The 71,665-nt window shown below is 45.3% G+C and overlaps 3 protein-coding genes and 2 long non-coding RNA genes across 6 annotated transcripts; 3 read left to right on the top strand and 2 right to left on the bottom strand.

Moving 5' to 3' along the window:
• Nucleotides 1–3,038: 3,038 nt before the first annotated feature.
• LOC136474820 (uncharacterized) lies at nt 3,039–4,724 on the top strand. The gene is made up of 4 exons (XR_010763024.1): nt 3,039–3,402; nt 3,804–3,859; nt 3,989–4,097; nt 4,211–4,724. It is a non-coding gene; the product is annotated as an uncharacterized lncRNA (long non-coding RNA).
• A 19,339-nt stretch (nt 4,725–24,063) lies between these two features.
• LOC136474819 (uncharacterized) lies at nt 24,064–25,368 on the bottom strand. Its single transcript, XR_010763023.1, has 2 exons — nt 24,765–25,368; nt 24,064–24,368 (listed from the first exon to the last, which is right to left on the bottom strand). It is a non-coding gene; the product is annotated as an uncharacterized lncRNA (long non-coding RNA).
• A 1,376-nt stretch (nt 25,369–26,744) lies between these two features.
• Nucleotides 26,745–30,138, top strand: LOC136474818 (HVA22-like protein a). Its single transcript, XM_066472387.1, has 6 exons — nt 26,745–27,013; nt 27,919–27,945; nt 28,047–28,169; nt 28,443–28,683; nt 29,657–29,808; nt 29,963–30,138. Exons 1-5 carry the CDS (start codon nt 26,952–26,954, stop codon nt 29,780–29,782), a joined length of 579 nt encoding a protein of 192 aa, XP_066328484.1. The 5' UTR covers nt 26,745–26,951; the 3' UTR covers nt 29,783–29,808; nt 29,963–30,138.
• A 3,092-nt stretch (nt 30,139–33,230) lies between these two features.
• Nucleotides 33,231–37,354, bottom strand: LOC136474817 (AP2-like ethylene-responsive transcription factor AIL1). 2 transcript variants are annotated; one of them, XM_066472386.1, is made up of 9 exons: nt 36,819–37,354; nt 36,123–36,739; nt 35,882–35,964; nt 34,414–34,422; nt 34,241–34,329; nt 34,093–34,166; nt 33,969–34,019; nt 33,785–33,861; nt 33,231–33,700 (listed from the first exon to the last, which is right to left on the bottom strand). In XM_066472386.1, exons 2-9 carry the CDS (start codon nt 36,668–36,670, stop codon nt 33,540–33,542), a joined length of 1,092 nt encoding a protein of 363 aa, XP_066328483.1. In that variant the 5' UTR covers nt 36,671–36,739; nt 36,819–37,354; the 3' UTR covers nt 33,231–33,539. The 2 variants fall into 2 exon arrangements, with proteins under 2 accessions (XP_066328483.1, XP_066328482.1); XM_066472385.1 differs by having other exon boundaries at nt 36,882–37,353.
• Nucleotides 37,355–43,534: 6,180 nt separating this feature from the next.
• On the top strand, nt 43,535–44,532 carry LOC136470584 (uncharacterized). The gene is made up of 3 exons (XM_066468380.1): nt 43,535–43,879; nt 43,987–44,257; nt 44,507–44,532. The coding sequence occupies exons 1-3, from the start codon at nt 43,535–43,537 to the stop codon at nt 44,530–44,532; spliced, it is 642 nt and encodes a 213-aa protein (XP_066324477.1).
• The last annotated feature ends 27,133 nt before the right edge of the window (nt 44,533–71,665 follow it).

The following is a 71,665-nucleotide window of genomic DNA, read 5'->3' as shown; positions in this document are numbered from 1 at the left end:
CTACTAGAAATGTGTTCATCAATGACGATTCAGTCGTGACGCTTACAAATTTCGTCACAGAACAAGCACTTTCTATGACGAAATTTCTAGCTTCGTCATAAGTAACAAGTGACGGAGCTTTGGCACGAAGAATAATGACGAAAACAAAAGAATCGTCATAAAACAACAAAACTAAATCGTCATAGATCATTTGGCTCGTGTACCACCTCGAGGACGTGGCGCCGTGGTCCCACCAGCAGGTCCCACCTCGAGGACGTGGCGATGTGGTCCCACCATTGGGTCCCAACCTCGAAGACGTGGCGATGCGGTCCCACCAGCGGGTCTCAGCCTGAGGACGTGGCGGCGAACAAGTGGGGCAGCGTGGCCCACACGGTCCAGGTGGACCTGCATCCTTCCGCCTCCCTTTTTTTTTGCCAAAAAATAGGGCACGCAAGGAGATTCGAACCCGCGACCTGCTGCTAGACATGTTGGTGCGTTACCACTAGAGCACTCGCCGTTTTGTGATAAAGGCATGCATGTTTTTCTATTTGTAAACGTATAACATGATAATTGATGATATTTTTTCCTAAAATTTTATAAAATCATTCTCTATCTATTTATTTTGTTGGTTTTGTCAATATATACATATGAAAAGTTTGAGCAATTTAAATTTTGAATTTCAAAAAAATGCAACTTTAGACAAGATTTTGGTTCCCCAAATGATTTCAGCTGAAAAAGTGATAAATACCAAAGTTGAATAACTCATCAAGATCTACAACTTTTGTATTGGTCATTTCTTCATATGACAAAGTGGTAACGACATTATTCACAAATGTGACACATCTCTCATAAGGTTTTATAAACTATATGAGACATGTGTAAGATTAGTGAACAATGTGTGCTAAGAATTTGTCAAATGAAGAAATGAACAAAATAAAAGTTGTAGATATTCATGAGTTGAACAACTTTGGTATTCATCGCTTTTTATGTTGAAATCAATTTGGGTCTCAAATTTTGGTTCGAACTTGTCATTTTTCAAAATTTCAAATTTGAAAGGTTCAAATTTTGTCAAATGACAAGATGACTAAAATAAAAGTTTTATATATTAATGATTTGAACAACTTTGGTATTCATCACTTTTTATGTTGAAATCATTTTGGGTCTCAAATTTTGGTTCGAACTTGTTGTTTTTCAAAAATTCCAATTTGAAAGGTTTAAATTTTGTCAAATGACAAGATGACTAAAATAAAAGTTGTAGATATTAATGAGTTGAACAACTTTAGTATTCATCACTGTTTATGTTGAAATCATTTTGGGTCTTAAATTTTGGTTCGAACTTGTCATTTTTTTAAATTTCAAATTTGAAAGGTTCAAATTTTGTCAAATGACAAGATGACCAAAATAAAAGTTGTAGATCTTGATGAGTTGAACAACTTTTGTATTCATCACTTTTGTATATGAAATAATTTAGGCTTTGAAAATTTGGTTTTAACTTGTCAAATTTCAAATTTCAAATTTTAAAATGTGTAAAACATTGTCACATCCAAGTTTGATCAAACTTAAATGTTGAAGCATGATTTTAGAAATTTTTAGGAAAAAAACCATCACATTTGGAGTTAGTATGAGGGAGAACAACTAGTTACAAAGTTTACCCACAGATTAAAAAGAGAAATCACACTGTTCTATATGATACTTACACGATCTTAGTGAACAGTGTGATTTGTTTTTTTAATCTGTGGGTCAACTTTGTAACTAGTTTTTCTTCCTCATACTAACTCCAAATCTGATGATTGTTTTTCCTAAAATTTTCTAAAATCATTCTCTATCAATTTATTTTGTTGGTTTTGTCAATATATACATATGAAAAGTTTAAGCAATTTAAATTTTGAATTTAAAAAAAATGCAACTTCAGACAAGATTTTGGTTCCCCAAATGATTTCAGCTAAAAAAGTGATAAATACCAAAGTTGAATAACTCATCAAGATCTACAACTTTTGTATTGGTAATTTCTTCATATGACAAAGTGATAACGACATTGTTCACAAATGTGACACATCTCTCATAAGGTTTTATAAACTATATGAGACATGTGTAAGATTAGTGAATAATATGTGATAAGAATTTGTCAAATGAAGAAATGACCAAAATAAAAGTTGTATATATTAATGAGTTGAACAACTTTGGTATTCATCGCTTTTTATGTTGAAATCAATTTGGGTCTCAAATTTTGGTTCGAACTTGTTGTTTTTCAAAATTTCAAATTTGAAAGGTTCAAATTTTGTCGAATGACAAGTTGACTAAATAAAAGTTGTAGATATTAATGAGTTGAACAACTTTGGTATTCATCACTTTTTATGTTGAAATCATTTTGGGTCTCAAATTTTGGTTCGAACTTGTCATTTTTTAAAATTTCAAATTTGAAAGGTTCAAATTTTGTCAAATGACAAGATGACCAAAATAAAAGTTGTAGATCTTCGTGACCTCTACAACTTTGATGTTTATCAAATTTTCATTTGAGATCATTTGATGTCTCAAAATTATTTTAGTAGTTTTGATTTTAAGAGGGATGCCACATGAAGAAACAAAAGAACTCCATTTAGCTTCATTGTTAGAGATTTTTCGGACCCTTTGAGTTGAACTATTGTATTGGTCATTTACGACTTACTAGTCACAGTATGCAAATGTGGTCAATGCAGGGGCTTATCATGGCAACGAAACGTATCCTTAAAGAATTAAAGGACCCTTCAATATCATGTAGTGCCGGTATGAGCTCGATTTACCAATTGACTTATGAATGATGCCACATGGTCTGTATCTGTGCATTGATGCATCTATAAAAGACTATAAATCTATAAAAGACTATAATTGTGTGCCGTTTTACTGTTCGTTTCGCTGCTCATCCGAGCTTCTCCGGACTCATTTCGCTGCTCATCCACAGTACACCGCCCCTGTCCGTTCGATCACGCTTGCACGCGCCGGATGCCCGCCACACCCATGTCCAGAGGGCCACCCCGCCAACCCTCCGCATCCTTATCCCCATGGGCCCGTCGAGGAAAAAAAACTGCCTCGCCCCATCCGTCTCCTCGGCGGCCGCTCCACGCGCGATGCCGCACGCCGCAGCCTCGCAGACTCCGCCGGCTCTTCCTCTCCTCCGTCTGCGAGCTCCAAGGCCTGCGACGACACCGCGCCGGAGCGCAGCTCCTCCTACGCCATCCACCGCCTGACGGCGCCCGCAGGCGCACAGTTGGCGATGCTAGTGGAAGCGCCGCCTCGGTGGTTGTACGCCCAAGGGCCCCACTATAGCGGAGGCGCCGCCCTGGCCGAGGGCGTCCCGTGCGCGACGGCGGCAGGGCCTCCGGGCTCCCCTTCGCTGTTGACACTGATTCTGTGCTCCAAGAAACCCTAGCCGCCATTTTCGCCCAGGTTAGTGAGATTTGTCAGCCTACAAATTTATCCTCCGCTCTCCCTTCTCTCCGGCCTCCCTCCCTCCACGTCCTCGCATGCCAGCCTCGCAGTTGTCACCAGATGAGATCAGCCTGTACTATTAGATGTACCCACCCTCGACGGTTTCACTAGCTGATCAGGAATCCCATATCATTTTTGCATTCATTTGTTCATTGTCCTCCTGTGGGTACAGTTTCTATTACTTAATGTTGTTCTCTGTGCTTTTCTGATGAATATGGTTTTCAGTCGCCGTTGCGTTTGGGCCGGATACATCTCTCTTTAGGCAATGGATTCGAATTGTTGCCGTCTTCTCTTTTCTTTCCTTCAATTCACTGCAAATCCTAACCTTATCTGTTTATTTGCTCATGAAATTTTTACAGATCCATTATCCAGGTCTGCTCAAACGACGATCCTCAACGACGATGCTAAGATGAAGGTACAAATAGATTCTTTTTTTTCTACACAATCTCTTTTGTAGTGTCCTATTTTTTTCTTCAAAGGAGACAGCCATGTGCTTATTAGACATCTATATGCTATTGCATTATTACGAGGTTTACCAATTCAGGGGACGTCCTTCCTATATATTCATGCTGCATGGATTCAGCTAGGCTAATTGACTCTGAAATCTGGACCCTAAGAGTTATTGCTACAAGTTTTGTTTGCCTGATCACCATGTAACTGCTAAACTCATTTATCTACTACTCGCAGCTGACTTTGTTTAACATGTATCCATCTGTGACCTGGGTATAACAGTAAATCTTGACACATTCTACCTGTTCTGTCTCAGCTTTGGACCATGGCATTGGGGCCAAATAATGCAGATGTAGACCCATACGATGTCTCCACTATGAAACTATCATGTCATATTACAGGTTACAACAAAGGTCTGTTCCTTCTCGCTTCTCAGGGTTGCTTTTGTACTTTCCGGTTTGAGCATCTTATTTTTTAGCGCCCAAAACGATTGTGATTTATCAATGAATTGCGTAGCCACAAAATGTTTCTGTCAAATTGTAAAATGACATTAGAGCCAGAGACTAATTTGTTAGGGTTATAAAAACAAACGGCATTTCAATTACCATGTGGTTTTCCCATTAGCAAACATGATGACTCGGCCACTAATTTGTTTCTGACATGGCAAGACATAAATAGTACCTGCTTTCCTGGATGAATGCACTGATGAAAGTTTCAAATCCTCAATCTGAACATAAAATACTCCATATGAACATGGCAAGATATATTTTCTTTCCACCACTGAATTTTGTTCCATCTCTAGTTGCAAAGTGGTCTGATCCAAAAAAACATGGCATTCAGTTTCCAAAGGATCTTCTCATTTTAAACATATCATCTCATCAATCCTTCTTGTTATACCCAGGCCTTCAATGAAAAGCAGTGTAACACATAAACAACAAGGCAATGGAGGAGAACAATGCGCTGCTCAAGCGTATCTTGGCCATCAACAATGCTTCTTTGACATGAGCGATGCTTGTAGCTGCTGGTTCATTAAGCAAGGGGTCTGCTGGTGATTTTGTTTATGTAGTAACTTATGTTGTTGGTGGTTGGCAACTTTTTATTATTTCCTGTGATGTTAATGTGAACTGAGATGAAACTAGTAGTTCAAATGTGATGTCTAGTGAGTTATGTGAACCGAGTTTAGAATTGTTGATTAAGTTGTTGGTCATTGGAATACTGGATCTGTTAATTTATGGAAGCTTTTGGTCATTCTAGTATTATTTGCATTCTGTAATGAAATCAGCATGTGCACTTGTGATGAATTATCTGACCTTTCTGTGATGATTTGGTAATTGATTCTGTGACGAATTTCTATTTACTTCAGTGACGAAAATGAGAACCTATCACAGCAAGCCTTGTGGCCTAATAAAAAGTGAACACGTGGACCATCCACATCACTGGCCACGTCAGCTGCCACGTGGTCGGACACGTCACCTGCAATGTGGATGCGCCACGTGGACAAGACACGTCAGCTGCCACCATGGCAGACGTCGTCTGGCCGCCTAACAGATGGCAAGTCATGACGAAAAAGGGGCTATATCAATGACGAAATAGATCGTCATAGAAAGAATACACTTCTATGACGACGGCCATTTTGTCATAGAACAAATGCACATCTATGACAAAAATAGACGTTTCGTCACGGTAGGTAAAATATGACGCGCATTCAATGACGAATATCATATCGTCACAAATTCGTCATAAAATAATATATGTGACGATTTTGGAGTCTTCAGTGACGAAAGAAGAGCATCATTGATGTACACATCCCTAGTAGTGATATGTCAGAACATAAACAGTGTTGCAGGCGCCTACATTTGCCACACCAGAAGAACACGATGGAGCCTACCACATACATCTGGGCGTCAACAGTATTGTGGGCGCTGACAAACCGTCTTGTACCCGACGGCGTAGGCAACAAGACTAGGTAGCACACACACTCTCTTTCTCTCACTTGTAAGGCCATCCACTTCACCTATAAAAAGGGATGCGCTCTCTCCTAAAACGGACAACAGACGGTCATTCCGACTCTCTCTCTCTCTGCTAGCTTTAGACATTCGGAGCACTAGAATAGCTTCACTGCTCTAGAACTCTAAAGTTACACAAAGCATATGTTCCAATAATTAGCGCACGTAGGAGCTCCCGTCACTCTCAGCCCTTCAGTCTAGAGTCCGACCGGACCTCTAACATCCCCATTTTATTCCCACTCGTTTGTAATCCCACAGCAAACTTTGAGCACCTGGGCTCTGGAATAAAATCACCGACTGACTCCAACTGGACATAGGGTACATTGCCTGAACCAGTATAAACCCTGTGTCATTGAGTGCTAGGCCACATCCGATCACAATGTACGGTAAAACAACAAATATTTACTTGTTGGTCACTTTTTGCACCGACAGTTGGCGCCGTTCGTGGGGAGGACGCCGTACGTTCACGCTTTTGGTCATCGGATGGCCCACCTTCCCGCCATCTTCGTCATGATGGGCTCAAGTGATACGACTCGCTTCAGCTCGCTGGAGTTTCCCATGCTCCCACCTATTGGGATGTGCGTTCCTCCCGTCTTCGAGCCATCCCAGACCTTCCTCTTCGGAAGCCTGAACTTCGTCGCCGACCAGCTCAATGTGCTTCGCCTTCATGAGGAGGCACTTGTCCCAGTGCCCGTCAGAGGAGGAGCGCCCTCCGTCGACTCTAGGCCACCCGGCGACCTCAACGATGAGACGCCTATGCTTCGCTCTGAGCCCACGCTGGGCTCAAACCCCACTGTGAGTAACGTATATATTGTTCTTTACTCGCTATGTAATATCTTCCACCGACTCTCCGAAGGGACCCTGTTGTCCCCACCATGACTGACATGCAACCGGTTCCCCTACGGCCTCATGTCCCCCATGGACGCGTACGCGTGGGGGCTCTAAAGGATGCTGACGCCGCCCCCTCTCACATCCGAATTTGTGGGGATGGCGGGCTATGCTCCTGCCACTTTCCACGACCTCGTGGATGACGAGGTTGAAAGCGACGGCTCTAGCATCGGTGATGTCGTGGCACCTAGCCACCCTCTGTCTTGGGAGTGCGCTATGGCGGACGCTCCGGGACAGCCGTCGGTGGTAGCAAAGTCCCTACAGATTCACACCCCTCCAGACCCTCGTGTGGAGGCCCTCACGCATGTGTAGGAGCATGTCGAGGAGCCATGACAATGGCGGCAGAGCTAGCCGCCACCTGCGCCGGCGTGCTTGGCGCAGCACGCTGCATCACGCGCTCGTAACCCAGCGAGCGGCAACATCATGGATGGGGGGAACGATCCCCCATAGTTTGCTCGAGCTAACTAGAACATCACCGCTGAGGCGATGCTCCTGCGTGGCCTTTCAGAGCCTGTCGACCCCCAGGAGCAGGCGGTTCACCGAAACCTCCGGGCGCTGGTGGAAACCACCGCCGTTCAATAGGTGGAGAGCTCCGCGTCGCGACACCGACTCACGGCCTGTTTCCCCGCCGGAGGAATGGGGGCGCACCAGTCAAACCGCTCCATCCGCTCACCACTACAGTCGCCGCGCGTGGAACAGGAGGACACAGCAGCTCCACGGCCTGACCCAGCGCCCGCTCCACACTGACCACCTGTGCGTGAACGGCTCGGGCCAAACCGAGATGCTCGCAACGTCATCAACAATCGACGTCAAGCCCGGCATGATGATGACGTCCATGATGGGGCGGTGAGAGCAGGTGGCATGGGCCCCGGTCGGACCATCGAGGAGAGCGAGGAAACACACCCCAGGCATGGTCACCGACCAAACGACATGAGTCCTAGCCTAGATGGCCTGGGATCACAGGCCTTTGTCCGTCGCATTCAGAAGGCGTCGTTCCCACAGCGCTTTTGATCGCCTACCAACATCGCCTAATATACTAGGGAAACGAATCCCGGTATATGGCTCGAAGACTTCTGGCTCGCCTGCCGAGCCAGAGGAGTGGATGATGACCACTTCATCATTCAATACCTCCCCATCTACGTGGGGGGACATGTTCGAGCATGGCTCGAATTCCTCCCACCTAACAGCATCCGTGACTGGGTGGATCTCAAGAGGATCTTCATCGGGAATTTCTAGGGGACCTATGTCCATCCTAGGAATTCCTGGGACCTCAAGAGCTGCTAATAGGAGCCCAATGAGTCTCTACGGGATTACATCCATAGGTTCTCAAAATGATACAACTCCCTTCCTGATGTCGTTGACGCAGACGTCATCAGCGCGTTCCTCTCCGGGACAACCTGTGAGTCTTTGATCCACAAGCTCGGCTGTCTAAAGCCCTATACCACCCATGACCTACTCGACATCACCACAAACCATGCCTCCGACAAGGAGGCGGTCAAAGAGGTCTTTAGTAGAGACCGGGACAAAGGCAAGGCCAAGTGCGAGGACCAAGACAAGGGCCCCTCCACACAAAGGGGCAAAAAGAACAAGAAGGATTAGCGTCAATCGCCCAACTCTGCTTTGGTCGCCGTGGCCGATCGCGCAGGGCAGGCAGTCCTAGCAGGGCCAGCCCGACCACTTCAACAAGCTCATGGAGAGTCCATGCACCAACTATGCCTACCCCATCAAGCACCTCTACAAGGACTACGAACTCCTCAAAGCGCTTTCTGTGACTTGCCGGTGGACCGAAAGAAGGAAAGGGCAAGGAGGCAGCGGCCAAGAAAGCAGGCATGGCAGGCAAGGATGGGGACGGCTTTCCCGATCCCGAGGAATGCCTCATGATCTTCAAGGGATCCGATGCCATCTACTCCAAGCGCCAGCACAAAGTGCGCTACAGAGAGGCTTGTGTCGCCAAAACGGTTGTTCCCTCCTTCCTTAGCTGGTCAGAATCTCCTATCACTTTTGATCAGAGGGAGCATCCTTCCCACATCACCAGACTGGGTCGCTACCTGCTCATCGTTGACCCCATTATCCGCAAGAAGCACCTCACCAAGGTGCTGATGGATGGAGGCAGTGGCCTCAACATCCTCTATGTTGACACCCTCGATGCCATGCGCATCCCCTGGTCAGAGCTCCACCCAATGAGCTCTCCCTTCCATGGCGTGATCCCGGGAATGCGGGCATACCCGCTCGGGCAGATCGACTTGCCCATCACGTTTGGCGACCGAGCCAACTTCCGCTCGGAGGTCCTCACCTTTGAGGTGGTCGACTTCCTAGGGTCCTACCACGCTATCTTGGGGCGGCAATGCTATGCCAAGTTCATGGTGATCCCCAACTACACCTACCTCAAGTTGAAGATGTCAGGACCGAACGACATCATCACTATGGGTAGCACCTTTTTGCACGCCTACACGTGCGACCGTGAGCATTACGAGCTTGCCACTACCGTCATCTACTCCGTCGAGCTCCCTCGGCTCGGAGAATCGTTAACCCTAGTAGTCCTGGACTACAACAAGCCAACCTCCTCGACTGCCTTCCACCCACTCGAGGAAACTAAGGCGGTGGGGATCGACCCCCACCGACCCAACCAAGACGGTGCAGATCGGGACTGTAACACCCCTGGTGTTACGATCTCATTTAGCACTGAGATTTAGACCTAATAGGATTTACCGAAACGAGTTTCTCGGATTAAAAAAAATAACGTATGTTTAAAAGTGTCAATTTTGGTGAATTATACTGCACAAAGAATTAATTAGTTCCTAGATGTTTTGTTTCTATGAGTTAGTATGACGTATGGACTAGTGTATGAAATACGTAGTTGTTGAAATTGATTCGGTTTAGGCATGTTAAAAATTACGGCAACACACACGCACACCGTGCACGTACACAACACACTTGTGGACACTTGTGTGCATGCCTAGCCTCATCGCTGCCTCTGTGCCATGCCGTAGCGCATGGAGCATGTGCCGTCCTTGCGGCTACTGCGCTGCTCCTGCATTAATGAGAGTTGGCCGAATCACGCTGCTCTCTTTCTTTCTTTTCTATTTCTGCTTGCCTCTGTCTCTGATTGTCCTTGTCTGCCTTTACTTGTCTTGAATGCCTCCGCTGCCCCTGCTTTTCTGCTTTCCCCTTTTTGCTTCTACCAGACAAGTAGCTCAGAGCCATTACCACCAGAGCAAAGCACGTACGCAATCCTTGTCGCGTACGCCGTGGCCCGCTGCCGCTGTGACGTTCCAAGCCAGCCAAGCCTTGCACTCCCCTCCCTCTATTTTTTCTACTACCTCGGTCTTGTCCTTGCCTACCTTGTTGTCTCTGCGGACATGGTCTTGTCCGTGCCAATCGGCACGTCCTGCTGGCCACGCTGTGCCATGTGCGTTTGTTTCCTCGTGGCCTTGCTTGAAGACTACCGAGCCCACATGCGTCTCTTGCTTTTCCTCTTGAGCTTGTCTACCTCTGCTGTCCATTCGCATTGATGCCATGCTACAGGTCCTCCCTTCCCCGCTCTTCGCGCCGCAGCGTCGTTGTGGCCGCGCTCCCGTCGCCGGCCACCGCTTACGCAAGCCACAGCGTTTCCGTCTGGCTGCGCCCGCAGTCCACTGCTCCACGACGCTTCCCCTCTAATCGTACCATGGCTACGCCTACCGTCATGCGCGCTGCGCGCCTGTGTTCCCGCGTCCTCACTGCCTCTGCACTTGCAGCGTGCCTGAGCAGCGTGTGAGCCCTGTGGTCCCATGCAGGACCCCTGCCCTGCCTCTCCCAAACACCAATGCCTCCTCGCGCTCGGTTCCTACTCTTCCTTGCCATCCACTCTACGACCGCACGACGCTGCTCTGCCTCCCTTGCCCTTCCTCTGCTTGTCCGCGCTCATGTCATCCGGTGGCGCACTCTGTCTATGCGCGTCTCCACTCGTTCCCAGCGCTGCTCCATCCAATTCCCCGCCACTGTATGCACAGTGCACCCGTGCCCATGCTGCCATGCGCCATGTCCAAGCCACAGCACCTGCCAAGGCTGCCCCCATTGTTGTCCACCTGGCCCGCCTTGTTGCTGCTGCCACCGTGAGACTATGCATCCATGGCACCGCCCCAGCCGAGTGCGCGCCTGGTCCACCGGTGCTGAGGGGTCTGTCCAGCCAGCGCCACTGCGCACCGAGGCCGTCGTCGCTGCGCCCCTCGCCCACCGTCACCGGTCCTCTCCGCGTGAGCGCGCGCGAGCCCCATGGCCGCTTGGGACCGTAGCCCCATAGCATGCCAAGCCCTGCATGCTTCGCACCACCACCTCACCGTGGCCCATATGCCGCTCGGAAATGCCGTCGCACCAGGCTACGACCCGCAGCGTCTCCACCGTTGTCCCCTACCTCCGTGCGTCCTAGCCGGGCACCAGCACTCGTGGCTGGACCACCTTGGGCTATCCCTGGCTGTGACGCCAATGCCCTCGGGTGTGGCAGGTACCCTAGCTGCACCATGCGCCGACCCGCATAGCGCCGCTGCCGGCGAGCCGCTTCCTTGGCCGACGGATGGCCTCCACTGCCGATGCTCTGTTTTGAGGAAGAGGAGAAGGTGAGAATGGTGAATCGAAATTACTACCGGGTTCTTATTGCAAACTATGTGACTCAGGTGAATAGTGTGTATGACATGTGGATTAAATTAAGGAAAGCATAAGGGCCTTCTCGCAAATATACCACCATCGCCCGTGTTGGCCCGTGCTCACCGCGCGTGAGCCGGCCTGTTAGGCCACTGGCCGCGCGCTCGCCTGGGCCATCCACCGCGCGTTGGGCCTGCTGTGCCACCGTGCTTGTTGCCACCTCGCGCATGGGCCAAGCTGGGCGAGTGTTATCCCAAGCGGTCCTTTTTCCTTTTCTTAGTCTTTTTCTTTTATAAAAAAACAGGGAACTTGTAAAATTCGTAATAAATCATAGAAAAGTCATAAAAATGTCAAACTAGTTTTGTTGAGTTTCTAAAATCATGATCTACCTGTTAGTATATTTTGTTCACATAGTTTGATGATATTCTTGGAAGCTATATAATTAAATTAAGGTGCTTAATATTGTTAAAAGGAGAACTTGTAGGAATTTCCGTGGTAAATTGGTAATAGTGTTGGATCTAAAATTTTTATAGTAGGCTCCTAGCAATATTAGGTATTCACTGTAATTTTTGTAGCTCCAGAATGATTGGCTTACTAGATTAATAATGATGTCTTATTTCGAATAAAGATTAAATCGATAGAATAAAATAAAGAAACAGCTTGGGTTTGTATAACTAAAACATTGGTTGGGAACTAACGCCTTATTCGACAACAGAGATACGTAGACCAGCGTTATAGCTATCTCTTTAGCTTGTGAGGCATGATTAGATTTCTAAGCATTTCGGCTGTCGTTGGTTATTTACATCTATGCATTTGCATCATTGCATATCATATAGGTACGATGATGGATCAACGGATCAATTGAAGGATGATTGGGAATCCGAAGATGGTGTGATGGTATTCTCTCCAAGAGATCATGCAATGGGCTTTCTATTCAGATGATGGTGGATGATCTGAAGATGCAGATGCTGACTTTTTAATATATATTTTACCTAGGCAAGCCCGGTGCATAACCCCTCCTTTTCTGTAGTTTAAATTATATTTGTGCATTAAGTTTTAAGGAGTTGAATGAAACCCACTTGCATATATATATATATATATATATATATATATATATATATATATATATATATATATATATATATATATATATATATATATATATATATATATATATATATATACTAAGCATTTTGGCTGTTGTTGGTTATTTACATCTATGCATTTGCATCATTGCATATCATATAGGTACGATGATGGATCAACGGATCAATTGAAGGATGATTGGGAATCAAAGATGGTGTAATGGTATTCTCTCCAAGAGATGATGCAATGGGCTTTCTATTTAGATGATGGTGGATGATTTGAAGATGCAGATGCTGACTTTTTAATATATATTTTACCTAGACAAGCCCCGGTGCATAACCCCTCCTTTTCTACAGTTTAAATTATATTTTTGCATTAAGTTTTAAGTTGTTGAATGAAACCCACTTGTATATATATGTATATATCTTTATCCTATGAGTCTTACTAGTATGACAGGATCGTGTAGATTGCTATGCTACAGGACTCCGATAGAAGTTGAGTGATTGTTGTCACTCGCGAGATATAGGAAATATATTACTGTATTATTATTACTTGGAAAATATAAATGGTGGAAAGAAAAAATAGTGACCAGGCAGGGATATGGTTTGGGTATTGGTAGGTGTAAGAGGTTGTGTCGCCGTGGACGCATGGCATGGCTTGGTTACACTGATTTCCCTGTCTATGTCGGTTAAGGATCGGCCATTGCATAAGGCTCTAGGGAAGTCATAGACTTATTATCCCGAGCACATACTTGGGCATGGGCGCTTGAAAGACTTGTTGCTCTCTTGTCGTGGATCCGGCATTTCCAGACCGACTATCTTGGTGGTTTTTGGGTTAGGAGGTCCTTGCACCGCACTGAGTCCAGGACTTAGGGGCGAGGGCATGGAGTCCTAGTTTGGATAGTGACTTGGACACCCAGAACAAGAGGGTGATGGGTTGGTCCTGCTTGTGCCTTGGGTACAAGTAGGGCATATGTTTTCGGGGTACCCAGCTGGGGGCATTAATTCACGAATCGTCGGGCGATCCAGTACGGCTTGTATACAGTTTAGCATCGTAGTAAGAACTAAAAGATGAAAGATGGAAGATGGAAAAAGGAAATCTGATTGCTTACCACCTGCTTGAAAGTAGCACAGGTTCTTACATAGAATGGTTAGTTAATGAACCAATGCGGCTATTAATAAAAATTGAATATAAGGGCACACTTTTAGTAATGCTCCTACAGATGCAATAAACCCACAAGTTAGATAGCCTTGCATATCCTTGGAGTCTTTTCTTTCCTCTTGTCGAGTAAGTCTTGCTGAGTACAATTGAGTACTCAGGGTTTTATTCCCCCTGTTGCAGGTGACAGGAGGATGTTAGAGCTGACTCTTGTGTGTGGATTCCTCCTGGTGGGCTCAGAGAGGATTTCCTTACGCTGCGATCATAGTTTTTATTATAACTCTCACCAAATGTTTTATAAAGGAAAGTTTTATAATCTATTGTCATAGTTTACATATCAATGTTTCATCATGCCATGAATAGATAATTATTTCCGCTGTAATTCTAATCACATGTTTATATTCCGTTGTTACATTAAATTGTTCATAACTCTGATAATATGATTACATTCCACTGTTGTAATAATAAATATTATACTCTGATGTTGTATTAAAAGTGATGTAAGAAATGGTTAAGAATGATGTAAGCTTTATTCTCTCATTTGTGATCCTGATGGCAAAAATGTGGATTTTTGGGTTCTCCCCTAGGGTGTGCCCGATGGAACTGCGTAATTTAGTGTTCTCCCTTGAGTGTTTAGTGTCTGATGGAAGATGAGCGCTCCTGAGAGGCATTAGACTAGGCGGTTCTACCATAGGGACTTAGCTCCTAGCCAAATAGGAATGCGAGCTCACCGACTTTCTTTGCGCCAATCACGATGTCTTCTCATGGAAACCTTTTGACATGCTAGGCATACCATGGGAGGTCGCCCAGCACACATTACGCCTTGTCCTAGGCTCAAAACCCACCAAGCAATGCCTATGTCATTTTGACGATGAGAGGCGCAGGGCCATAGGCGAGGAGGTCGCCAAACTCCTAGCAGCCAGATTCATCAAGGAGGTATACCACTCCGACTGGCTTGCCAATCCTATTCTTGTTAAAAAGAAGACCAGGAAATGGAGAATATGCATTGATTATACTGGCCTACTCACGCATTGACTAGATAGTTGACTCCACCTCAAGATACGAAATCCTCTCCTTTCTAGATGCCTACTCAGGCTATCACCAGATCACGATGAAAGAGTCCGACTAGCTCGCAACTTCATTCATCGCCCCATATGGTTCGTATTGCTAAGTAACCATGTTTTTCAGTCTAAAGAACGCTGGCACCACCTATCAATGGTGCATGCAGGAATGCTTTGCCGACCAAATCGACTCGCTCGACCAGCCTGACCAAGTCGAGCGGCCAAAACCAATAATCGCCATCTATGTTGATGACATAGTGGTCAAAATGGCTCAAGCTTGCGACCTGATCGTAAACTTGGCCGCAACGTTCGTGAACCTCCAAAGGTTCAACATCAAATTGAATCCCAAAAAATGTGTTTTTGGGGTTTCAAAGGGGAAGCTGCTTGGATACATCATGTCTGAATGTGGCATCGAGGCCAACCCCAAAAAAATCATGGCCATCTCCAACATGGGCCCTATACGCAATGTCAAGGGCGTACAAAGGCTCACCGACTATTTGGCTACCCTGAGCCGGTTCATCTCCCAGCTAGGCGGGTGAGGGATCCCTCTCTACAAGCTTCTCAAAAAGATGGATGGGTTTGTCTAGACTAAGGAAGCATAGCAGGCTTTGGGGAGCCTAAAAGCATCACTGACATTGGCCCCAATCCTCGTCGCTCCCAAACAGGGAGAACCCCTCCTCCTCTATGTCATGGCAAGCAACCACGTGGTGAGCACTGCTCTAGTCATCGAAAGGGAGGAGCTAGGACACCACCTTAAGGTCTAACGACCCGTATACTTCATCGGGGAGGTACTCACCGATGCCAAGGTTTAGTACCCCTAGGTGTAGAAACTTCTATACGCCATGCTGATGACGACCCGGAAGCCCCTACACTACTTCACTAACCACGAAGTCTTGGTCATCACTTCATACCCGCTGGGAGATATCATCCACAACCGCGATGTTGTGGGGCGAATCTCCAAGTGGGCACTCGAGCTAATGGGCCACGACATCAGGTATATCTCCCGCATCGCTATTAAGTCTCAGGCTCTCGTGGACTTTGTCGCTGAATGGATGGAGGTCCAGCTCCTGACCCTAGATGTCACCCATGAGTACTGGATGATGTACTTCCACGGGTTTGTAATGGTGCCCGGCTCAGGGGCTGGAGTGGTTCTGATCTCCTAGATGGGAGCAGGCTTTGCTATGTGATTTGTCTCCACTTTTTGGCCTCAAACAACACCGTGGAATATGAGGCCCTCATCAATGGACTATGCATCGCCATCGAGTTCGACGCTATGTGGCTGTATGTCCGCGGTGACTCAGAGTTGGTCGTTGACCAATTCATGAAGGAGTCCTCTTGCAAAAGCCCCCGCATGGCAGCATTCTGACAGGAGGTGTGCAAGCTTGAGGACAAATTCTAGGGGATCAAACTACATCATGTCCCCTGAAAGGACAATGATGTCACCGATTTTCTCACAAAATTGGCTGCCAGGCGGGTTCCGTCTCTAGATGGGGTCTTCATCAATGACCTTCATGAGCCATCCGCCCGCATCCTAGAAGGTCCAATCTAGACACACCCTGATGGCAACCTGGCGCTCGGGGGCTCCAACCTCGGTGCCTCCATGATGACGTCGTCCACCGACATCGCCGTGGTAGCACTCGATCAACAGACGGGCAAGCGTCGCTACTCACCTACCTCCTCGAGGAGGTTCTCCCACCTGAAAGGACTGAAGCGTGATGGATCACTTGATGCGCCAAGACATTCGTCACATTCGATAACAAACTTTACAAGCAAAGTCCGTCAGGAATACTCATGAAGTGCATCCCTACCAACCAAGGGAAATAGCTCCTCCTCAATGTCCATGCCAAAATCTGCGGACATCACGCGGCCCTGAGGTTGCTGGTTAGAAAAGCCTTTCGATAAGGTTTGTAACACCCACGGTGTTACATTGCACTGTTTTTGCTAAAACACTGCATGAGCATCATACTTGTATGTGTATGTGTGTAATATAGGGTATAAGTAATGTACATAACTTGAAACGTTCATCGGCAGCACAAAACAAATGTTACATTTCATGTCACTTTATACCATTTAGGGTTCTAAGTGAATTTTTATCGAACAAAAATGCAATGGAACGCTTATGCGAGACTTTGATAATGCTCGTAGTACGAACTTCATAGGTAACAGTGAAATACTCATGGTTAGGAACGAGGGTCACTAGCTAGCTTAGTGCGTAGCTTGGAAATCGAAAGTGACACGAATCCGAAAGAATGACATAGTCATTTCTTAAGTCGGAGAGTGTGTCGATGAGGCAAAGTTCAGGCATTTTTAGAGGAGGATTAGGTTAAGTAGTGGCAAGTTGTTTTAGCTTAGTTTGATAGCCTTATATACCCTCTGGAGCATACAACAACTGGTTTGGCTTTTGGGCCACCGGGTTTGAGTTTTTGGGATGCTTTAAGAAGCATGCAAGTCACTGTCTTGGACAATCTCTGTGTCTAGGCGTGATCACCGCACCGACACTCGTCGTCGCCACGTCTGCTGCCTAGTTAGCACACCATGCATGGGCCGCCGCTCTGGCCATCCCTACCTCTAGCACCGCCCTTCTGACCATGCCTTGTTGCTGCCCTGGCACACCCGCAAGCTCTCGCTCGCGCACAACCACGTGGACCCACACTACCACGCCACGCACGGACTGCTCTGCTTGTCGTCGCATCGAACTATGCCTCGGCCGTGCTACGTATGGACCACCACCTGCACGGCCAGTGCTACCATTGACCTTTCGCAACGGAACATGCGTAGGCCCGCTGCTTGCCCTTGCCATCGCATTCAAGCGCGCTACGTCGCCACGCTACCACCTGCGCGGTCACTATTGTCGTTGATGCCTTGGGGTTGCACGCGCATGGGACAGTTGCCTCATTGCGCCATCACATCCATGTCCACTGCCATGTTGCGTAGCTATTTTCCCTGACCCGCTATCCTCTGCGGCGCTCAGCGCCGAGCCACCGTACCTAACTTTCCTGTTGCCCAGTCGCCATGACTACCCCTCTGATTTCACCGTAGTGAAGCCACCACAGTGAAATTAACTCCGCCCTCAGCTCTGCTGGGTAGTCAGCCACACGACCGACCCCACCTCACTGCTTGTACCACTACACAGTGCCCCAATTTAGAGTCACCGCTCCACTAGGACCTTAAGACCGGGGTGGCATGCACCGTCGACAAACCACGTACCCAAAGCGTCTCGTGGAGATTCCTTGTGCTGAAAGCATCGTCTCCACCTGCTAAGCACCCTACGCACCTCGACCGAAGTGCTACCGCAACCCAGTTTTCCCTGACGCGACCGTGCCATCGCCGCGCACCGCCCATGCGCACGCGGCCAGCCCGGCTCAGGCCATCTCTGAACAAATCACTGCCTCGAGGAGTTTAGTGGTGAGTTACTAGAGCTCACTAGCTACCCCTTTTGCCCCAACTTCGCTGACATTCACCAGAACGCCATCGCCGTGACTACAGGACCTCTGCCACCATGGTCAGGCCACGCTGCTACGTCTCGGCTCATGCTTCCTTCACCCGGCGCTTCGCGTTCGCTCCTAGGTAAGGGTCAGCTCGGTAGTTAGGGAGGATAAGGTCTGCTATGGCTGGCGTATGCTGCCAGTGCCAACGCCACCATGCCGGAGTGTGCGCGGGTGTCGGGGGTGTAGCTATCATGAAGGTAGGATTTTCCGAGGGTATAACTATAAAACATTAGACTAGCGGAACAGTGCGCTTAGCGCTCGTGGGAATATAGAGTAGTCCGAGGGTGTTTTTGCTTATTGCCCGGCATGCGCGGTCCTTCCCTCTATGAGTCGTCGTCCGGTTGGGCCACGCCCCCGCTTGGGCCACGCTGCACGTGCGCGCGCGTCACGCCGTTTTGTGCCGAGCCAAAGCGCATGGGTCGCACGGTAGAATTGTGTTTTCCAATTTCTAGTAAAATAGGAAATGTTTATTCAATAAAGTTTTAGCTGAACTTTGATAAATTGTAGTAAATTGTGTTGTTGTCCAAAAATAGTGAAACCAAGTTTGTTAGGTTCACAAAAATGCCATCTACCTGTTAGTATAGTTAGATTACAGTAATTGTGACAACGGTAGGTTCATAAATTCAAACTAGATGATTTAGTATTATGTAGATTAATAATTATAGGAATTTTTGTGGCAAATTGGTGTTGTATCACAAAGCGACAGTTTCCTCATTCAACATGAGCAACGACTGATCGGGGTTCAAAGGCCGGCCTGCGAAGGGCTCGAGGCTGCCTCGCATCAAACAGAGCTAGGGGAGAAGACATAGATGAGCCCCAGCGGCCCTCGCCCGGTATGCTCAGAAGCTGATGGGGTCATCTCGACCTTCTCATTCGATCCTAACCTCGAGCCATGCCCACAAAATCTCCACCGAGAGGAGGCCAGCGGGTCACCTGAGTCGGTCTCCAGAATGACCCAGGCATCTACCAAGAGGTGGGTTAAGGAGCAGTGGAATGCCACATGAGGGCTATGCCGACCCCGTTACAAACGACGGACCCAGATTCCTCTCAAACGCACCCGTTAGCGAGCTCACCGAGTGCGTCACTTAAGCCATCAAGGCAAGCGATGTTAGCTCAGCCCCTCCGGTTGCGAAAACCATAGACGGGATAATGCACGGAACTAGACCAACCCCTACCGAACCCAACGAGGCTTAGGTCGCCCGACGCCGACTCGGGAAATCAACCGACCGCGTAGGTCGTGGGCGGGACAAACACGGGTGAACACCTCAAACGGCAGAAACATAGGAATCTACGGCCCAATAAAAGAGTACCAAGATACTCAGCCTCCAACCGACTCATCAGTCGGACGCAGGCTCAGGGGCTACACCCACCAGGTGCGCTCGCGCGCACCCACTAGCAAAATGAAAAATCCCCCAAACAATTCTACCCGAATCGCTCGGGGGCTCGAGGGCTCCTATCAGGTTCATAATCCCAGGGTCCCTAATGGGCTCACTTCCCAGCAAAAAGCTTAGCCCAGCAGACAACGTTGTGAACGACGTGCAACTCCTGGGTCGGCCTAGATACCTAAATGACAGGCCGAAAGAGCGATCCAGTCTCCGTCCGGAAGGCCTAGCCAAGGAGGGGCGACACTCGCTTCCGACTCTGACCCCCTTCTCCAACCAAAAGGCCTGGCCAAAGAGGGGCGACGCTCGCTTTCGACTCCAACCCGCTTCTCTGATCGGGAATACACCAAACCACTACTTATGGCCCTTCTCTGATCGACACGATCGGAGCCAACTAGGAACGACCGGCCGGGAATGCCCACTCGATGAGGACCCAAGAAATCAGGAGGAGCAGATAAGGTGAGACGCTCAAGTCAACCGCAATATCGAGGAACGTACCCTACACACCTACAGAACAGTACTGACTATGCCATGCCAGAAGGGTGCTCTGCGACCTTTCAGACATGTTAGAACACAAACAATGTTGTAGGCGTCGACATTTGTCCTACAGTATGGTAGGCGCCGACATTTGCCATACCAGAAGAACACGATGGAGCCTACCATATACATCTTGGACATCAACAGTATTGTGGGCGCCGACAAACCGTCTTGTACCCAATGGCGTGGGCAACAAGACTAGGTAGCACACACACTCTCTTTCTCTCACTTGTAAGGCCATTGAAGGGGACCATGACACCTAAGGTGGGGGGTGAATTAGGCAACTTAAAATTCTAACTCTAAACTATGACCTCTTTTTTCTAACCCTAGCAAAATCTATACAAAGGATAAACTATCTAAATGTGCAACTATGGTTTTGCTAGTGTATTGCTATCTCTACCGCAAAAGGAGTAATACAATCAATATAAATGCGGAAGCTAAAGAGCAAAGTAGAGATATGCAAACTCCTATCGATGACTCCGGTATTTTTACCGAGGTATCGAGAAGTGCGTAAGCTTCCCCCTAGTCCTCGTTGGAGCCCCTCGCAAGGAATCCCTCGCAAGGGCCAAGCTCCCGGTCGGGTAACTCCATGGATAGCCTCAGGCCTTCCCCACGCGTAAGTGGGTCTCCGATGTGCCTTCCGGCAAGCCTCTCCCGGATGCTCCCCGCCGTCTTCACTATCAAGCTTCTGGTCGAAACGTCGCGGGCCTTGTTCCCTCTGGTACACGGTGGCGGCCACACCACAAACTCAGTTGGTGTGATTTCGCAAGACTACAAACCCCTCAGATGTACAACAATGGTGCGCGCAAGCACCGAGTGGCAAGAGGTATGCAAACCTCACTAAACACTAGGCCTAAACCTAGAGCAAGCGCATAAGCGGTGGTCTAATCAACATAAGCACTTTGCAAAAGCACCTACGCTAATCACCTAATAAACACTAAGCACTATGTAAGTGGAGATCACTAAAATAGTGTATCAACACCCTTGATATGTTTCCTCAGCTCCACCCATCTCAAATAGTCGGTTGGGGTTGTATTTATAAGCCCCACTGAGAAAGTAGTTGTTGGGGACGAAGTCCCGCTTTTCTGCTACTGACCGGACGCTGGAGTCGTCCTGATCGGACGCGTCCGGTCGTCCCGACCGTTGGAGCTACGAACAACTGATCGGACGCTGCCAGCGTCCGGTCACTTGGCACCGGACGCGTCCGGTCGCAAGTTCGCCGCTCTGGAACCTCTCTGTACTCGATCAAACACTACTGTCCTGCATCCGGTCGGTTTGCCGCCAGCGTCCTGTCACTTGCTGAGTGTGTTGTCGGTCTTGATGAACAGTGCCATCGGTGCGTCTGGTCGATTCACTTGTTCAGCGTCCGGTCGAGCCACTGATCGGAGCGTCCGGTCACTTTCTTCCAGCGTCCTGGTCCTAGCGTCGGATCACTTCTGTGAGCTTCGTTTCTTCGCGATCTTGCCATGCGGCTTGGTTCCAATCTTTATGCTTGGACTTTTACTTGATATCTTGGGTCTTCTCTTATGCTCCTAAGGTCTTGCTTGAGGTGTTGATCATCGGATCATCACGTCGCCTCCGTCCAAGTCACGTCTTGCACCCTATTGAACTACAAAACAAACACTTGCAAATTCATTAGTCCAATTTGGTTGTGTTGGTCATCAAACACCAAAATCCAAAGTAAATGGGCCTAGGATCCATTTTCCTTATAGCCATCCCCTTCACCTATAAAAGGGGATGCGCTCTCTCCTAAAACGGACGACAGACGGTCATTTCGACTATCTCTCTCTACTAGCTTTAGACATTCGGAGCACTAGAACAGCTTCACTGCTCTATAACTCTAAAGCTACATAGAGCATGCGTTCCAATACTTAGCGCACGTAGGAGCTCCTGTCACTCTCGGTCCCTTCAGTCCAGAGTCCGATCGGACCTCTAACACCCCCATCTTATTCCCACTCGTTTGTAACCCCAAGCAAACTTCGAGCACCTCAGGAATAAAGTCACCAACCGACTTAAACTGGACGTAGGACACGTTGCCTGAACCAGTATAAACCATGTGTCATTGAGCGCTAGGTCCACATCCGATCACAACGTACGGCAAAACAACAAATATTTACTTGTTGGTCACTTTTCGCACCGACAGATTGCTTAAACCATTAATGGTGTGTTTGGTTGGTGGAATCACCTCATGCTTTATGAGGTGGTGCATCATGAGTCCATCCCACGAACTTTAGTAGAATCAACCCATTTCTCATGCATATATACTAATTAACAGCTTATGAGGAATAAGATGGTGATGAATCAATTCATTCCATTCCATAAACCAAATACAAAAAGTGATTGAGTGAAAAGATGATGGACCATCTCATTTCTCGAACCAAACACACTCTAAATTTCCAGCTGACATCGATATAGATATTTTTTGGGTAATAGCCATTGTGCTGAGCAATGCGTGAATTCTGAAAATAGAAGAACCAATATGACAGAAAGAAGCAATCGTACCTTACATTTTGTAAGAACTTTTAAGTAATCAGATATACCAATTTACTGGCATTCGAGTATTCAAAAGTTCTCATCCCCCATGCTGCAATTTAGTGTTATTTCCAAAGATCTGCAGCTGTAACCTGTAAGGTGGGAACACTGTATACTGCGGCGTATGCTGCTAGCTCCCAAGCAAATTGCAACGAAATCAACCTATGTAGTTTGCTCATATATTAGTGAAAAGTGGTGAAGAGAAGTCACTCATTATATTCTATCAGTTTAACTTCAAAAACAAGTGACTACAATGGATGCACAGTATGGAGAAGATATGAACGTTAACATTTTTTCATGGAAAGCATAGGTGTAGTCGTAGACCAAAAAATGACAAATATAACTGAAAACCACTTTACACAAATACGAAGATAGATTATACTGCATAAAGATGGTTTAGGTGCTATGCCTATGATCAACAACTTGTTCGCGTGGTCGTAAACGATCGTGGATTATAAGTCAGAATAGTATTTTTCTCTCACACCAAACTAGCCAGCAGTAATAATCCACAATCGTTTCAGCCGAAACGAACATGCTGCAAGTCACACGAATAAAATCAGTTTTTCTTTAGCTATATTCTGTAACACTATTGGGTCACATGGTAGTGAGCCACTACTACAACTTGCCAGCATTGCAGCTGCAGAGTCACTCAGAAGCTAGAACAAATCGCATTTGCAACTACTGATCTCAAGCTACATCAATGTCTGAATCAATCTATCAATATTTAGAGCCCAGTACATATGAACACATCTTGTTCACTTGCATTTCATAAAACATGAACAGAAGAAGAATAATGACCTGTTAGCATTCACCAGGATATACCTCACGGGTATATATCATTGAATACATTGTGTGCGGAGTCCAGGTTGACATCGATAAAGAAAGGATGACTTTATTTGCACGGAGATATACGGAGGAGTATTGTGTTCAAAAAATATACACAGGACAGTAGTTAGTTTTAGCATTGAGGGTAGGGAGGAGGAGAGCTTTTAATTCTTGAGGTGGAAAAGAATATACTGCTATGATGATCCACAAGCAGCAGCATGTTCCTCAGGAGACGCAAGGAAGTGATTAAGAAAGCAGTAAACTAAAAAGATATTGTGCTCATAGATTCTCAAGAGACACAGGAAGTGATCAAGAAAGCAGTAACAAATCGATGTCATTTGTTAATAGTTTCTGTACTTGAATGAGTGGTTAAGAAGGGCGGGCCTGGTGTAAGCGATAGAGTCTTACCGCCTGTGACCGGAAGGTCTCAGGTTCGAATCGCGGTCTCCTCGCATTGCACCGGCGAGGGTAAGGCTTGCCACTGACATTCTTCTCCAGACCCCGCACAGAGCGAGAGCTCTGCCCTCTGCACTGGGTAGTGGGTACGCCCTTTTTTTTACTTGAATGAGTGGTTGAGCATGATCTGTTACTTAATCTGATGTTTCTTATTGTCACTATCATTGGATTACTGTGTGTACAGCTACTTTTGAATTGTTTGGAAGAAGATGAGTCATTCAACTATTGGCACAACCTCAATATGACAATAATGCGGGTGGACTGCTGTAGCGAAATCCTCAACCTTATAATTGCGGAGGCAAAAACCTCTCGTGTTACAGCATAGATCTATAGAATGAACATTGATACTGGATTTATGTTGCCATTCGTAGTATTATCTCACTGTACAGTAAGTTGGAGCTTGATGTGGACTTGATAGCGACCGACAATATAATCCTGGGATTATGGGAAAAAATAGTGTAAGAAGATTAACAGGAAATAAACCATTCAGATGAAGGTTACGAGTCTGAAAACTTGAGAACTAACCAACGAAATAACAAATTGTTTTGAATATTAATACATTCGCAGGTGAGTAATTGATAATTCATATGTTTTTTCAGTTCACCAATTCATAAGATTACTGGGCAAGCAAATAAATCTCACTGCTAATCTAAAGCGAGTGAGAGTGAACTCAAATTGTTGCTTAGCGAACAGCCAAGAGCTTACTCCTTAGAAGGATTTTTAATGAATAGCAAATGTTCCACATAGGTTGCATGCATCTGCATTAGGCAAAAAAAAAAAAAAAAAAAAAAAAACCCCGAGAGAATTACATCAAATGGACACACTACTTACAGAGAAGATGACTTGTAGCAGGAACAGTCTTCATCTAACAGCATTGCTGCAGTGAACTGCTTGCCTTCAAGGCATTTCGTCGAGCAGCTACTGGGCATTGTGTACCTTGATCGTTGCTCTGGACGTTAAAGTGCTGGCCGGGGTGGTGCAGGTACTGACTCTGCTTGCCTGCTTCGGTTGCGAATGGCTTGTGTGGCGCCACGGGAACAGCACGCCTGACGCCTCCATCGCGAGCTGTTAGCGGCCGTCGGGGACGAGTGGGGGGGAGGAGAACCAGGCGATGCGTCTCTGGTGAGGGCGGTATGCGGAAAGAAGCACCGGTTGCGCAAAAAAGCGGAGGACCGAGGCCCGAGGTTGATGGACAGCGGAACAGGCGGAGGAGCAGAGGGGAACGAGCGCCGGCGCGCGGAGGTCGGCGGAGCACGGGCCTCGAGACGCAAGCCCGGCGTTCGTGGGCGGCCCCTAGGCGCCCCGGCACGGCCACGGCGGGGCTCCAAGCCTACAAGCCAGCGGCTCACGGCGCGGCTCTGCGATGAGGTGGCGAGGAAGGTGAGCGCCGCCGTGAGGCGTGGCCTAGCCGCGAGCTCGGGGGAAAGATCTGGAAACGCCGGTTGCTGTGCCCGTTCCTGACGTTCGATCTAAATCGGACGAACGAAAAAGAAGAGCGACGTGGCCCAATGACGTGCTCGAGCTTGGATGAGGTTTAAGCCCTTTTGGCACGTCTCATCTAAAACGGCTTCACCAGTAAAGCCAAAGTCGGTGAAGCTAGAAAAAATGGCTTTTTCTGACTTCTAGTTTATTTTAACCTCACCTTACAAAATAGCTTCACACTACAGTGCCTCGATTTAAACAAAATAGATAAAATCAAAGTCAACGTAAACCGTGTCCAAGAGGCCCTTCCAAAGGAAGAAGAAATGAAAGGATGATGGTGACTTGTCGTGGCTCCTGTATCCTACAGGCCATTGGATCCGGCCCAATCCGGTATACTTCATGGGCCTCTGCTATCACGTGACACGACCTTGGTCCACGCGTCGTAATCGGATGAATGAAGGATGACCGGGGGACATTTAACTTTTGGCATCCTCGGGTCGTTTAACATTTTTATACGAATATCTATATATTTGTCCTCGTAAATAATAACACTTCTAATTTTTTGCCATTTTTACTGATGTGGCATGCCACGCAGTTAGCCAGCATGGCAGCGCTTCTCCTCCCGCTGCTGCTTCTTCTCTCGCCCACGTCGTGCACGCTCGCACCGGCCCCGCTCGCCCACACCGGCTCCGCTCGCCGCGCCCGCGCCAGCTCACGTCGGCCATGCCACCACGCCCGCGCCGGCCCTGCTTGCCCGCGCTCGCCCGCCTGCACCGGCACCACTCTCCCGAGCCGTCCCCGCTCGCCCACCGCAGAAGCGTCGCCACAACCGCACTCGGCCACGTCAGCCCCGCTCGACCGCGCCCCGCCCGCCCCGGCCCGCCCACGTCGGCCGCGCCACCGCGCCCGTCCGCTTGCACCGGCACCGATCGTCCGAGCCGGCCCCGCTTGCCCACGGCGGCCGCACCGCCGCGCCCCGGCCCAGCCCGCATCAGCCGCGCCCGCCACGCTTTGGTTCGGTTGGCAGAGAACATAGGAGAGGGCATCGGAGGGATAAGAGAGAGACAGTGAAAAAAGATTCACATTTATTGCATGAAGACCTCTGCACTATGAGGATAGTTTCTCCGGTGGCTAGAGGTTGAAGATGAACCTAACTCGTGGGGTCCACATGTCAGTGAGTGGAGGGAGAGGGAAACAGCAGCGAGAGGAGAGGCGCTGCCACGCTGGCTGACTGCGTGGCATGCCACATCGGTAAAAATAGCAAAAAAAAAAAAAATCGGAGAATTACTATTTATGATGGCAAATATATCGGTGTCTATGTAAAAATTACAGACGAAGCAGTGCCATCCTTAAGATGACAAAAAAGTTAAATGTCGCAGGAGGACTGGATGAGAGAGAGGAACAGGAAACACTCTCTTCAGTCACGTCAGGTCGACGACGAAGACACGGAAAGGTTGGTGAAGGAGCGAAGAATACGAAAGGCGGCCTCTCACTCGCAGTCGCAGGTTCTAGACCACCAAACCCAGCGGCTCCGCTCATCTCAGGTCGGCTCTCGCATTCCTCACAGATTTGCAGTTTTGCTGGGCGGACTGCGGAATGGGGGGCGGATCCGGATCTTTCCTCAAGGTCTTGGTCAACAACATGGATGTTCTCGCGGGGTACGCATTCCTGATCTGATTCCCCCTTCAGATGCTTAGCTCTTGAGCTGCTTGATGCTCGTCTCTGCGTTTCCCGTACGATTCCTGAGCGGTGCTGCTATTTCACTCGAGATGCAGCGTTATCCTGTTCTCTCAAGTCACCTAGACGGAACGTGCTCGAATCATTGCGTGATTTGTGGACAGCGGTGCTGGGAATTTGCGGTTGCAGTGCGTATATTATGGCTGGGTTCAGGGTTTTTTTTCGTTCAGCAGAGGTTGTTCGTACCAGTAGTATCAGCAAACAAAGGGCGAGTGATTGCGAGCCTACCCGATCTGGAGCTGAGCATGATTAATGAAATCGTGAAATGTCATGTAACCTTCCAGATTAGGCTTCGGCATTTTGGTCCTGGAAGGAGCGTGTTAAATTTCCAAAAAGGAGCGGAGAAGGAAAAAAAAATTATTATGTCCATCCACGACCAAGATTTTGTGAAAAAATTGGTTAGCAAATAAGATTTGACCAAATGATGGACCTTATGATGCTGACATTCTGTTAGTGATGCTGGTGTTCTTTCTTTTTAGATTAGTGGATCTTTGTTGATGGACCGACCCCATAAGGATGGAATTTTAAGCTATTAGCTTCTTATGATTTTACAACTTCTGCAGAATTACTAGTATCTTCGATTGCATATCAGTATCATAATCAGGATAGCTTCTCCTTATAGAACATGATAATACATAAGCACGTGATATCCAGAGAATATGCCAAACTGCCTAACTGGTGGTTGCTAAATGTGATAGCTTTTACCTGTGTGTTTGCTTTCTGTCAGTCAAGTAAAAATTTAGGTGCAGTTATGGTTTTTGAATATCACTGAATGTTCAGCTGCAATTTGAAGAATTTTTAATCCTCTATTTGTTTGTCTTTGCAGGCCTGTAGTTTCACTTGCATATCCTCTGTAAGTTAATCCATTAACCTTTTAGATAAACATATAGACGCTAACTGTCTTCCATTTGATGGTTATTGTTTCTCTCTTACCTCATTGGACGTTTTCCACAGGTATGCCTCTGTTAGAGCAATTGAAACAAAATCTGCTGTAGATGATCAGCAATGGCTCACATACTGGGTGCTGTACTCATTTATCACTCTATTCGAGCTCACCTTTGCTCCAGTACTCGAATGGTAAAAACAACAAACTTTCTGCACAAATGCACATTTCATCTTAGCTTTAGTTTGGTGTGCATCTTCGAACTTACCGCGATGGTTATATGTGGAATATTTTTTAGGGCTATAAACAATAGTACCTTGATTTCCTTGCTATTGACCTTCTTTGGTTTAGTACTGCACTTCATGATTCACCGCTATCTCATGATTTGGTTGATAAGATTCTTGGATTTGGATACATCATGAGATGAATGGAAATGCTCATCGCAGGCATAACTTTGCACTTTGCAGGCTCCCTTTCTGGTCTTATGCGAAACTGTTTTTCAATTGCTGGTTAGTATTGCCACAGTTCAATGGAGCTGCACATGTATATGAGCATTTTGTGAGGCCAATGATTGTAAATCAGCAAGTCGTAAACATCTGGTATATTCCAAAGAAGGATGAATCAGGCAGGCCTGATGATGTAATTTCAGCTGCACAGAGATACATTGAGCAAAATGGATCAAAAGCATTTGAGAATCTTGTTAACAAGGTATTATCTGTTTCCTGTTAAATTTTACCATTCTCATTTGTGAAAATGGTGGCCACTTGGCACCAGTTAGTTTGTTTGTGCTGTGAGAACCACAGCAAAGTGACTCTACAAGTCTACAGTGATGCTGCTGCTCTAATGATTGATGATACTGCAGTGTGGTTTTTGTTATGCATACTACGGAATTTCAGTTAACAACTGTCGTTATCTTCTATCAAATATTGTTTTAGTGATTTCCTACATTCTAAAAAAAACTTGACTGCTGGAGAGAGACTGCCTCCATGGTTTTGCACATTTTCCACATTCTTAGGCCTTTATACCTTACTGAAAGGCTTATTACCAGAATGAGCTTTAAATCGGGATGAAATAGCTGGGCTTTATCTTGCAGAAATTGTGTAAGGACTCTCTATGACAAAGCTGAGGGCAAATGAGGGTGACATAGAGTTTGACAGCTTGTGGTGCTCTTATCAGCTAGGTTCACTTTTGCAGCTTTTAGGCATTATTCATTAAGTTTGCTTGTTGAGCTTAACACAAAACTGAACAAAAGTTGGCTTGGTGAGTTTAACACAAAACTGAATAAAGTGTTTTTTTAAGATGAAGGAAGTCTTAACTTCCAGCCTTGGCATCAAAACTGAATTAAGTTAGTTTATGAAAATCAAAGGGACAATCCCTTAGCAGTTAGCAGGTGCTCTTTTATCCCATTGCCCAAAATGTGGAAACATCATTTTACTGTTTATAGAATGACAAGGCTTTCGGCTATCCAGTGACCTAGTCCAATTTTTATTGAAAAAAACTGTATGGCATATGGCACATTACCTTAATTCTTTTCTGTTTTGTAGCTAATATTTATCTTTGGTTTACTTCCTCGAATATTTTCCTTAAATCAAGGGATCTTCATCTAAAAAAAGGAGATCTTAGAGTTCATCTGAAAAAAAAGGATCTTAGGAACATAAATATTCACGTTTCACATGTGCAGTTTAAGAGTTCAAACCCAAAGCGACCAATTCTGGAGGAGGTAGAGGTTGAAAGGAGAGCCAGGATTCAACGAGAATCTGAAGCGAGGGAAGTGAACCCTTTCTTCAATCCAGAATATCAATACTAGGCAACCCTTTTTCTTTCACTCGCCAGGTGAGCTTAGCTGCATCATTTATGCCCTCCTGCCCCCATCAATGTTTCTAAGTCTTATATGTCCCATTTTCTTGAAAAAAATATGTGTTCGTTCAGACCTTTGCAAGGTAACTTTTCTAAGTATTTGTGCTTTGATAATTTATACTCAATGCAGGAATGTGCTAGGATCAGTTTGGAGGAAGATGTCTGGATATTAGCACTGCATTTTGCACCTACCGAGTCGATAATATTGTGTAGCTGGACAACCATGCATGATTGTTCTAAATATGTTGTAGCGATGGAACTCCTTCATATAATGGTCATGTCATGAATATTTCATGTTGCTGAAAATTATGTATTCGTGACACTGGACTCTAGTTATGTGCCTCGCTGGTTTCATGCAGTAGTTGTTGATCTAGGTATTTCTTCGTCTCTTAATCTGATATAGGTGTAAACCATGTGGCACTGCCATGGGAGGTTGACTATCCGGATGTTTATGCACTCAAATGTGGATGAGGCTGTCCGAGCAGTCTGCCTACCGAGCCTCACGCCCAGTAGTCGGTCCCCTTGGTGCGACATCCAAGTGTCGATCTTAATTCTTAGGTTGGCAGCCTAGCCACTGCCAGAGCTACCACCGAGCTACGAGCTGTTCACTATCCGAATTGTTCGAGAGGTCACAAGTGAGGGCATTGAAGCAACGACCATCTCAGTTCTGAGACAAGGCTCTCAATAGATTGGATTATGTAGAGCGTATCCTGTACTCCCAGTAGGTTTGGTACTCCGTTGCAAGATCTATCCATGCATATTTTGGTTGTAATTTTGTTTGTGATTCTTGATGTGTTTTTTGTGGTGTGGGAGCACGGGAGCACCTGAACTTTCCACTGGGAGTAGGTGGCAGAAACTCCCGAAGTCGTAAAGAGATCCACAGGGCAGCTGGAGAGATCAACCAATGCAGGCTTTGGTTCAACCGATTTGTGCATTGTGAGAAATCGCTAGTTCAGTAGTTCTGGTTGGAAGCGGCGGTGAATCGATGATGGTGAAAGCATCCAGGCTCTTGGGTTTTGGTGATCGATGACGACACGAGATTATTGGCTCCGTTCGTGTGCTCTTAAATCTGGCTTGATTCGTTTTTTTTCATCCGAAATAATGTTTTCCTCTTACAAATTCCTCCAGATTCATCCAGATTTCTCCAGAATTCCTCCAAGCGAACGGAACGTGTGTTTTGCAGAGGCAATTTGAGTTAGGTTATGGTAATGGAAATTGATTGAGAAATCATGATTGTCATGCCCCTGTCGATGAAAATCGTTTCGGTTTTCAAAGGATGGACGATAAGGTTAACGACAGACTAGTTCTAAGCGTCGTTTGACGTTAGAGAGACACTTAGAATAGTTTAGGACTTTGTTTTTCCTTTGGCCGTACAATTAAGGGGGTATGGACTAGTAGCTAGACCTAGGTGAGTCTAATGGATTAGGTGTGGTGCATACATGTCAAACTTAGCACTAGGTAGCTCAGGAATAGCCCTAAGATCGATAGAAGTCAACTTCATTCTCGAAGGATTTCGAATTGGAAATGAATGAAGGGTCAAATAACTGACCGGACGCTGGTTTGGTTGTGACTAGACGCAGCATGAAGAGTCCGTTCAGTTCATTTGATCAGCAGCTACAGTCATGTACTGACCGAACGCTAAACAGTACATGACCAGACGCTAGGGTGCCTGCGTCCGATTAACATCAGAGAGCATCCATAGGGGCATTTTGCTGACCAGACGCGTCCGGTGGGTGATGACCGGACGCAGGTCAAAGTCCGGTCAGAGCTAACGGCTCTATCTGACACAACGACGTGTACTACTGATCGGAGCGTCCGGTCACCCTTACCGGCACTTCCGGTCACCCCGAAACTTGCTGAGTTGGCCTCCAACCGTTATGTTTTGAATGAGAGGGTATAAATACGTATCCCACTCGTTCATGGGAAGTCTCTTGCCCAATTGTTCTGCTGTGAAATGCCTTTGGAGTGCAAGGGATAGCAAGAGCCTAGTGTGGTGATTGTGAGTTGATAATCCAAGATTAAGGACATCACTAGTGCATAGGGAGTAGCAAGTGTGTATCCATCTTTCTCATTAGGCTTGTCATGGTTAAGTGGGAGTTTGTGCTTGTTACTCTTGGTGATCGCCATCACCTAGACGACTCGGTGGTGGTTGGGAGCTTGGTGATCATCCGACGGAGCTTGTGGATGACCCAAGTCATGTTGTGAGCGGTTATGGGCGATTCACCGCGACGGAGTGTCAAAGATTCAGCTCGTAGAGAGCACTTATCCTTGCGTGGATCAAGGGGGGAGCTACACTCTGGCGCGGGTGCTCCAACGAGGACTAGTGGAGAGTGGTGACTCTTCGATACATCGAAAAAACATCGCCGCGTTCATTTTCCTCTCTTTATTTTGAGCATTTACATTTGAGCAATTCATTTCATGTCTTTATATTCCTAGAATTGTCATGCTAGAATAGGATTGGAACCTAGGATGCAAAACTTTTATACGGCAGAACAATAGAAACACATTCTAGACACAATAGGTGAAATATGCTAAGTGTAGGATTTAATTATTAAAAAAAATAGAATGAGTCTAATTCACTCACTCTCTCTCTCATGCCATGGAAAATCTCGGTCTGTTCCGACGTAGTGGCCAGGCCAGCATTCTGTTTATCCAACAAATCATCGCTCATGAAATTCAGCTCGAGGTCACGGCGTCGCTGCACTCCATATCGTGGGTCCGCGACCAGCACCACAGGCTCTCCTGGACTGACTGACTGACTGACTGGTGACGCGGCAACAGTACTAGTAGCGATACGACTGTCGATCGGTCTTGGACTCTCTCGCTCACATCACATAGATCATCCGTCTGCTTCTCCGGTTTGTTCGATCGATCTACTACTCCTCCGTAGTGAGTGCTATTTGTCCCTACCGTGCCCGCCTGCCCGTGCCCGGGGTGGCAAGGCAACCACGCCCTTGCAATTGCAGTTGCGTAGTAGTAGTACGAGTACAAGGCTACTGTTTACTCCTGCTCCCAGTCAACAGCCAATCCAGCGGTAGGAAATAAGCAGGAAGACACAGACGCATCGGTCCATGGGCCCTGGCTCCTCACGCGGACCGCGCTCCGCCTGATCCCATCCTGCCTGATGTCCGCTTCGGCTGTTTTCACAAAAACGCTCACGCACTGGCCGCCAACCAACCAACCCCGTGCCAGACTGCCAGCAAAATACGACAAGCGACCGCCAGGTAGTTAAGGGTGTGTGTGCAAACAACCGCTGAAGGAAAAGTAAACGTGAATACAAGACAAACGTAAATGCGGCTTGTGGGGCATTTTTTGTGAGGAAAGTGCAAGCAGAAGGCATGGATACCAAAGGTTTTTTAAGAGTGGCAAACGCCCAGGTAAAACGCATTGCCTCAAGATCATACACAAGGAGCATTCTTTATAAAGATTTGAGGAAAGTGCAATCTGATAACACGAAGCTATCAAACAGTAAACATGGACTTGCTAACATTTTCAGAAAGATCTATCCTACAAAGCCTTATGATACACAAGCTCAAAATCTTCCTGGCACAATTTTTGCTAGTGGGTCGATTTACTGTAATCTTAAGCCTTGTAAAGCAGGAATATTGACAAACTGCAACTAGTTCTTCTATCTGTATGTACCAACTAAGCTCCATATATGTCTGGCCAAATCTGCTCGATCAACAATCACTGCATTGAACTTGAAGTCATTCTTCTGGCTTGGATGCGAGCAGCCTCAAACCTTCTCCTTCTATACAGTGCATACCCTTGTCAACATAGTTGCTTCGGTCAAAATTAGTCACGGCATTTTTGCCACGTATCTCAATGGCAGCAATATCATAAGCCTCTGCGGCTTCTTCCTCCGTTTCTGAAACAAAATAAAAATCATCAGTAAACTCAAATCAGTTACTTTTCAACAGCATGTGTAAATCACAGTTCATGTGTTGCATACTGAATGTTCCCAGGTAAATGTCTCTAGTTCCAGCAACCAGTCCTATGCGTGCTTGCCATCTCCCATCTTTCTGCCTTCTGCCATATGACAAGATTGTAGTTTAGTTTCAGTATAACATACAGAACAAAAAGGTAATGCTTTGAAGTCTCAGCAAGCTCAACAAAACTAATAAAAGAAAGGTAACCTTGTCACTCCTCTGTAAATAGAAGCTCCTCTTGAAAAGCAGCTGCTCCTCCTGTAGGATGAGACAAATTACTGTGGTAGCCGTTTCTCTACAGTGTTATAAATGGGGAAGATTGATAACATACCTTCTCAAGTATGTCACACATTCCTCTCGAGACAAATCCCTTATGTCCTCCGATTCCTTTCCATATTGTTCAATCTGGAACAATTCTGACATGTATAAGACCATGTAACTGAAAAAAATATCACTGAAGCCAAAGGAAAAGAACTTGCCGGAAAGTTTAGTCTGGTATTTTGGCCCCAGTATTTAATAGCAGCAACATCATAAGCCCTGGCAGCTTTTTCCTCGGTATCATAACTTCCTGCAAGGTACAGAATTTAGGGGGAAATAGTCAAACCTTAAACACAAGAACCAAGATGAAGATAAATGAATTAACAATAGTTACCTAGATAAACTGAAGCGCCGCCACATCAGAACACCATTGCAAGAAACCGTTAGTACAAGTCACAGATAACTAAATACACATCATATGGAAAGAAATAAAATAATAGATTGTCATAGAAACAGTATCATCTTTGATGGTGGTACTTTATCTCTCCAGCGATGCAAAAAAGTCTTTCAGGGAAGTACTAGCTTTAGTGCTTTACTAGTTCATAGGGCTATTTCATTGAAGAGTGCGCTCTTAGAACAGGACTGAATAATTTCTAAATACTTTTATGTTCTCATGATAAAACGTGCGATGAATGGATGCAAACAAATAAGAATATGTATCTTATCATCTTATCGGTTTAGATATGTGGATTGCTTAGGTTTTATTGCGCATAGGATTTGGATGTCAATTTCTGAGCTATTTTCAAAATCTAAAAGGCTTTACTTGTTTATTTTTATTCACAGTTATTGATAAATTGCTCCATTATATCATTTTTTCCATTGCTACTGAATCAATATACAGCACGTGCATGGTAACCACTATATAGAAAAAAAAACAGTAGGGACCATCACTGATGTTTCTTAATGTATATATACAATCCAGGGGAAAAAAAGCTATATATACTAGAAACAGTTGATATGGCATACTAGGTAAAAACAACTTAAATAACTAACAACAAAATGATTCTGATCCACTACAGGACAATGTCTATTAAGAGTACAAGTTAATTAATGTTTATAGGAATTTAATAAAGGATGCAACCATTTTTGTAGCTATACTTGGCTGCTTCCACTAAAAGACAATGTCTATTAACAGTACAAGTTAATTGATGTTTAGAAGGTGACAAAACGTGAGATCAATTAGGCACATCACATACTTTTCGCCTATTGCATCTAAATGTAAGCTGACCTACTTTTGCAGGAGCTTGCTAATCCAATAATCGCAGCTCAAGTGTGCAGTGCCAGAAATATAGGGCACATAAATATCTTAACACGCATGTGTGGAACTAGGACAGATAATAAAGTTCAAAAAAAAAAAAAACTAACTTCAATACTGACTGACAACAAAAGAAACATGACACTGACTGAAGAATGATATGGCATACATAATTACATACAATTTTTAGTACTGGTTCAGAAAGGCATAGTTTGTACTAAATGAAAGGTGGCCTGGACAGAGCTATCAAATTTGTAGCTCTTCTATAATTGGACAAGAACCTAGTTCTGTTCTCTCACTGCTACAGAAAATATTGCCCAAGATTCTCACTCAATGATCGATAAATGAGAAGATGACAGAGAAATAAATACACAATATTAGCTCACAAGGAAACCTATTTTCTTTACATGGCCAGATTTCTATATCTGGTAATGCCATGGAATCAATATTTACTAACAAAAGGTAATGGTTCAGTATATAAACAGTAAATCTCCTTTAGATTAAAGGTCTCATACTGCTGGTTAGATGGTTAAAAATAAATGGATACCTTGTTTCCCTTTCCTTCTACGTCCCTCTACTCTGCAAGAACTGTCCCACAAATGAGCTTCATATTTCCCACTCCATCTATGCCTGCACAAATTGATGATACTTTGGCAAATTGTCCCAGTATGCTCATCACTTCAACAGACAAGGCGTATTTAATTAAGATACCAAAGTGATAAATCAATTGCATTGTTCGTCTCCCCTTAGCAACTATTACAAATTACAAGGACACACACCACACTCACCTGGTCACACCATGGAAACTTGATGATCGGGAGCCAGCAGGTCGCACCGCAGAAGTGGCGGCAGAAGCACCTACAGCACCCTTCACTTCACTGTACCCTGCAACTGTCCCAGAATTAATACAGTCGCCAATGTCATCTGCAGGCTCGTCCTTCTTGACAATGGTGAGCACTTGAACTCTCTCATCATCATCACCACAATATTCATTTCCAACCAAAGTAACTAGAGCAGCCTTCTTGACAGGGTTCTCATCATCTGCACAGCCTTCAATTTCACTTTCATAGTCGACCTGCTCACACTTGGGTAACTTCTCCTGAGAGTCCTGACCATCACCACTGGATTTCTCTGCCTTTCCAGTGCCTCCATCCTTAGTTCCTGACACCGCTGCGCCGTGCGTCTCACCATTCCCCTGGGTGCTCCTCGCCTCCACAGCAACTGCTGGCACCCTATTCAGATTGATAGAGTGGCTCCTCTCGTCTCCCGATTCTCCCGCAGCCTTATCCTCTTCCATTTGCTTCCCAGGATTAACTCCTACGTCCGATTCCTCCATCGGACAGGGGAGACAAAAAAAAAAAAATCCCAGAACCCTAACTATCTCTTCGCAAACTATCCACAAACTCTGCAACAAAGGGGATGGAAAACATTATATTACAATAAAAAACACATAGTTAGATTCATCCGAAGAAGGAACAACAAACCACAAAGTCGCCTATAACCCATCCAGAATCGGAGAAACCAAGGAAGCAGTGGAAAACCAGTACCTCGACCCGCCGCCGCCGCAGCCCGCAGTGATTGAGAGGTAAAGCGTCCTGATGACGATTGAACCCTAGCAGCGTGGGTATTTAACACCCGAGAGGCAACGAAACAGGAAATTTCACGAGGCAATCGGCCGGTGACTACCGAGGCAGGGAATTAATAGGGGGCCGCGCGAATGGCGCCGAATTGGGCAGGAAGCGACGAGCACCAGCGGGGAGGCGGCGGCTTAGTGAAGAGTGATGCGGGAAACAACGAAAATTTTCTCGGGCAAAACGAAAAAATCGCAGGATAATTTTCCCCTCTTGCTCCGCCGGATTTATCTAATCGCCGCAGCAGAGCACAATCTGGGATAGCTGGGCGCAACTGCACACTGGGGCTACTGGTGAGGACGTAAGGCAATAGGTAATTAAGGGGTGTTTATAATTTGTTTCCTGACGTTAACCGGGTGATTAAGCGTGAGCTAATTGAGGGGGGCCGTTTGCTTCGTGCACGACGCCCCTCGTGATGCGTGCCAGCCTGTGGGGAAGGGACGAGCGGCAGGCGGCCCGTGCCATGGGGCTGCCCCGGAGGCCCCACACGACGGAGGGGCGGATGCGGCTTCCGGTTCGCGAGGTCGATCTGCGCCGTTGGGTGTCATGACGGGCCTGACGGCGGACGGACTGGAACGTTCTACAGGGGCGAGACCGCGGGAGGAACGGAAAGCTTATCTCGAGGCGTGTCGTGTCGAGGCCTCGCGGGCGACTGGGAACGTTTAACCTTTATAACGGCTCAGAGCGGCGGACGCTTCTAGGGGTCGTGCGTGACTCGTGATCCTGCGGCTGCCACCGCTTGCCAGCGCCGTCAGCAGCCGTTTTGTTTTGGCGAACTCCTCACTTAACATTGGCGAACCCAAGCGTATAATTAAAAGAATAATAATAGGTCAGCTATAATTAAAAGAAAGAACATTTCAAATATTTTTTTTCTTTTCCTTCATCTCTCCCAACATCTCTTTTCTTCGCCTGTGCGTGCGTGACAACGTGAGTGGACTGCTGCTAGCTGGTGGTTGTAGGCTGGTTGCTCGGCCTCTTTTGAGAACTAATAACTCTATAGGCTGGAGCTCGGTAGTCATTCGGCCTTGAAAATATCTATCGGGGCAAGGGGGTGGGGGTCCAATTTCGTCTCTACTCGACTTCGCAACTGATTGTGTTGTTATCTGCAAGGAGTTGTTAGCGAAGTTTCTTTGGAGTAACAATCCTCTAGCTCGCTTCATGCCTTCATCTCGCCAGTAGCGTGGTCCACTTAGCACTAGTGTGTGATTTGTGGTTGTCTCAACGGATGGCGGCACATGAGCGGATCAAGTTTGGACATGTAGCGCGGTTAATATGGTTACGGTCCCGAGAGCGACTGTTGCGAACTCCAAAAACTAGCGGAGTTTGTTTAGATCTTACTTGGCTAATTGTTTGTACTCATTTGTACCGGCGACATGATGGAGGAAAACATAGTGTTGCCATTAAGATAACGAAACGCGACAGCGACATGGTCGACGTTGATGAAGGAAAACATAGTGTTGCCATGGTTACGATAAACACGACAAAGGTAAAGCCTTCGTCAAATTTGATTGTAACTTTCTTGCTTGTTTGATTAAACTTTCATGTACTGGTTCTTGTTTTCATTAGTATAACTTATGGGTAAGACGCTCTATAGTCCATATTCTCCGAAGCAGTCGTTTAGCCTGTTTACACGTTGTTTAAACGCTATATAGTAGTACATTTTTTTTCGTATAATCATCCATTTTATCCCGTTTAAACGGTCATTTTTACCCGTTTAAATGGTCATTTTGCATGAATAATGGCTAAACGACAAATATCGATGGCTTACCGTTTAACGTTTAAAATAACACTGTGTGTAGTGTTTTTTGGAAAAAAAAATAATGTTTTTAAAAGCAGCATTAGTAAATTATTAAATGCATGTAATTGCTATACAACGTAAAATTGAGAATGATTCAGATAGAAATCCTTGTATAGTTGTATTCATCATTCTCTTATGTTCTTTTTTCAACTGAATAGATATCATATATGGAAGTATATCGGTTTGCCTAATGACAAGATTAGTTATGAGGGTAATGATATATACGCCAATATCTAAGACTTATATCAGACTAAGACCCTATTTGGATCTCATGGTCTGGAGTTTAGTTGGCTACTAAACTTTTCTACTTTTGCACACTTGTGTAGTCTAATAATGAACTAATGGTTTTTTGAGATTGACCAAACACCTTGGACTATCTGTTTGGAGCCTCGAGCTAAAGTAGTAAAGTTCAATGGTTAAACTTTAAACCATGAGATCCAAACATGACCTAATTTCTAGTGCCATACCCAAGGTTAGTAGCAATGTTCAAGTAGGTGTTTTGATGGTTTTGTAAAGATAAAATCCACTCACGTAGGCTAACTCGATGAAGGCAAAACCAATGACTTCGTATCAACCATAATAGACATATTTGAAATTTACTTTTCTCCTACTAATAAAGTACCTGAGTAATTCTCCTATCTCTTTCATCCGTCGCTCAGACTCGAATTCCTCTGTCGCACTAGCAAAAGGACTCATCCTTCGCACAACCAAGTCCCTCACCGACTCTTTCTCTCTCTCTCTTGTTTTGTTTGGTGATTCCTCTCTCTCCATGCCCCCTCTATCCCTCTCATTCCTCTCCATCAGGCATGCCACTAGGGCTAGTGCCCCTCCATTCCTCCTCCTCGCTCATCTCTCTCTCTCTCCGGACCAAGGTCGTCCCTATCCCTTCCCTTCCTCTCCCTATCCCTAGGCCCCGACCTAAGCGACGATGATGGTTAGCTCCCGGGGCTTGGGTACGAGCTTTGGATGATCATTCAGTCCTGGGTGTGGGTGTAAGATTTGGGCTCAATGCAGGCTGTCATGTCGAAAGTGGACGATAAAACCCGCTATACATTTTTGTTATCGTATTCTATCGTCGTAAACGGTTATGAGACAAGCGGGTCTATGAAAATAGGCGAGAGATGAAATATAAGTCAAGACCACACGTTTAAATATACAATCCAATGATCAATAGTCAATGCATCCTGTACAACTATGCATATGCAATGAAGCAGAGAAAAGAGACATCGCTGAATCCCGAGTGCTAGTTATATTCAACTGCTCTGCTGCACCTACATGGCTACAAGGATGGCGGGCTGGGAGCATGGAGCTGCCTCCCTCCGTCGACATGCGACCAAAACTAGCTACTTCTTCAAACATACTGACGGAATAGATTACATATAAAATAAATCAGACGGAAAAAGCCGCTAGCGGCTTGGCAAGAACATATGAGTATTCTATTGGGCTTCTGTGGACGGAATACCGTTGGCAGTCTTCCGAGGGGTATCCCACGAAAGTAGGTTGATCGGTAGTGGTGCGCGTAATCAAGAACAAGAAGGCAACAGAGACACAAGAGTTAGACAGGTTTGGTCTGTCTGCACGACGTAATACCGTACTCCTATGGTCTGTTAGTTTGTATTGGCTATCATATGATATTGCATGTGTTTTGAGGGGGTCCCCTATCCGCCTTATATAGCCGGGGGTAGAGTTACAGGTCGATTCGATCTAGAAGATAACCGGTAAGTAATAATAGATTACAGGGATCACGGGATCGTAACATATCCTAACAGATTACGCCATATCCTTAGGATATCTTCCTGGTGTCTTGCGGGGCACGCGGAGCAGCGCCGTGCTCCACAAGGCTTTGTCTTGTAGGCTGGACCACCCCTGGCAGCGCAGCCCATGTAGTCTACCATGGGTATCTGGGGTCATACCCCCAACAGCTAGTCCCCGAGCACCTTGTATCCGTTGTGCAACGCCGTCTTGAGCTTGTCCGAGCAGGTGTAAACAAAGCCGAGCGATCAGACTCATAGTCCGACCACCCTAATAAGTCGTCGAACAGTTATGGACCGTAACCGACTAGCTTAACTTTCTGGCCGAGCATGGGCTTACCCAAGTAAGGCTTGCCAGAAGGACGTAAGGAGCTCAAGTTCAAAATCAAAAATTTCCTCGCTGTGAACCAAGTGTGCCCACTTAGAGTCCGACCATGAGAAAGGGAGATAATCTTCTTCAACTTCACGGAGTCTTCTAGATTAAAGAAAATACACCCACCGCAAGGTGAAGTGTGCCCACTTAGTCCTCGAGCCTGATAGTAGGTGATGTGGTCACGTGGTGCTAGGGTCCAGAAAGTAGAAGAAAGGCAGAAGACCAGCCGAGCAGGCAACTAGCCCATGGGCTGAGCCCTGAAATGAAAAGCGCACATTCACCGCAAGGTGAAGTGTGCCCACTTAGTCTCTGAGCCTGATAGTAGGTGACGTGGTCATATGGTGCTAAGGTCAGAAACAATAGTAACAGAAAAATCCATAGTATGGTGAGAAACCGAATCATAATGATGACGTAGTCCCCGAGCCACAAGTGAAAATCTCGGATAAATCAGGAAGTGCCGATTACTCAAATCGTGGAGAAAAAAACCGGAGTAATGACTATACAGTAGAAATTACTGAGCCTTGATGGTATTGTGGAGTCATCGGCGAATATTCAGTGTGCAGTACCAAGTTGTGTCGAAAGATGGGCGATATGGGCCATAGTTGCGCAGAAGCCCGAATAACGGCCTAGCACGCTGCTTTGGGGAATTCAGAAGGGCGCAAATCAGCATGGTGCGGTTTCCCAAAAACCCTTAAATGCGAAAAGTGGGGAGGGTGTCTTTATAATTGCGTCGCTGCACTCCGCGCTCCCACCTTTGCCACTCCATCACTTCATCTTCCTCCTCGCCCTCATGCTCCCCCATTCACATTCACACGCACTCCAGATCTGAGGGATGGCGTCGAAGAGGGGAGGTGGTAACGTGAAGAAGGTGGCCATCAGGGCAAGCTGTGACAAGGAATGGGTACCGTCACTCATGGGGGAGATAGAGCTCAACGAGATGGTGGAGGCGGGCGTTCTTCCTGACCGTGTCACCGCCGGATGGCGTCTGGCCGACGGTGAGCCCTATCTGATGTCACACACCGACGAACTCGTTGTCTTCGAGGATTATTTCTAATGTGGATTAGGGCTTCCGGTACATCCTTTCTTGTGGGATCTGTTGGAGTATTGGGGAGTGAGCTTGTGTAATCTTCATCCGAACACTATTTTGCACATTTCTATGTTTATCCATTTTTGTGAGGTTTATCTTGACATTCTTCCCCATTTCAATCTCTTCCGACACTTTTTCTGGCTGAAGAAGAAAGGAGGGGGCGTTCCAAAGTTATCGGCGATGTGTAGCTATAGCTCCACGATGGGATGGTGGGTGAATACATTCCTGTACTGCTGAATACCTCACTGAAGGGATGGAATACTAGGTAGTTCTATATGAAGCAAAGCGATCCTACCATCTAATGCGATGTCGACCAGATTTTAGAGAATCAAAGGAGCTGGTCGGAGAAACCGACCAGTGTTGATATGGAACAGGTGAAGGAGATCCTTAAGCTAATGAGGGGCATGAAGATGAGCGGAGTAGTGGTGGCGGTGAACTTCATACTGCGCCGCATCTAGCCCTGCAAGGAGAGGGCTCATGCGGGCTTTGACTTCAAAGGAGATACTGATGGCACTTGGAAGAGGACGAAGAATCTGGCGAAGGAGGCTATGCTACACCGGGCCGCTGAACTATTCGCTCCAAACATGTTGTATACTATGTTGGGGTAGCCGAAACCCTTCAACTGCACGAACCCACCTCCTCAAGTAAAAATCTCGACTATTGTTCCTAGTGCTTTTATCTCGTGCAGGCGCTGAGCAGTGGACTGATTTGCTTGTGAAAGATCCATTGGCAGGAATGGGCAGCGTACTTCTCGGGTGTGCCGAGGATCGATTAGCCAAAAGCAGTGGATGCTAGGCTGACCACTATGCTAGAGGAAGGTACCATCAACACCTCATCCGAATCTAGAGGCGAAGGTGCTGGTCAAAAGCAGAGTTCCCCTAGTATCAGAGAAAGTCCGGGGGAAAAGGGCGGCGAAAGATGAGCTAGCCCGAAAGAAGAGAAGAATGGCGGATGTAGCTCCTCGTAAGCCGGTCGACATCTCATTTGGTGGTGATCAGACCGCTCGGATGTAGAGTACGGCGATGTCTGAGTGGTCGGACGATGACGAGGCTCCAATAGCTCCCCCTTCGAGCACTAAAGTGTCATTGCGCAACACGCGTGCCGAGGTGCAATCGAAGGGAGGGGAAGGAGTCCCCGAGCAATAGGCAGAGAAGACATCGATGGTGGGGGATGCAAGACCTCTAGCCTAGGGCACACAAGTTGACCCCAGAGCAGTGCCTGGGTGCTCGGGAAGGCAGCACCGGTTCAGAACCGTTTATCGGGAAGCCAACATGTAAGTATCTTTGTCTTGGGATCGGTAGCTATCCGATTTCTATAGTTGCGGTGATCGATGAGCTAATCTAATGTAGAACGGGGCACGTGGAGGATCAGAATCCTTTGGGCTAGACTAGCGAGCATCCAGGGGCTATTCACAGCATGGAGACATTGTGGACAGACTCCTTCCTAGAGTCCCCAGGCACTTGTCGGTTTGTGGAGGATTCGACCACCGCTGCTGATGGAGTTCGAGGTGGAGAGCGGTTGGCGACAATGGTGGGCGATTCGATGAAGGTGCTAGGAGCAATGGCGAGAGCCACCGAGTCTTCGGCGGCGGGAGCGGGAGCTGCTGATGTCATGCCGGAATCTGGGGCGCAGAGGCCAGCGGCATCGGAGGAGCAAGCGGCGCGCCCTGAGATGCCGCAAGGCATGGTCGGTCGCTCTATGCGGCCACCGAGCCCCCAGGGAGTGCCATCGGCTGTGGAGGAAGAGGACAAGGTCGAGGAGATTGAGCGTGAGGGATCACGAACTCAAACCGTCTGCATCTTTCACAAGCGAGGGGAGGAAATTGTGGTTGTAGAAGAGGAGGACACCACCAGGGAGGTGAAGAGGCTGCGGTCCACCCTTTGCATAGCTATGAAGCAAATTGAGGTTAGTGTTGCGTCAGCGATGTCCGTCTTTGGCGTTGGAGACTATGGTCTTTTTATAATCTTGTTGCTTTATAGGGCATAGCGTGGACTACCGAACAACGACAGTAGTTGATCAAAAGGATGGAGCCCCTCATCGAGGAGAATGAGAAACTGAGGGAGGCGATGAAACTGATGGAGAAGAACGTCCAAAGGGCCCAATGTGAAAGGGATCTTGCTGAATCAAACACCACGAACCTAGAGTACCAAAAGGGCATCTTATCTGAGCAGTTAAAGATCATCTCTGAGCAGCTGGGGTGCACCTCTGAGCAGCAGGAAAGCAGCTCCAAGCAGCTGGAGCACACCTCCGGGCAGCTAAAAAGTGTCTCCGAACAGAAGAAAGGTACTGCGGATCGATGAATTTGTTCTGCATTGCCGAACAGTCTTGATGTTGCTGTCGACCGTTACGTTTGTAGAGCAAGATGCGGAGCTTGGCCGGTTGCATCAAGTCATCGGTCAACTCCAAGAGGAGAAGTAGAAAGCATCTGGGCGAGCGGAGAAACTAGCCGAGGATCTAGAAGGTGAGTTGTTCGTGGTCGGAGTTATTGCTGAAATGATTTATTGGTTTGATGAATTCCTTTGGTGTCTACAGAATATCGTCGAAGAACCAAGGCGTAGTTCGACGTGCTGGAGTTGGAGGCAAAAATCTAGAGGGGAAAACTTGGCACCGTGGTGGCCAGAGTCAGGCCGGTGCTCGATTGTATCGATATGGAGGTAGCTCCTCAGCTCGATGATAGGCCACCCCATCCGGACACCATCATTGACAGGTGCAAGGCGGCGTGGGAGAACTTCAAAGGCTTCAACCGAGACACTGCTATTTCCATCATGACACATGCCCTGGTGGTGGTCCATTCTCACTACCCTATAATCAATCTTTGAGCGATAGGGGCCAGATTCACTAGAGGGAGGGGTGACCAAGGAGGAGGAGCTAAAAGATGAGGTGGAGGACATGGTGAAGAGGCTGGCCGGTGATGTCGATCTGTTTGGTGAGGTAGACGGTGAGGGCCAAGCTCAATAACCTGAGTGGAGAGGAACCTGCATGGGATAACTAGAAAGGGGAGTTAAATGCATGAGGGCCTAAGCAAATATTTGTGTATTTGTATAAATGTTGTAAGTAGACGACATGTGCGTGTTTAGGCGGCTTGCTAGCGCTTGTGGTGAAAAAGAGACGTGTTGTTAACCCTAATGCATTTATATGTGGTATAAGTAGCATCCAAGCAGTTAGTTCGTTACTGGGCTCTTGGCCTTGGCTAGCCCGTATTCCATAACGTTGAGCGCTAGAGCCCGTGCACATGTAGGAGGAATAGACGTGACTGAGGAACCACTGCCGACCACCCATAACATAGAGCACTGGAGCCCGTAGCACGTGTAGGGAGAGATCGGAGATAGGGTTTTCTCCAAAGAACACAGAGCTGAACGTTTGTTGCTCGATGGTCGGTGGAATATCTTAAAGATATTTTAGTATGGAGAAACAGGGCGAAGCATTTATGGAGATCACATATAATTGTCGGAGTTTGTTAAGGAGTAGCTTGGAGCTGGTAATCGTAAATGGAGATTAAACTAGTGTGGAGAAATAATGGAGACAAATTATGGCGAGAAAACTTCATTCATTATGGAGTGAAGACTACATATCTGGAGCGTTTCAAGGATAGAAACGTATAAGTTGCTCGATGTGCCACAAATTGGGCATATCGATTCTCTCCATGTCACATAGCCAGTAAGACCCTGGTCGGGTAACCTCTTTGACTACGTAAGGCCCTTCCCAGGGGGAGGAGAGCTTGTGCATCCCTTTGGTTTTCTGCTTTCTACGGAGAATGTGGTAGCCGACCACAAATGAATGACCTTTGATATTGCGATTGTAGTATCTTAGTAGGCCTTCTAGGTATTTGGCTATGCGGATGTAAGTGATCAGGCGTTCTTCTTTGGCTCTATCGATGTCCTCTATCTGAACAGCTGCGGCTTGCTCTTCATTATAATGTTCCACCCTAGGTACTCAGAAGGCAATGTCCACCGGAAGTATGGCTTCTGAGTCGTTGACCAAAAAATATGGAGACACACTGATGTTGTGACTAGCTTGAGTGCGCAGTCCCCATACCACAGCTGGGAGCTCTTTGAGCCATCTGCCCAGATGCTTTTCCTCCTTCTAGTATAGTCTCTTTTTGAGGGCATCGAGGATCATGCCGTTTGCCCGTTCAACCTGGCCATTGGCTCTATGGATGATATCTTTGAAGAGCTTGACTGCCATCTTTGCAGTGGCCGAAACAAGTGACTTGTATTTGATCCACTTAGAGAACTTGTCAATGGCGACGTATACGTACCGAAAACCACCTGGTGCAGGCTTGAAAGGCCCAATCATGTTGAGTCCCCAACATGCAAAAGGCCAAGAAACTAGGATGGTCTTCAATTCCTACGCCGACACATGTCTGCAATTCCTAGGCCAAGAAACTAGGAGATCCTGAACAAAGTTTGGGCGCTCATCTCCGACGGCATGTTCTACGGGATGTCAGGGGTGTTAACCTCGGTGGCTACCCATCACCCCAATCTAGACTTCGCCGCCATCTACAGAGGGTATGCCAACGGGTGGAGCATAAATGGAATCCATGCACCGGAGTAGAGCTTGGTGCCATATGCACAGTGGTTGCCGAACAAGTCTCCATGCAGTGGGTGATGGTGGCTCACCGTTTGAGCGTGGCTGAAGACGTGCGCCGGGAAGATGTTGTCTAGCCTGTGGAAGGAGTGGAGACCGGGTGGGGGTGAGCGTTGTCCCGCCCCCAACAGAGCCAAATGTCGTCCCAACTGGGAGCGAGCTGCCTTCATCCTCGTCGACCGTGCCGTCAGCCAATGCCATCAGGCGGCCATAATATAGTTTAGAGTAGAAATAGCAGTGTTCGCCTAAATGGCCGATTAAACGGCCACTAAACGGTAATCGGTGGTAAACTGTTTTGTTTAGGGGGTAAACGAAAATTAAACGGTTGACCGTTTAAACGGTCAAAAAACAGAAAAAAACAGTATAAACGACCTAAATGGAACAGAGATAAACTGTATTAAACGGGCTAAACAGTTGTTTAAACGGCTGTTTAGGCGAACACGAGGTAAATCTAGTTCAGTTTTGTATGGATAAATTTATATACTTAAGTTTATTATATTTATAAATGTGTACACTTGATATGTTACATGCATAAATATCTATATTTGGTTCTTTTCACATGCATAAATATATATATACCAAAATAATTGATTTTTACTCGAATAAATATGTATAAATGCTAGAATACTTGATTTTTTACATGCACATATATAATTATATGTATTTTTTTTTTAAAGTACAAATCCGTTTATACCGTTTAACTTCGTTTAAACACCGTGTAAACAGCTGTTGCATGGAATTTCGTCTCGTGCCGAGGGCACACGAGCAAGCTAGAAGGCTCCGCTCAATGGAGCTAGAGATCCGCCTAGCTTCAGCGTAGGGATGGTCGATCCTACGCACTCCTCCCGAGATGTGCCAGTCAATTTGACCCTGCAATTAACAAGGAGAGAAAGCTAATCAGTAATTTAAGGCGAAACATGACGGTGTTGCTGGACAGTCCCGAATGTGCGGCTCTAAGAGCCGATATGAAAGGAGATCGACTAAATTATCGATTTTAGCATATTCGTAAGAATAAATCGGTTAAAGCTCATGGAGTTGTGTAAGAGGAATCGGTTATCGTTCAGGATAAATATCATTCTTTAAACAAATATTGGTCACTGGCAAAATGATATCAACAATAATTAGTTCATGCTAAGCTAAGATTGTGAGTAACCGAACCCCTTTTTATGTAAAAGAAACAGTTCATCATCATTCAACCATTTAATAGAGGTAAATCTAATGAACATATTAGATCTCATCTATTGCTATGACCAGTGGGGCATAAGGCTAAATCACGCAGGCTATAGAAACAACAATAGACTCGACGACACTAAATTATTACTAATATCAGTGGGGCATGAGGCAGAATCATGTAGGTCATAATACAATAATAAGTTCATGAGGCTAACACATCTTTCAACCTATCGCTACTTCAACAATCTTGTGATGCGAACTATTCATGAAAACGCTCTATATCGGCTAAAACAGCCGATTCAGGCATAGTGCACAGTTAAGGTCATGCCCTCTTAGGAACATATATACCAAATAACGATCCTCACTCCACGGTGCTAATAGTGGGGTGTGAGGCAAAATCACACAGGCCGTGATAACGGGCCATGAAACGGTTTTCGCTAGCCAATAGATCTACTCAAAATCAGACGTGCCTTAACCGCACACTATGCACGATCAAGACTGATATAAAGCAGCCAATAAAACATAACTCATCGTTTAAAGTACAGATTAGATCAGTTTAGATTAACAAATGATGGGTTAAAAAAGATATAAGGCCGATCTAGATCAATCCCTATCGGGCAAAGTGATATTGCTATAATTAAATAAATAATGAAAACAATAAGCAATATCGGTAACTTAATGAATCTATCCGAAGGAGCGCCACCCTTAGATAGAGCCGATAACTTGACCTTAATCCAGTTCGAGCAGTGGAGGTCGACCGAATCGATGCAGCCATACTTGAACTAGACAAGAGTCGATAACTAACTCATACCAGAGTCGTAGTGGAGGTCAACCGGATCGATGTAGCCATAGGAACAGAGATATAAGCCATGACGGTACTTACAGACAAGCAGTGGAGGTCAACCAAATCGATGTAGCCATACTTGCTGAAGAACTCACCGAGATCTACTCTACTTCTACTCCTAAGGGGTGGCCAGAGCCAAAAAAAGTAAATAACTGATATTTGATTGATTGTGTGTCTGATACAATAGCCCGGGCTTTATATTTATACCCTGAGCTGATAAGAGTCCTAAACGAACACGACTAGATAACAAAAAAATACCAAGATACATGGACTCTAATTTCCCTTATGTAGAATCCTTGCAGATGAAGCTTCCTTGTTTGATACGTGTCCTTATTTCTTTCATCCTAATATGCACCTAGACGTCATGTCTCTCTCAAATTAATTAAATAATATTTTGTGGCCGGCTCATAAATATCCCTTAATTAGGAAACTTTCTCGCTTTTGACATCATTGGCCGATCTCTTTCTTTCCAGGATAAGCTTACCAAATTTTGGTGTAAACATAGGCCCCTTAGTTCAAAGTATGAGTTTTCATGCTTCAAACTATTTTGATCCGATGGTCTTCTTTTCCCCAGCCGATGACATTTGATCGCAATCACTGAAAGTTGCATCGGCTTCATCTTCTTTTTGATCTTGATAACTTCAAAATTGATCTTTCTCTGCATCTCCGTTCATCTGCTTTAGCCGATTAGGAGCGCACCCCCTGAGTTCGATCATAGCAATACAAGTTAACCAGCAGTACCAAAATATGCTGCATAAAAGTTTAGGTATTGTAGCCGATAGTCTTCTTCCAAGGAGCCGAGGAATTTACTAGCAGCGATATTACCTTATTTCAAGCCTCACCTACACATGTGAACTTTGAAGTGTCTACCATACCATCTTGGGTGGTTGAGGAATGGAACGGATTAGAATCCAATCATCCTCACTTCCCCTGCTCAAAAAACTTGGGTTTTTGAAAGATTTTCAAATTAAAACTTAGCTTTGCTCCTCAAATAATTCTCTCAGATCGCTCAATGTGTATAGTTCCTCAACAAAGCATTGTTTTGTCTCTTCTTATCCTACTTCTAAAAAGCTTATGTGGAGTTTTAGGTAGAGATAAAATATATAGTGTACTTACCTTGCATATATTGTAAGGTCAAATCCCGGATCCAAGGAGAGAAATGTCATATTCTTAGATCAAGATGTGCATGTGCGTGGTATATTTGGTGGCTAACCTAATTCTACTATGCTCTTTGAAATATATTTCTCTCTTATGGAATATTTTTGCGAGAACATGGGCTATCTTTTCTCATCTTTTTCTTTTTCCCTTTATTTATTTATTTATTTATTTTGGACTTCTTTTGTATCCATCTTTTATATATTTTTGCATAACCCATGTCTCTCTTTATAACAAATTTTTTAGAGAAATATTATCAAGAACTTAGAGCATTTATTCTAATAAAACCTAACATATTTTTTTGTCTTCTCCCAGTGTAGGAGCAGAACATTTTGAGGTGGATGAAGAACATGTTTTTACGTACTTCCATTATAGAAGCAGCACATATATATGGTGTGTACGTGATCTTGATCTTGGGAACATGATAAATCTCTCAACAAGGGTCAACAAAACTTGACAAAACTCAACATAGAGCAAACAACTTATGTGAAAGGTTTTTAATGAGACTAATATATGGCTCTGGTAAGAAATTCAACATCATTGAGGAGACAAGCTATTGATTTTAAATTTTTGTAAGAAAATTTTCCAAGTACTTTGCAAAAAGAAGCAAGGTTTCTTTCATCATACCATATCTCATTCATCAACTACTTAGATAGCATGTTTTCCCTATGATAGATTGTTCACAAGTGATAGGAAAAGCATGAAACAAAGAATATGCGTACCTCCGCTTTGAACCAATGAATGCCTTTGCTCGAACTTTCTCCTAGTATGTACATATCAGCTAGACTTCGTTGGCCTTATGATCTCTACGTTCTCAATCAAACATATGATATGGCATGACCGCACGTACTTCCAAGATCTGACTCATCCTTTTTGTGCCCACATACATCGTGTATAATATGCATGGAAATCTGACTTGCATGCACTACATAAAGGGCTCTATCGGCTTGATGTCTTGATCTTCCAATCCTGAGCCGATTGTGAGCAATCTTTCATTTATTGCTTCTAACTTTTAATAAGGCGATTGTCAGTTTCAGAAGTCCCACAATCAAATCAAGTTGAGAACACAGAAAAAGCACTGTGAAAATTTTGCTTGCCGAAGCCACAAACTACAACAAAGGTCAGGGCTGGCCAAGAGGCTTCCTACATTGGCCGCTGAGCATGTTGTAGGTACATCATGGTAGTGCAGACGCCTTTGTTGTCGTCAGACTTGTCCTCACCAAGCACGAGCTTAGAGACCCTATCTTCCGCCAGCTCCTATCTTGTCGCCCATGGAGTGGTGGTCAGTCATGTTGGCACGGGGCTTCATGCTGAGTCATCTAAAGGGCACGGCAGGAAATGCTGAGGATCAGCCGAGGAGCTTGGCCACTGTGGCGGTCGACTCAAACAGTCTACTGATGTCAACGCTACTGCACTGCTTTGAGAAGGATGTGGATACGTCGGACACGGCACAACTGAGGTCACTCGCTATATCAATGAGACTCCATGTGGACAACAATGAGCAACATTTGTCATGTTATGGCCCAGACTCTTCCACGTCCTTTACCCATCCACCAGTTATGCATCCACGAGAGAATATAGTCGATGTAGAGGAGGTCCACAGCCTTGTTTGCCAGCATCACTTCCTTGTCATCGTCATCAGCCATGAGTTCCTTGATCTTGTTCCACGGTAACTTGTTGCTGCTGCCACTAATCTTACATCGCCACACATACATAGCAGTCTCTACCCGGTCAGCCATTGCCAGCAAGTCATGCTCCGATGAGATGTTGAGCGTGTCAAGCAAGAATTTTAGTGAGAACTTGTCGGTGCCTAGCATGACATGATACACCAGGTCCTCATGCTTATTTATCCACACTTGGGGAACAAATGGTTTATAGGCTTGGGAGCAGCCAATTCTACTTCATTGGAAGATGGCGTCTAAGACACAGGGCATCGACAGCCATCACTAGTCCTCGCTCCGGTGATCCGATGTCCTGAATGACAATGGTGTCCTTGGTGACGACGATGAAGTGATCAAGCCAGATGACCTTATCCTGATATCCTTATTGATAGCTAATCTCCACCGTCTTCCGCATGTCGATAATAATTTTCAGCTGATGGTCTCCTATCGGCTGTCAGGTTGTCAACCTTTTCCGTATCTTTGATACAACCTCCCATGATGACTTTTCCTTCTTATTGAAAAATATACTTGGTCGAACAGCCGATGATAATAACCCATGGAGGAAAACTCAATGTGACCTCGACAATCAAACTAGTGACGGTCATCGGCTATTGGCTCTATGTGATTATTCTTGAAATTCCACTACTGTACCAGAAACTAATATCTCACTAGTCTTACACCCTTGTCGATCAGCTGTAGACTCCGTTAGTTTGAAGGGTAAGGTCTTGAACCAACAACCAATTCTACCTCAAGAGAGGTGATTGGTCTTTGTCAGCTTAGAGAGTAAATGCTTCATAGACAAGACCTTCCCTACATGACAACTTAAAGAAACAACAATTCCTTACTTCCTGGTCCGCTCTTCAATAAAGGCAACTGACAGTAAAATGCCTTCATGCGTATGTAAAATAGCTGATCTCAATTAATCCATGTTATGCACGTATCCATGAATAGTAAGCCAATGTAAAAATAGCCGATCTCCATATATTAGAATAATCATTATTAATTTGATCTTCTCTTGCTTGCATCGGTTGGCATAACAATGTTATACTCTGAGCATCTTATTGGCTATTGACTTGATACCTTTGTTCTTGGCTACCACAATATTTAAACAAACTCTGAGAACCTTTCAATACTCGGAGCCAATTTTCTATATGTTGATAATAACTTTCGGCCAATGGTTATTGCTCAAAATCACTCGGCCGACGGTGGGGTAATTTGAAGAAATATTTTCTTAACCTATCAGCCATTTATAACAACATGCAAACCTGACCTGCGAAAAACCTGAGTTCGGACTCCACTTCTTTTTGTAGATGCACACATGTAAATTTTCCTTTTATTTCTTTCTTCATATATGCATCCCGTGTCACAATATATTTGGAGTCCTGATTCTCGGCCATCATATCAATACTTGCATATGTGATAGTCCTTGCTAGATTCCAGTTTGCACTCTGATCCCTTCCTTTTTTTGTTTCAGTAGCAAATTTAGTCGATTATGGCTGCATCGGCTCTACATAGCCGATTGCATGTTCAGAACACCATCTGCGTATCTGAGCCCTTCATGTCGCACGTGGTCATCCACTACTAACGTACCTTTGCTGGCGGTAGCTCTACTTGAGTTAGTCACGTCGTGTCTACCAGGCCAAATCACTTCATCACCTGATGCATCAGCTTGAACGTGTGCAGCTCCCTGGACCTGACAACCTCGGCGTACTTTGTGACCTGCTTGTCGAGCTCTAACAGCTCATGGCGGTCTTGGTTGTCATCGCCGAAGGAGTTGGGATTAGCGGTAGCCTGGTTGAGGCCGTGCGACATCCTTTGTACCACGCCAGCGCTTCTCGTTCATCCTCGCCGTAGTTGGCGATCATGGTACTCAAGATTATGCTCAACCCGAATTCATCGGTATGATGTCCGACGCACTCGAAGCTGTATCCATCGTGTCGTTCACTACGATGTTGATGTCCGTCTTCCTTGGCGTTGATGTGTTGTTCACACCATCACTGGTACGCTGTAGATGTGTCTAACCACTTCATGATCTGGTACTTGCACTTTAGGAACATCCCGGCGGATCCGTCTATCTTGTTGATTGGACCGTCCATCGCTAGCCTTGTTCTTCGTGATGTCGTGTCACATTGGATCAAATAGTGGCAGGAGGCTGATGAACTACCATGGTTTGTAAGCGCTTTCCTTTTCCCATCCAATGTAGCAGTGGATCTTTTCCTCGGCACTCTTGTTCATCCAGCATGGCTGATGATCTGCTCGGGGTCCACATTATTCTCCTTTCAAACTTCGTTACGTGACCATGCTTCATCGGCTATTACCTTCTCAATAAAATAACTCCATTCAGCTAATACTCCATTGGCTATTTAGTTTTTACAGCCGATGAGCTATACTCATTTTATGCAAGCTGATAGGCAACCTGGAGGCCACTTAGGATTTCATGCGAGCTGATGAGTCGATAGAATTTATCCATGATCTTCCAAGCCAATATCATTATTCTAGAATATAATTGTCGACATAGAATTTTCGTCTCCGTGCCGAGGACACACGCAGCAAGCCAGAAGGGTCCGCTCGATGGAGCAGATCTATCTAGCTTCAGCGCAAGGGTGGTCGATCCTGTGCAATCCTCCAGAGACGTGCTAGTCAATTTGACCCTGCAATTGACAAGGAGAGAAAGCTCATCAGTAATTAAGGGTGGAACGTGCCGGTGTTGCCGGACAGTCCCGAATGTACGGCTCTGAGAGCCGATATGAGAGGAGATCGACTAAATAGTCAATTCCAGCATATTTATAAGAATAAATCGATTAAAGCTCACGAGGTCATATAAGAAGAATCAATTATCATTCAGGATAAATATTATTTAAGCAAATATTAATCAATGGCAATAAGATATCAATGATGATCGGTTTATACTGAGCCAATGATTATAAGTAACCGAACTCTTTTTTATAAAGAGATAATTCAACACCACTTAACCATTTAATAAAGATAAATCTAATGAACATGTTAGATCTCATCCATCACCATGACCAGTGGGGCATGAGGCAGAATCATGCAGGCCGTAGTAACAACAATAGACTCGACGACCCTAACTTATTACTAATATCAGTGGGGCATGAGGTAGAATCATGCAGATCGTAATACAATAATAAGATCATGGGGCTAACATATCTTTCAACTTATCTCTACTTTAATGATCTCGTAATATGAACTGTTCGTGAAAGCGCTTGATATCGGCTAAATAGCCGATTCAGGCATAGCGCACAGTTAAGGTCATGCCTTCTTAGGAACGGGTCTACCAACTAACGATCCCCACTCCACGGTGCCAACAGTGGGGTGAGAGGCAGAATCCCATAGGCCGTGATGACGGGCCACGGAACGGTTTTTCATTAACTAATAGATCTACTCAAGATCGGACATGCCTTAACCGCACGCTATGCACGATTAAGATTGACGCAAAACAGCCGATAAAAAACATAACTCATCGCTTAAGATGTAGATTAGATCAGTTTTAGATTAGCAAACGATGAGTTAAACAAGATATAAGGCCGATGCAGATCAATCTCAATCGAACAGAGTGATATTGCTGTAATTAGATAAACAATGAAAGCAATAAGCAATATCGGTAACTTAATGAATCTACCAAAGACTGCCATACTAAGGTAGAGTCGATAACTTGACCTTGATCTAATTCAAGCAGTGGGGTGTGAGGCAGAATCACACATGCCATACTTGAATTAGACAACAATCGATAACTAGCCTATACCAGAGTCACGGTGGGGGTCGACCAGTTTGATGCAGCCATACAAATAGAGGTATAAACCATGACGGTACTTACAGACAAGCAGTGGAGGTCGACCGGATCGATGCAGCCGTACTCGCTGAAGAACTCGTCGAGATCTACTCTACTCCTACTCCTAAGGGGTGGCCAAAGCCGAAAAAAGTAATTGACTTTGTATTTGATTGATTGTTATTTTTACAATAACCGAGGTTTGGTATTTATACCCAGAGTCTAAACATGAACCTTACTCGAGTACGACTCAATACAATCTTTGGTATAATAAAAATATTCCTAATTTAGGATAACTTGGACTCTAATCTTTCCTTTTTTGTAGAGTCCAGCATGTCTCGTCCCAGCGCCAATCATAGCCTCTGTCGTTATCCACTGGCGCTATTTGAAGAAAGCCGATTCTAGTGCTGCATCCAATTCAGCTGGTTTCGATCTGCACACAATCGATTCCTTGCTGACATGATTTTGGGAGTTCTCAAGCTCTTGAGATCCTCCTTCCAAATTCTGGTGTAAACACATGCCCCCCCCCCCATTTTGGGATAAAAGTAATTTTATTCCAAAATTATCCTGTCTGCATCCTTAATTGGTCCACAGTCACGGGTAGAGGACCTTGATCTAGGGTCCACCGTTTGTTGCCGCTTACATCCATTCATGAGCCCATGCCTCAAAACCTTTGCAAGAGCACCACTATTTCACGGGCATTTGGATTCACTTTCTCGGACCGGCTATAAAATGCTCGTCTGACCCTGGCAAGAGCAACTCAACACTTCAGCCATGTTTTTCTTCCATCTGTCTTTTCGTGTGCTCCCAACCCTGCTAGACCCTCCATGGCCTATCTCTTTGCGATAAAGATCTTGAGCGGTTAGAAGAATTCTTGTGCATAGGGTGATTGTGTCGCCCATTCTAGCACCTTGTCGAGCAAGAGGATCAGCTGCTGCGGCTAGAAGAAGTCTTGTGACATGCCTGCGTCTTCTCACCATGCTCGCAGAGCTGTTCTAGTGTTTGCAAGGGTTAGAATGTGTGGGCACTTTTCCCTTGTTCGTTCCATCAAATGCCTATCGGGAGAACCGCAAGCTTCTTTCTAGTGGCTTCCCTAGTCACCCAGAATCCTGTGGGCATCTGCTAGTTAGGTGGCCTTTCCTTTTTTTTAGCATAATCTTATTAATGGGCCGATGTGACTTGGTTTATGATGATCCTCGGCCTTATGGGGATCCAAACTTCCTTCAATCCAAAAGAAGCCTTGGTGGGTTGACCTCTGGTCCGTGTAAATTTTTTGTATCCATCCCACGATGCTTCATAAGTCCGAATCTGTTACCTTTCCGTTATTTGTCCCCTGAATTCCTATTGTGTCGATCCATTTCCATCTCTAACTTCAATTTCATATCTCCGGCGAAACTGATTTTGCCTTCCTGGGCTATATATATGGGCCACGGCTGAAGGCCGAGCAACAATCCGCTTCATTTCAATCCCTTTGCATCCTCAATATAGTCCCTGTTTTTTCTGTAAGCTTGAGATCATGGAAATCAGCAAGAGGTCTGCTGAGGGTGCTCTCAATGGATCTATAACATCGCACCAGTGCCTTCATCATCGAGAGGGTGTAGCCTGTGATGCACCCACCGCCTTAGGTCATAGGGCCAACTCCGTTCGGCCTCTGGGGTCTTCCTTGTCAACAGCTTATCGCCAGCTTCCTTGCTACCCGGGGCGGTAGATCAGCAATGATGACCTGCTCGCCACCATTGATAGCCACGGCCAGAGTCTTGCCGAATGTCTTTCTCTCGTAGAATCAACTCTAACCATGGCTTGATGCCGATCATCCCTTGTGGTTGATTTAGTGTATGATAAATTGGCCAAAGCCAAGGCCAAAATCATGGGTGAAATATCATAACCTTTGTTTCCTTTCAACTTCACCTTTAGGATTCTGATCATCTCCCTTTTGAATTTTTTAGATTTGTCCGCTCAACTAGAGAGCCTTCAACTAGCTGCGGAGTACACAACAGGATTTATCAATGCCAAAGGTGCCATCCCAATAGTTCGCCTGTATGACATCCCGAATCACGTCAGGGAGGTCGCTCTTCATGGCGTCCATCATGGTGCTGCCACGGCGTTGGCTGCCGCACAGGCCCGTTCTGGCCACAATCTTTGGCTTCTTCCTCATGGTTTTCCGGATACGGTGCACCCTGGGGATCACGAGCGTTTGACTAAGGATTTCCTTAGCGCCGCCGACTCCATGGCCTCAACACCCTGGCCGATGATATAGTAGGCAAAGTGTCTTCTGGCCCATAACTTGTAATAGGTGGTATTTAGCAAACAATTTCTTCGTCTTGAGTGATTTCTCCTTTGTTTCATACCCCACATTACACGCATCACTTTGTTGGCATAATCGATACGCATTGTACCGGCTTTCACCCCTTCAGGCGTGCTTTCTAGCTAGCAACGATACCCCTCCGGCATTGGCTACTAAAACTGACAACCGAGCAAATCGGTTGTCTAGTATCAATCCAAATGCTAGGGTGATATTCCTTCAAATATTTCCCATTTGATTGCTCTACCAAATTTTCTTTCTCTCCTCAGTATCTACAAGTATCGCTAGGTGCATAACATTTGATCCGATAAGGTTCTTCCCAGTTGGCTAACATTCCACCAAACCTATTGTTTCCCTAACTTGATCAGTGACTTTATTTTCCAGACTAAGTCTTCTTTAGAAAATTGCTTGATCTTGACCTTTTAATCGTAATACCTTGCAATCCTTAGTTTATTGGTTTCAGTATTTTTTCAAGAGCATGCAGCTGAAGGCACCTCAAGTCTTTAAAGTCATCCATCACCAAATTCTGGTAGACTTCGGCCTGATAAATCATTTTGCAACGTAGCACGCCTTGATCTAGTTTGAACTTCCGAAAGAAAGACTGCATTGTATTTTTGCACAAGTCCATAAGGCGGTCACATTAGCTCCTCTGCTCTTGGTCATCAAGGACAACCTATTCTTAGCCTTCCCCAGAGTCTTCTTTTCCTTTTACATTTTTGAAGATCAGGTCCTGAAGGTGAAACAGGTTCAGAGGAGTTTGTTTGATCGCAAAACCCCTTTGGCCAAGGGGCATTCGAACAGGCGGGAGGTTTAAAGAATCACTACAGTCAACTGATCACTTCCGCTTCGGCTAAAGAGCCGATTCTTTGGCAAAATAACAGATTCCAGACTCCTGATCTCAATCCCACTTAGGTCTGAAAACACGGCTTTTGTCAAGAGAGCCTTCCGATCTCCTATCCTCAGTTATATAGCGTTGTATTTCGATATTTGTGGAGTGGCATTTCGCCTTCTATTAATTGCAGTTGCCTTTTGCGCGTCTTGAGGCATCCACCTATTCGCTTCATGTCTTCAAATACCAACCGAGGGCTTCGGCTTTAAATGCCTCTTTATCTGCAACTGTTCCTTTGCTTTCTTTCGTCTGCCAAAACATTGCAGCGGTTCCATTCCTATTTTCTATAGATTCAATCATTCTTCATGACCGGCGAAGGTAATCGAGGCAAGCGCGTGGCAGAGGAGATCTCGACAGAAGACATGCCGATGAACCAGCGTCTTTGATGCATAAGGTAAGATTGACAACCACTGTTCATGATGATGATCTGTTCTGACTTGCCTATAAGCTCATTGTGAATGACAGCCTTCACCCTTTTCCTAGGACTGACAATCCTACCGATGCTGCATCTTCTGTGCCGACTTCATTGTCGGGTTCTTCCAACTCATATGACGGTGATGATGCTCGGCGCTTCTTCCGAGAATGGAGGGCAGTCGAGGACCACTATTCCGAGGCGATTTGGAACAACGACCAACTAGAGATTCGTCTAGGAGTCCTCCAGGCTGCTCTTAATGTGGCGGAGGAGGAGACCAACGCTGTTCGAGCATGGCTGGTGGAGTCTGACAAAGCGGTAGTAGGTAAAATGAGCCCCATGAATGTTTCCATTCTATTTTCCATTGCTTTTGTCTTGATATTCTTCTGCAATCGCCAGCCCAAACGGTGCAACTAGAGTCTCTTCAATTAACGGTGAATGTGGCCGTGGACGCCGTTAATGTTAGGGGTTCCCTTATTGATGCTCGTCTCCAAGACATCCCGGCCCATGTCCAGGAGATTGCCCTTTACGGTGTTCATCACGGTGCGTCGATGGTGCTAGCTGCGGCGCAGGTCCAAACCGAGCATGATCTCCACACCATGGAGGTTGGCTTCTCGACCGTCGATGGCCTTGGGGGACATGAAGATCTGATAGAAGATTTCACCACAGCGGCAGAGGCCATCGTGGACATCACACCCGCTCAGGATGTGGTGAACAAGGTCTTTGACAAGTTTGTATTTAGGATAAGCCGATGAATGAAGACTCCTGTTCCTTTATGATTGTGCTTCAGTGTGACATCCTTGCGTATGACTGTTTTTGCTCTGTAGGCGATACATATCGTATCAGCTTTTACTATCTTTGAAGATTTTTACCCTTTGAACTAGAGGCAATACCCTCCTGGTACCGGCTATTGGAGCCAAGAATGAATCGGCTGTCAAATTCAGATGTCAGAATAACATCTCTTCATGCATTTTTCATTCCAAAGATCAAACGATCGATCAATCCGAGTCAAGCATCCTATTAAGTGAAACAGAACTTCTCTTAAGAAATCCATTAACACTGAATCACACTTACACTTTAATTTAGCATTCACATACATCGGCCTAAACCCATTTCCAATACTCAATGTTTATTTTTCCTTAACTCAATGGCCGACGTGACGCCACGATTATTGATTAAAACAAACTTTCAGAGCTGATCGTTTGAACTGGCTATTGGCCTTCATTATTAATCCTAATGAAGTCTCCTTCTCATGTTTTGCCAGAAAGGCATTCGAAGTCTCCTAATTCCCAAAACACTGGATCGACTGTTGCGAGGCTCATAGACTCATCAGCGTGAACCACCTCGACATCATCCCCATGCCATTGAATCAAACATTGATGCATGGTTGATGGCACGCAATAGTTTGCATGAATCCAGTCACGACCAAGGAGTAAATTGTATGAGGCTTTTCCATCGATGACAAAGAATGTGGTGAGCAGAGTTTTACTCCTGACTGTTAACTCGACGTTTATTGCCCCCCGGGTCTTAGATGTATTCTCTCCGAAGTCTCTAAGCATCATGTTGGTCTCAAGCAAATCTCCTGGTCCCTTACCAAGCTTACGAAAAGTAGTGTAAGGCATAAGATTGACAAAAGCACCTCCGTCCACTAACATTTTGTTCATCGGCTTCCCATCAACAAAACCTATCATGTATAAAGCCTTCAAGTGCTGATGTTTGACTGGCTTATCAAATATCGCTTGGTGTGTAACCGTCAACTTGGCAACCATCTCTTCATACTCTGATTCATCAAAGTTTGAGTAAACTTCCTGATCTGCTGGAGCTTTGAATTCTGATGGCAACAGAAAAGCCATTTGGATATTAGCCGATGGTTGTTTCTTATCAGCTATTTGCTTGGTACGCCACACTTGAGTTTCACTGGATGGCTGAGCCTGTTCCATCTCCTTATTCCTTAGGCATTGCACTCTTCTCTTTTGGCTTCTTGTTAAACCTCTGGGGCACCATTGGCCTTCCTGCCAAACATGTTCCCTCTGGTTGTTTCCTTCTTCATGATCAGCCCAGTCTTGGTCAACAACTCTCTTTCCCAACCAATCATGAATACTTTTATTTTTTAAGCGTCGATCCATGTTATTATGATGATATGCATTCTGGGCATGGATAGACCGGTGGTTGATTTGAGATTGCCTAAACTCCCAATATTGATTACTGTATTCTGGACAGTCAAGTCTGGTAGGCAATTTCAAACCTTTGTTCCAGCAGTATCTAAAGAAAGGACAATTCCAGTGTGATTCAGCTTGCTTCCTTTCATACCTTTCTTCTTCCAGTTGATGCTGGTATTCTTGATCCTCTAACCATTGCTGATGATCTTTTTCCTTCTGCCGCTACCACTTATTCAATAGGATCCGAGATGTGACTCGCGGCCTCGTCGCTCCATCCTTTGATGTTCCCCCTGCTCGTATCAGCTCTTCTACTGATCATGACATTTTTAACTTCTCTGTATTCATCAGCCGATATTTGTATCTTGGGATCGACTATTCCATCTTTTCTTGATTTGGTCGATGTTAGGACATTAGTTTTTCCTTTGAATATCCCAACATCAACCATATTTTGATCTCTTGGGAAAGGATTATCATCAACTTTCATCTTCCGAGGCGTATCGAACTTGAGCCTCCCTTGCTGAATAGCCCTCTGTATATGCTGTCGGAAAATTCTGCACTCATTAGTGGAATGAGAAGTAGCATTATAGAACTTGCAGAACTTCTTATTCTTCAATTATTCAGGGGGCAACATAACATGATTGTCCGACAATTTAATCTGGCCCTTCTCAAGTAAAAAGTCAAAGAGCTTGTCCGATTTGGTGACATCAAAGTCATAGCTCTTCTCAACTCTTCTTCCCCAAAGATTTGGCACCATTACTATCTTCTTGCCCCAATTCCAATCAGCTGCAGCAACCTCCTCTTCTTCATCTTCATAGCCGTCATCTGCTGAGTATGGATTATAAGCTTCAGCTACGGTGGTACTCTTCTAGAATCAGGTGTCTCTACGCATACTCTGGAATTGGCTATTGAGCGCTGCTACTCGTTGAGCCAATTGACCCAAGTTGTCAAATTCTTGTTCTAGATGCTTTTGCTTCCACATTAGCAACATTCCTTGGACAGCTAAAGCAGCTAGCTGATCATCAGCCAAACTCAATGAGAAGCACAAATTCCTAGTCTCTCGAAATCTCTGAAGAAACTCAGTGCCCGATTCATTAGTCCTCTGTCTCATGGTCATTAGATCAGTGATCTTATTTTCTCCAGTCTCAATGTAAAAATATGTATAAAACTTCTTCTCTAGGTCAGCCCAATTGATAATAGAGTTGACCGGTAGTGACGAGAACCAAGTGAAGGCTGGCCCTGACAGAGATAAGGAGAAGAAACGAACCCGATGGGCATCCTCAACTGATGCTTCACCCAATTGTGTAAGATACCGACTGACATGTTCTATTATCCTTGTACTGTCTTGACTAGTGAACTTGGTGAACTCTAGGAGCCTGTAATTTATAGGAAGAGCGACCAAATCATACCATTCTGGATATGGATGTTTGTATGAAAAGGTCGGCCCTTTCAGCTTCAGACCGAACTGATTCTTCATCATCTCGGTCACCTTTAGCAACAACTCATTAGCTTGCGGATTTGGATTTCTTGGTACTTGCTGACCCATCTGTGGATTAAAATCTTGCGTGCCTTGATATCCTAGATTTGGCATCATGTGGAGGGTGTTATAATCCATGCTATAGTGATAGCCTTGTGGAATCTCAATCTGTTGGGTCCTTTGCTAGCTTGCTGCTTGAAGTCTCTGATTATAGACATAAGGATCTTTATCTCTACGGATCTTATAAATTGATGGTGCTATTTTTTTTGAGCTGACGACGGTATGTGGCCTAATGTGCCAAAATTGATCATCTGGTTCTAACTTTGCCCTGTCGGCTGTTGTACATGCTATATTGATGGTCTAGGATTGTATTGTACTTGATTCGTAGCAGTGCCTAGAGTTTGTTCAGATGAACCTTGAAGTGTCTGGACATCACCATTACTAGCTGGTACTGCTTCTTGATGGCTGGTACTGACTTGATTAGTCCCTTGAGTTGACAGATCTGGAATGTTGTAACAAGTCGATCCAACCTGACCAACTGGAATCCCATGAATCGCCTCTTTCATGGTGTTGTGAAATGCGTCAACGAAAGCTTCATTGCGGCTTGATATGGCACCATGAACAGATTTGTCTATGGCTTCTATAAAGAAATGTCTGCCTTCAGCTTCAACTGTATCTATCTGCCCGTGTAGTAGAACTCTTGGCAGTGGAAATTTCTAAATAATTGTGATGTCACGTGTTTTGGTGTAGGACAACAAACACTTCTTCTGAAATTCTTCTGTAGCCTTGCTGATGGTATCCTTATCTTCATCAGGTAGGTCTTCATAGTGTACCATAAGGATGTTGTCGTTGTTGTGAGCCTCCATGACGATTGTGGTGTCCCACCGGGCGTGCCAGAAACGTGTGTCGACACAGAATTTTTGTCTCCACGCCGAGGACACACGCAGCAAGCCGGAAGGGTCCGCTCGATAGAGTAGATCCGCCTAGCTTCAGCGTAAGGGTGGTCGATCCTGTGCAATCCTCCCGAGACGTGCTAGTCAATTTGACCCTGCAATTGACAAGGAGAGAAAGCTCATCAGTAATTAAGGGCGGAACATGCTGGTGTTGCCGAACAGTCCCGAATGTGTGGCTCTGAGAGCTGATATGAGAGGAGATCAACTAAATAGTCGATTCCAACATATTCATAAGAATAAATCGATTAAAGCTCATGGGGTCGTATAAGAAGAATCGGTTATCATTCAGGATAAATATTATTTAAGCAAATATTAATCAATGACAATAAGATATCAATGATGATCGGTTTATACTAAGCCAATGATTACAAGTAACCGAACTCCTTTTTATAAAGAGACAATTCAACACCATTTAACCATTTAATAAAGATAAATCTAATGAACATGTTAGATCTCATCCATCGCCATGACCAGTGGGGCATGAGGCAGAATCATGCAGGCCGTAGTAACAACAATAGACTCGATAACCCTAACTTATTACTAATATCAGTGGGGTATGAGGCAGAATCATGCAGGCCGTAATACAATAATAAGATCATAGGGCTAACATATCTTTCAACTTATCTCTACTTTAATGATCTCATAATATGAACTGTTCGTGAAAGCGCTCGATATCGGCTAAACAGCCGATTCAGGCATAGCGCATAGTTAAGGTCATGCCTTCTCAGGAACGAGTCTGCCAACTAACGATCCCCACTCCACGGTGCCAACAGTGGGGTGAGAGGCAGAATCCCACAGGCCATGATGACGGGCCATGGAACGATTTTTCATTAACTAATAGATCTACTCAAGATCGGACATGCCTTAACCGCACGCTATGCACAATTAAGATTGACGCAAAACAGTCGATAAAAAACATAACTCATCGCTTAAGATGTAGATTAGATCAGTTTTAGATTAGCAAATGATGAGTTAATCAAGATATAAGGCCGATCCAGATTAATCTCAATCGGGCAGAGTGATATTGCTGTAATTAGACAAACAATGAAAGCAATAAGCAATATCGATAACTTAATGAATCTACCAAAGACTGCCATACTAAGGTAGAGTCGATAACTTGACCTTGATCTAATGCAAGCAGTGGGGTGTGAGGTAGAGTCACATAGGCCATACTTGAATTAGACAAGAATTGATAACTAGCCTATACCAGAGTCACAGTGGGGGTCGACTGGATCGATGCAGCCATACGAACAAAGTTATAAACCATGACGGTACATACAGACAAGCAGTGAAGGTCAACTAGATCGATGCAGCTATACTCTCTAAAGAACTCACCGAGATCTACTCTACTCCTACTCCTAAGGGGTGGCCGGTGCCAAAAAAGTAATTGACTTTATATTTGATTGATTGTTGTTTTTACAATAGCCGGGGTTTGGTATTTATACCCGGAGTCTAAACATGAACCTTACTCGAGTATGACTCAATACAATCTTTGGTATAATGAAAATATTCCTAATTTAGGATAACTTGGACTCTAATCTTTCCTTTTTTGTAGAGTCCAGCATGTCTCGTCCCAGCGCCAATCATGGCCTCTATCGTTATCTGCTGGCGCTATTTGAAGAAAGCCGATTCTAGTGCTGCATCCAATTCAGCTGGTTCCGATCCGCACGCAATCGATTCCTTGCTGACATGATTTTGGGAGTTCTTGAGCTCTTGAGATCCTCCTTCCAAATTCTAGTGTAAACAATAATCATCAGCTGTTTTACCCTTGTAACATGAACCTTCAGAAACACCTATAGTTAGATGCATCCATAGTCGATGAATTTACTTCTATTAGAAGCTAATTCTAGATGCATATGACCATGTTAATAGAGTATGCTCCTGTTCTGATTCCGTAGGAAGTTTGCTAGAGAACCTGAGGAACTGCTAGCTTGATCTTGGAGCTGCCCGCACTCTTCATCCACCATGATTGACGTGCATGAGTTTAGGCCTGACAGCCCCCCCAATGCATAGTCGATGCGGGGAATCGAGACGTCAGGCGTGTTCATCTCTAGGATCTTCTTGGCGTTGTCTCCTATGACGAGCTGATTGTATTGTTGGTGACATCAGGCTTGGTGATGAAGTTGGAGATGAAGTCGTTAGGGGTGGCCGCTTTCGCCTTGTATGGGACTCATTCATCCTGATCTTGTCTTGTATCTTCCTACATAGCTGACTGTATCGGTTGTTTCATAGGCCGATGTCCCAACAACTTTCATGATGTATTTTATATTCTTTTTTTATCACTGAATCATCAATGCCATATATATATATTCCAATTTCCTGGTTGGTGACTCATTTCTTTCTGGTTCTTATACCAAGAACCGATGAAGGTTTAATGCATCGGCTCTTGAGTAGGTATTGATCTATCATCATCTTGGTAGAAGACACCGACTTGTCAAAGTAACTGGTTGCTATCTGTCAAGAGATCCTCGGCAAGGGCCAAGAACTGAAGGATCTTTCTGAAGCTATCTTATAGAACTTGCACCAATCAATGTTGCTTGATAAAATGCCCAATCGACTATTAGCCTGATCTTCACATTCTAAGCTAATGAGTATCTTTGTATCTTCAATGCATACGTCAAACTTAGCCGATGATGTCCTGCATTTGTTTCCATCACTGTGCCAACGATGGCATGGCCTGCAGTTCTTTCATGAGTCCGATCCATTGGGGATACTTAGTACTTTAGTAAGTCCATCTACCACTTGATCTGCTGATGTCCTTGGTGGCGTTGTGGCAGCAGCTGAAGTACATAAACCACCATGTGTTGGCAATTTGTCAACTTCTAATGCATCATCAGGACTTGCTGGCACATCTGTGACAAGAATTGAACTTCTCTCATGCTGATCAGTTGGGAAACAAAAAAGGTAATCTAGTGCAGTAGCTTTTCATCCAAATGCATGTCAGTGTCATGCAAATTTTCATCCGTACTTGCCTTAGCCCTTCCATCATTAGCTTTATTTAGCCGATTGGCTGTAGACATGTATATGTTTCCCTTTAGACAACTTCTCCTTCTTCTTAAATGTTACACCTCTATGATCAAGCCAGTCAAATAATCCATGGTATGTGTTACTTATCTGGCCTGTCCCTTGTTTATTTTACGGTGATGATTTAACTCGCAGCGTCTTGATGATGGTCGAATAAATTTTAACATTGGCCTTTAACTTCTGATCAAACGATTGTGGTCCCAACCGGGCATGCCAAGAACATGTGTCAGCACGGAATTTCATCCCATGCCGAGGGCACACGAGCAAGCCAGAAGGGTTCGCTCGATAGAGCTAGAGATTCGCCTAGCTTCTGCGCAAGGATGGTCGATTCTACGCACTCCTCCCAAGACGTGCCAGTCAATTTGACCCTACAATTGACAAGGAGAGAAAGCTAATCAGTAATTTAAGGCGGAACATGCTGGTGTTGCCAGACAGTCCTGAATGTGCGACTCTGAGAGTCGATATGAAAGGAGATCGACTAAATAGTCGATTCCAGCATATTTGTAAGAATAAATCGGTTAAAGCTCATGGGGTTGTGTAAGAGGAATCGGTTATCATTTAGGATGAATATCATTCTTTAAACAAATATTGGTCACTGCCAAAAGGATATCAACAGTAATTAGTTCATGCTAAGCCAATGACTGCGAGTAACTGAACCCCTTTTTATGTAAAAGAAATAGTTCATCATCATTCAACCATTTAATAGAGGTAAATCTAATGAACATATTAGATCTCATCTATCTCTATGACCAGCGGAGCATGAGGCAGAATCATGCAGGCCATAGAAACAATAATAGACTCAATGACCCTAAATTATTACTAATATCAGTGGGGCATGAGGCAGAATCTTGCAGGTCAAAATACAATAATAAGATCATGGGGCTAACACATCTTTCAACCTATCGCTACTTCAACGATCTCGTGATGCGAACTATTCATGAAAGCGCTCGATATCGACTAAAATAGCCGATTCAGGCATAGCGCATAGTTAAGGTCATGCCCTCTTAGGAACAGATCTACCAAATAATGATCCCCACTCCACGGTGCTAACAGTGGGGTGTGAGGTAGAATCACACAGGCCATGATAACGGGCCATGAAACGGTTTTCGCTAGCCAATAGATCTACTCAAAATCAGACACGCCTTAACCACATGCTATGCACGATCAAGATTGATATAAAACAGCCGATAAAACATAACCCATCATTTAAAGTGCATATTATATAAGTTTAGATTAACAAACGATGGGTTAAAAAATATATAAGGCTGATCTAGATCAATCCCAATCTGGTGAAGTGATATTGTCGTAATTAAATAAATAATGGAAGCAATAAGCAATATCGGTAACTTAATGAATCTATCCGAAGGAGCGCCACCCTAAGATAGAGCCGACAACTTGACCTTAATCTAGTTTGAGCAGTGAAGGTCGACTGGATCGATGCAACTGCATTTGAACTAGACAAGAGTCGATAACTAACTCATACTAGAGTCGTAGTGGAGGTCGTCCAGATCGATGCAGCCATACGAACAGATGTATAAGCCATGATGGTACTTATAGACAAGCAATGGAGGTCGACCGGATCGATACAGCCATACTTACTGAAGAACTCGCTGAGATCTACTCTACTCTACTCGTAAGGGGTGGCCAGAGCTGAAAAAGTAAATAACTGGTATTTGATTGATTGTGTGTCTGATACAATAGCCAGGGCTTTATATTTATACCCTGGGCTGATAAGAGTCCTAAATGAACACGACTAGATAACAAAAAGAAATACCAAGATACATGGACTCTAATTTCCCTTATGTAGAATCCTTGCTGATGAAGCTTCCTTGTTTAATACGTGTCCTTATTTCTTTCATCCTAATATGCACCTGGACATCATGTCTTTCTCAAATTAATTAAATAATATTTCTTGGCCGGCTCATAAATATCCCTTAATTAGGAAACTTTCTCGCTTTTGACATCATTGGCCGATCTCTTCCTTTCCAGGATAAGCTTACCAAATTTTGGTGTAAACAACAGCCTAAACGCTAAACGAAGGGCGACCGTATAAAGACCGCTTACCATTTAGGGATACATTGAGAAATAGTCAGTAGATGTAAATGAACGAGTTCATGGGGAAGCCCCCGTGTGAACAGTTTTACACTTGGGACTATTTTGAGTTCATTTTTGTGATGAAATCACTCGTGAGGGGAAGCTCATCCCGTCCGCCCTTGTTTTTACCCTAGCATAGCTTTGTTTCTTGTCCTTTCTTTTTCGCACCTGCTCGTTGACCCATAGGCTACAACCTTAAGAGTTTATTCCTGAGCCTAGGTGCTCAAAGTTTGCTGTGGGGTTACAAACGAGTAGGAATAAGAAGGGGGTGTTAAAGGCCCGGTCGGACTCTGAACCGAAGGGTTGAGAGTGACACGGGCTCTAACATGCGCTAAGTATTGAAGCATGTACTCTGTGTAGCTTTAGAGTTCAAGAGCTATGGAGCTGTTTGAATGCTCAGATTATCTAGAGCTAGCCAGAGAGAGAGTTTGAACGACCGTCCCTGTTGGGAGAGAGCGCATCCTCTTTCATAGGTGAATGGGATGGCCATACAAGATAGAGAGAGAAAGAGAGAGAGTGTGTGTACGTGTGCCACCTAGTCTTGTTGCTCACGCCATCAGGTACAAGATGATTGTCAGCGCCCACAATATTGTTCATGCCTAGACGCATCCAGCAGGTTTTACCGTGTTCGTCTGGTTTGGTAAATGTCGGCGCCTACAATATTGTAAGGCAAATGTCGGTGCCCTATCACACCCAATTTTGCATAACAAAACCAAGTGCTCATATATGTGCGCCCAGGATGTCCAAACACACATATAATCTCAAATTGCAATAATATCAAAGTAAAGTACTTTATTACATCGCATATTTCATCACATAATTGTCACAAGTCTTGCTCGTCGGCAATATTATTACATCGAGTAGATAATTAAACCCAATTTGCCACAGGGACTCCAACTGGGGGACATCTTCCTAGTAGTCCTGAACATCCTGTGGAAAGTCTTCGTATGTATTATCTGTTACCCATCTAGGATTTTCATTTAATGTAAAACAAGTGTAAGCTCACCATGCTTAGCAAGTATATCAAAGGGATCTATGAGGCTCAAAGGCTAGACATGGTTTGACTGCGGTTAGCAATTTTAGTTGGCCAAGTTTTAGCATCCTAAATCACTACTTTAGTGAATAAACCCAACCCAAGTGGTAATAATGAACAATCAAGATTATATCCATTTTCCAACCATCCATAGTAACCACTAATCATGAAGGATCCAGATCGCTCGTATCCATGAGCACGACTGTTATAACAGGTTAAATATTTCTATAGAAATTGTACAACTTTACCCACCGAGCCGTGATTCCCCATGCCGGGGTTTGCAAAGCCCACATCACCTCTACCTAGGAAGTGTGGTAGGGTTTCACTACATAACCCCTCTAGGAGTGGCACTAACAAGTCATAGCTACTAAGGTTTCAGCCATCTAGCCGTATGTGGCCCTCCTCTAGGAGTGGCACTCGTGGTCGCGGCACGGTACACACCCTAGCAGGAAAAGAAACATACCAACTAGTGCCCTCCTCTTGCCCATAAGGAAAGCTACAGATGAGCTAGTACAATCTAGTTAACAGGTTAAAGTCAGAGCCATAAGACACTCGAGGTTATATGAAAGCTCCTGTGTGGCCGCTTTAGGATTAAGTCCTTATGGAGAGGCACTAGAGCACTCAACCTAGTACTCTAGCCCCTAATTGTTGCTAAAAAGCTCCATTTTAACATATTGCATAATACCTTTAGTCATGTTTAACAATTATTTTATGTTGAACGCTGCAACATCTATCCAAAATGCATCCCAAACGATAGGTATCAAGGATATGTGGTACAAATAGTAATCTAGGTAAGGTCCTTAAAGGTAATTCAAATTTAGACACATGCATGTATATGAATTGTAGAGTTCATAGGTACAAGGGGCTTTTGCTACACTTGCCTTCTTCAAAGTCTCCCTCCTAGTACTGCTGGTCTCCCAACTGGTCCTCAGTAACCTCAAACTAATCACCCTCTAAACGTGTTCCAATTCACCAATCAAGCATCCATTCCAGTCATTACATGCATACAAATAAACTTCTATTAGAATAGTACATCAAATAGTAGGATCATAGACTGAAAAGCTCATAAAACTAATCTATGTACTACGATGAACACATGAGCAAAAGAATCACTCTAATCGGACTTAAAACGCAAAAGTTATGCATGAAATAAGGTTCTAATGGCATTTCTGTAAATAAACCAAACTTAAATTTGAATAAAAACTAAATTCTAACATGATCTGGACTGTGCGCACTATTTCTCAAAAGTACAGGTGCTAAAACAGAAGAAAACAGGACTAAAAAGAAATACTTTTGAACTACGTTTGGACTGTGGGTTGATTCCTTGAAAACTAGAGGGCTAAACTGCAAAAGCGCCTGGCTGACTGCGGGTTGACCCATGTGGCCACTGACTGGGCACCACGCGGCGTGCTCTGGTTGGTCCGGTGCACTAGGTGTGCATGGATGCGCTGACGTGGGCACTGTGCACCACGTCCATGGCCCACGGTGGACCGGTCATGCCTTGAAGGGGTACGTTCTAATCGTGACCGTTCAACCCCGATCAAACGGCGGGAAACAAAGGAAAGGTTCCCCACCGCCTGTATAGTGGCGCCGATGAGCCTGCCATGACCGGCAGTGAGCCGAACACCACGGTGAGCGCTGGAATGGCATTCCCGACCACCTCGTTCAAAACTAAAAGCACGGAAGCGAAGCACGGGATCTCGCGAACTTAGTGGGGTACAGAATAGAGACGGGGAGCATGTTGAGGTGACGGTCTCACGGCGGTGCCATGGATGGCATGATCCGGAGCTTGCCGATACGGTGCTCCAGAGCGACATCCACAAAAAGCAGGGTACAGGGAGGTAGAGTGGCTCGCCGTGAGTCCGAGGAAGGTGTTCACGGCGTTTGGGAGGGCTCTGAGGGGTTCGGTCGACGGCGATGGTGAGCTAGAGAGAGAAACCATCGCGGGTGAGTGTGATTCCATGTGACTAGTTACCAAAATGAAAAGAATAAGACACCTATGAATGCGGCGAGGCATGATAGAGCTCCTAGGTGCGTCGTCGATGGCGTTTGAGCACCGGCGCGGTGCATTAGGGGGTGGCGGTGTGTAGGTGAGCTCGGCGGTAGTAAAGTGGGAGGAAGGGGCTCGACGGTGAGCTCGGCGG

The sequence above is a fragment of the Miscanthus floridulus genome, chromosome 8, assembly GCF_019320115.1.
Source record: "Miscanthus floridulus cultivar M001 chromosome 8, ASM1932011v1, whole genome shotgun sequence".
Taxonomy (NCBI): Eukaryota; Viridiplantae; Streptophyta; class Magnoliopsida; order Poales; family Poaceae; genus Miscanthus; species Miscanthus floridulus.
Note: the sequence above shows the minus strand (reverse complement) of the source record. Positions and strands in the feature narration are given on the sequence as shown.

Excerpts from the sequence above, each read along its gene's own strand:
- LOC136474818 (XM_066472387.1), top strand. The coding sequence starts at position 26,952 with ATGGGGGGCGGATCCGGATCTTTCCTCAAGGTCTTGGTCAACAACATG. Across the intron at positions 27,014-27,918 it reads AACATGGATGTTCTCGCGGG|GCCTGTAGTTTCACTTGCAT; the intron begins GTACGCATTCCT and ends TTGTCTTTGCAG. Across the intron at positions 28,684-29,656 it reads TTGAGAATCTTGTTAACAAG|TTTAAGAGTTCAAACCCAAA; the intron begins GTATTATCTGTT and ends TCACATGTGCAG.
- LOC136474817 (XM_066472386.1), bottom strand. The coding sequence starts at position 36,670 with ATGGAGGAATCGGACGTAGGAGTTAATCCTGGGAAGCAAATGGAAGAG. Across the intron at positions 34,167-34,240 it reads ATACCAGACTAAACTTTCCG|ATTGAACAATATGGAAAGGA; the intron begins GCAAGTTCTTTT and ends GAATTGTTCCAG. Across the intron at positions 34,020-34,092 it reads TGTGTGACATACTTGAGAAG|GAGGAGCAGCTGCTTTTCAA; the intron begins GTATGTTATCAA and ends CTCATCCTACAG.
- LOC136470584 (XM_066468380.1), top strand. The coding sequence starts at position 43,535 with ATGGCGAGAGCCACCGAGTCTTCGGCGGCGGGAGCGGGAGCTGCTGAT. Across the intron at positions 43,880-43,986 it reads TAGCTATGAAGCAAATTGAG|TTGATCAAAAGGATGGAGCC; the intron begins GTTAGTGTTGCG and ends CAACGACAGTAG. Across the intron at positions 44,258-44,506 it reads TGTCTCCGAACAGAAGAAAG|AATATCGTCGAAGAACCAAG; the intron begins GTACTGCGGATC and ends TGGTGTCTACAG.